Consider the following 72089-nt stretch of genomic DNA (forward strand, 5'->3'; position numbering starts at 1 on the left):
TGCCTAGGTGGTATAACCATAAACCGATATAAAAAATTATCTTCCTTGGGTTGGTTAATGTTGCAAGCTGTGAAAATAATAAAAAAAAAAAGTAGAATGTGATAAATAATATATTCGCGTGGGGGCACTATTAGAGATATTTTAATAGTTGTTATTGAATCTAGAATTCACAAAAGGTAAAAAGCCCAGATAGATTCAAAGCTAAAACAGGGTGCAAGGACAAACTTAAATTACTGTCATCATGCCAAGGGACAGCTTTGATGGGTGGTGGATGATGGGTGATGGCATGCATGACTACATCCCCATAAAACCTCGGCTAAGGTCTAAATTCAATAGTCTAAAGTATCAGCCACATGACCACCATCAGCTTCAGGGCAAGAATCTAAATATCAACTTTCATTGTTGCCCTTTAAACCAAGCCCATGAACCTCAAATAGAAACAAAATCAAAAAGGTTAGCACTAAGTGGCAGTGCCATTACTTTCCCCCTGTGGACACAGTACTATAAACAAAAAGCACTTTAGTGCTGATTTATTGATAGGCAAAGCATCTTAGAAGCTGGAGTACAGCCAGAGTCTTGGTGCTTTCTACATATTTGTTAATCATATATGAGTATGTTTGTTGCAGCAAAAAGTACTACAAAACAAATACTTCAAGGTAATTTATTATTTAAAAGGATGTTTTTTTTTTAAAAAAATATCGATAGCATTAACTAGAGCGATTTTAATTGTGTTGATTTGGTTCCACATAATCGCTTATGTCTTTTGGGTTTGACACTTGAGAGGTTGTGAATTGTTTGATCGAATAATTGGCTACACCTTTCAAATTCACCATTTAAGTATTTGTTCGTTTTTTAGTTTTAGTTACGTTCAATTGAATGTTAATCCAACCTCTCTTTTTCTTCTACGTTAATTTCTTTGAAAAGTGAGAAATTAAAATTTCGTTCTACATGACTGATCAAACGGAAAAATAACACATATTTTAAGAGATTATGAATCGTCTAATCCATGATTGGCCAAGATAAAACATTCAACCAAGCCTAGTCTTAGTCTCGTAATCCAATCTACACTTGCAAAACTAATTTAACGCAACAATCGATGAATCCTTATGCGTTTATAGCAAGGAGGAGTTCAAAGTTGCCAAGTGTTCCGAAGTAAGTGCCTGTGCTAGTTTCAATTTTGAAATACACATTTATATTTTTTCATGTAAAAAATGTACGAAAAATACAAAAGCTATTTTAGCTTCACTGATGCGCTCCGAATTGACATGCATCCAAACATACTCTATGTCCAATATAACAATTTCAAATTCATTCCTGTGAATTTAGATAAGGCACGATTAACACCACTCTAAAAAAGATAAGAAAAATAAATATAATAAACTCTTACACATTAAGTTATACATTAGAGTTGGTTAAACTCTTGAGTTCACATTAAACTTTAGAAGTCTCCTAAAACATATTTTATAGAGTGTGTGAATAGTTTTGTTGGGTTTCAAAATCTTTTTATTAATTTTGTTAAAAATATGAGTGAGAGGGCGAGTCTTGGTGCAGCGGTAAAGTTATGCCTTGGTGACTGGTTGGTCATGGGTTCGAATCCGGAAACAGTCTCTTTGCATATGCAAGGGTAAGGCTGCGTACAACAGAGATTCAAATATGTGAGATGTCTCCCTTCTTGCTTTCTTGATTAAGTGTTTGTTTTTTGTTTTCAATCATTAGATTAATTTTATATTTTCTTTTAGAGTGAATAGGTAGCAAATAGGCTAAGAAAAACTTAGAGAGAAAATAAAAAATAAAAAATAAAGGTAAGAAGGATCTTTTCCCATTTTAGAGGTGATAATAATTAAGGGCATGACCAATAGTTTTTCTAATTCCACTTCCCATGTAGTGGGACCCAAGTATTATCTTCCTTTAGGCTGGGAAAAGACGGCAATGTGACGACATGAAGCACTGCATCTGCAACTACGGCCCCCAATCCAAGGGGAAATGGTAGAAGTGAGGTAGTGGGGGTTTCATTGTCCAATATTTAAGGCTTTCTTTAATACAAAAAATCAGACCTGGCATGCATGCCATGGCATTCATTAACAACATTTCAGAATCTTTCAACCTAACGTTAGAAGAATCTCCAAAATGATTCTTTTTCCGCCACTGTAGAAGAATGGACAGCCAAAACCGAATACATCTAACACGTAGGTTCACATTTTAAAATTGCAGAATTTATGCATAAATCACAATTAGGCATCTTAAATGAAAGTAAAAAAATAATTAAAAATAAATGCTGAAGTTAAAATTAAATTATTTAGATATAATTTGAGTTTGATTATTGATAAAAATATAATTTTTTACTAAATTTTATTTATTTATTTTATTAAATTTTATATTAATTAAAGTTTATTTTTAATTATAATTGATTTATCTTTTGATCCAATTTTAAATTAATCGGATTAAGAAAAAAAAATGACAATAGGGACAGCAGCGTTTTGCACATCAAAATCAGAAGTTCCTTAATGCTTGAGGTAGATTTACCTTTTACTCTCTCATCCTTTCTTAAATCATATACAGTAATACAGTATAAAGTAAATTTAAAAGGTATTTTAAGTCACCACTAAGAGCATATCGTGTTCCTTTGTGGTAGAAAGCTACAGCTATTCTACTGCCACTCTTAAGTTATCTATTATTAAAGAACTGAAACATTAATATATTTTTCATTGATGATGGTATGTAAAAATGAATATATTTATATAATCCTAAATGATGTTAATCAGTAGCTAATAATTATTCAAGTGTAAACATTGCGTTATTTTGATAAAATAAAATAAAAACTATAATACATATATTTAATTCGATCTAATTTAATCTATAATCACTTTAATAATTTTATGATATATTTATTTGGATCTTTCTAGGTTCATCTTAACAATTTGTCCCAGTAAAAAATGCTATTGAAGTAGGGGTCGAAAGCATCTGTCCAACTAAATTTTGTTAGGCTCGAGTCTCATCTTGATTAATTAAAAATATATGATTTGTTATCTATAAAAGATCTTAATTAAAAGCCTACATGAAAGTATGACTTAATCTATAAGTATATTTAATGACCTATTTTATGATAATTTAAAATAAAGATGAGATTAAAATATAAGGTTAATTAAGTTTTTAGTCTCTTAATTTTTTCAGATTTCAATGTGTAATTTTTCATAAGTTTTTTTAATAATTTTTATTCTTTTATTAATTATTCATCAATATTTTAAATTTCTCAATTTTTTTATCCATTTTTAGTTTCTTATTTTTAATATTTTAAACGTGGAATTAGTTTCAATACTTTGAAAAAAAATTGGAGATAAGGTAAAGTTACAAAATAATGAAATTATATCTGCTATCAATTGTAGATTTTTAGTTTCAGGAAAGTATGTTGCGTTGCAAATTTGTGATGACGAAGATGTTGAAACTATGATCAAAAGTTTTCACCAACAAGATCAAATGTAAGTTCTGGAATTGTATATAGAAAAGGATGTGACTGGTGGTTCTATGTTTCATTCTGCAAATTCTCTTACATCATGTGGAAATAATTTATCTAATGATGAGGCGGAACCGCCAAGAAATGTAAGCAATTTACATGGTGATGAAGATGATGATGATGATGATGATGATTATCTTGTGTCTAACTCATACGTTGAAGAGTCTTTAGACGAAGATGATAATGTTGACGGTATATCTGATACAAACGATGAAGTCACCGACATGATTCAACCCGTAAGAATTGTTCACCCAGCACAAGATATAATTTATTAAATAAAAAAATAGGTGAATAAGTTTATCATTTTATGACAATTGTATTTAATGGTAAATAAGTACGATTGTGATATTGACTTGAATTTTTTTTAACTATTAGGTGTAGAACAAATTCAAAATCCATTTTGGAATGATGCTTTGCATTATAACAATATCAACTGGAGTCATCCTGATGAGGAGTACATTTGCGGGTTGGAGATGCCATCGACTTTTAATGTTGGACAAAAATTATATGTTGGCATGGATTTTGATAGTATAGATGCGGTAAAAAAATGCATTGAAACAATATGTTATGAAGGTACATCAAAGTTTTAAAGTTGTTGAAAGCAAATCAAACAAGTATCGTTTGTTGTCCGAATAAAAGTGCAAAGTGTCCTTTCCCTTTTTATATGAGGGCAATTTTATCTAAAAAAATTGATTCATGGAAAGTCACAAAATAGGGTGGACCACACACATGTCTGAATATGACTATGACACAAGATCACGAGAAGCTTGATTCAGATTTAATTGCCACTGGTGTAGTAGGTACATTTTTTATGTTCATATTATGCTACTTTTCCGTTATTTGTTATTTTAATTTGGTTATTTTGTTAACAGGCATGATCAGAGAAGATTCATCAATAAAAGTTTCTTTGATTCAAGAAAGTATAAACAGTGGATTTGCCTACAAGGTATCGTACAAAAAATCTTGGATGGCGAAACAAAAAGTCATTGCAATTGAATATGGCGATTGGGAAGAGTCATATGCGAAACTTTCGTCGTGGCTAACACACATGCAAAATCATTCTCCTGGATCTTATTTTCAAATACTGCATGACGATTTTATTGTTGGGAATATGTTTAGTCGTGAACACCGTCAGTTTCATAGAGTGTTTTGGACTTTTGGTCAATGTAAAGAGGCTTTCAAGTATTGTAAGCAAATCATACAAGTTGACAGCATACACTTATACGGCAAATATTGTGGGACCCTCTTAATGGTCACATCACAAGATGGAAATGGTGGTGTTCTTCCTCTAGCATTCATCATGGTCGAAGGTGAAACGTTAATAGCGTGGTCATGATTTTTGGCACACTTGCGTGAACACGTAACAGATAAAAATGGTATTTGTCTCATATATGATCGTCACGCGAGTATCAAGTCTGTTGTGACTAACGAAGCACTTGATTGGCAACCTCCCCACGGTTATCATGTTTACTGCGTCCGACACATGGCAAGCAATTTCAATCACAAATTCAACAATGCCAAACAAAAAGAAATGTTGAAGAAATTGGATAAGATTTAATTTATCATGGTCACGCTAATTCAAGTTTCATATATACTTAAAATTGTTCTTGCTAACTAATTTCATGCAGGCTATACTCCTTGCAAACATATTTTTGATCAAAATTTAGAAACATTTCGTCAGCTGAGTCTAGCCATAGCAACATGGATTGATCGTATTTCAAAGGAAAAATGGACCATGACTTATGATAAAGAAGGATGTCGATATGGCCACATGACAACCAACCTCTCAGAATGTATAAATAAGGTTTTGAAGGATTGTCGCAACATACCCATAACAACGTTGGTGAAATCAACATATAGTAGGTGTCGAAAGTACTTTGTTAATTGTGTTCGCCAAGCCCAAAGACAATTAAATGAAGGACAAATATATTGTTCTAAGCTTGTTAAAGAACTTAGAAAAAATCAAGAACAAGCTTGTTTGCACATCGTTCGCGTCTATGGTATCCAGTCTATAAGGTTTGAAGTAGAAGATACCTTCAATCCCATAACGCAACGTGACAGGCAAAAGTGGGCAGTTAACTTGAATGGTCATTATTGTCAATACAAAAAGTATTCTACGATTCACTATCCATGTTCACACATTATTGCAACTTGTGATTACGTGAGTATGAACTACTACCAATATATAGATGTTGTTTACACAAATGAGCACATCTTAAAAGCTTACTCCGCACAACGGTGGCCTCTTGGGATTGAAGCGGCAATTCCTCCTTCTGATGACGCATGGACACTTATCCCCGATCCAATTACAATTCGTGCGAAAGCTCGGCCAAAATCAACAAGGATAAGGAATGAGATGGATTGGCTCGAACCATCTCAGCAACGACAAAAATGTAGTAGATGTGGAGCAGAAGGGCACAATAGGCGTCGATGTCGCATGCAATCTGAGCGTGGAAGTTGTTCATTTAATTGATTTATGTATGTTACACAAGTGATCTCAGATATCTGAGACAAGTAATTTGTATTTGTTGAAGTTCTCTTGAATGTATTTAGTTTGTGTTCTTCAATAAAATCGTTAGTAACATTAGTTATTTTTGTTTGTGTTCTTTAGTTTGTTTATAACATTAATTATTATTATATTTTGGTGCGCGACATAAACGGTATCCGTTAGTAAGCCTTCATAAAATTGTCAAATTGAAATGAGAAACATACAACAACATATTAAAACAGATACACGAAAACATATTACAACAGAGACATGAAAATCATTCATTCTGATGTCCGTGAGGATGTGCCACATGGTCGATCTCATCTTCGTGCTTGCCTATCAGGATTTCTTCTGCCCCGATGTCTCTCTGCTTCAACTTGGTCAGCCTCAGCAAAAAATTGGTGACGTAAATCAACACCTAATAAGTCACTCATATCAGGTATTGCTTTTGGTACATTTCATTGCATACCTAATGGAGCATTAGGTGTTGGAATTGGGGTATCATATTGCTGTGAAGGGGTCATAGTAGGCCATGAAAAATTAGGATGTGTTTTCACAACACCACCCAACGAATGTTCGCTTGCAGAAGCATCAGTTTGATTACCTTCGAAAGGATATTGATACATCTGTGTCGGATACTGAGAAAATTTTGGTGGTGTGTAATACATTCCATGACCACGGTCTTCCATCTGTGGCTAGAAATATAGTTCCACTTTTACAGCCTTCCTTCGTCTACCTATGCCTTGAGTTTCAACACTTGACGGAAGAATATGAAACTCTTGTGGCGCAAATTCATGCTCTGGTGCTGGACCATGTGACACAGGCTCAGTGATTCTCTCTTGCTCTTCAAATAAAATGGTTATTTTATCCACATAGGACACAAGATCATCAATTGTCCATGTGTTCCTCCCTTGTGGTGACACCATATACTGTAATGTCTCCGCAACTTCAACCTGCAATTATTAGGGTGAGGAAATTAATGTCGACGCTTTAAAAAATAATTTGAAGTTAAATATTAAAAAAAATACCAATGTAGCTATGTTTGCATTCTTAGGGTCAACACACATCTTCGTTTTTCGCCTATACCAGACCATGTAGTCGGAGTTAAAACTCAATAGGCCCTTTTATCGAGGATAAACGTCGACCCTAAAATCATCTCGATTGTTCCATTGACTGATCATTGGAGCGAACAGTTGTCCCCAATTTTCATCTTGTTTGCCTTTCAGCGTTATGCCATGAATATTTTGGGGTTGTGAAGGATACCTTGGAATAGGTTGTTGCAGTCCAAATTGTCTCAAAACTCTATCAGGTTGGTGCCACTCAACAACTTGGAAACAAATGAGTGACACCACCGCACACCACGCTACACTTCCAACCAAACAAATTGGAGACAACGCTGACATAACATTTGCTGTGTAAGGCTCCCACAGAAACTACATATAACAACGTCACAACCACCTACAAAAATTTTTGAAATCATCATTGCCGATACGTTACATTATTAATTATTTTCAAATGAAATCTATTTTTTTGAACGACTAACCTGTGTCCGAGTGGATTATTTTCTATTACGGGAGGAGTCCTCTTTGGAGCCTAACTTGTGCATCATTTTCATGCCCACATTTGTATCAAGATGCACATATCTCCGATTGATTTAGTTTTATAATCGGTGGCGTTGCACATCTCTTTATCAAGGACGGCAAATCCCCATGCATGCGTGCTGCATTCTCTAAAGTCACGTAAAAATTGCAGATACCTTACGAAAACTTTGCTACTGTCTTTGTCAACAAATAGGACACCTCCTATGAATCTAAGGATCCATACACGAGTAAACCTTTCTAGTTGTTGTAGGTTACCGTCATGGTTATTTAACTGTGGAAAATGGTGAGTCAACCAACTTAATTTAGTCTTACTACCTTGAAGTTCACCTTCTTGTGGTCTGATTCCTAACAATTTTTCACATAAATCAGCCCAATCAAGATTTGTTGGACCAATTAACGGTGACCCATCCACACAGAGACCTAACAAAATAGAGACATCTTGAAGAGTAGTAGTACACTCTCCGCATCTCATGTGAAACGTATTTGTTTCGGCCTCCATCTTTCAATCAAGACACTAATTAATGTCGCATTTATTTTTAAGTATCCCATCTTCATAATCCAGTAAAAACCAGATTGTCGAAGTAGATGAATAATTTTCTCTGGTATTTCTTCTTGACCTTGATACATGGGAACAACTCGTCTGATGTGTAATTTTCTGTCTTCTTCTCCATTTCAAATATGTTCTGAAACATGCTTAGCTTGCATCCATAAAACGTCACCATCAATTGGATCAGACTTAATTTGTATATTTGATGAACATGACGACGAAGATGCCATTGATACTGCAAAATAAAATATAACACAATAAATTGACATTAAAAATTTTACATTATTTGTACATAAAAAAATTACATACTTTTATAAAAACTTAGTTAAATATATATAAAGAATAAATTTAAATATATTCTGCATATAAATTAAAATACATGCAAACACAACTTTAAATAAATAACAGAATATATATATTTGAATAACAAAATATAAATATATTATACAAATGACAAAATTTCAATATATTCTGCAAATAAATTAAAATACATGCAAACACAATTTTAAATAAATAACACAATATATATTTTAATAATATAAATTAATATGCAAACAAATTTTTTAACAATATATATATCAAATTATTAAAAACTAATGTACCATATATATTTGAATAATAACTTCAAATGCCTAAAACAAATAAGAGAACACAAAAAATATTAACTACATACAGAGTTTGACAAGAATAATATGAAAGGGATAACACGCAGCTCACAAGTTTTCTTGGACCACCAAACCATAACGTAATAGCACCAAATATAAATTTAAATAAATAACACAATATATATTTTAATAACAACAAAAACATTAAAACAATATATATACCAAATTCATACAAACTAAGGAACCTATATTTAAATAATATCTTAGAATACTTAAAAAAAATATTAACCTACAAACTAACTAAGTAACGTACCATATATATATATATATATATATATATAATGCAAATAATAACATCAAATATCTAAAACACATAATATTAATACCTAAAAAAATATAACATACAAACTTTATAATACCTAAAACTAAAACAAATAATTTAATTATCAAGTAACACAAAAAAAAATTAACACAACAAATATTAACTACTTACCAAGTTTGAGAAAGAAAAAGAAAAAACTAACTAACGTACCATATATATTTATATGTAAAACAAATAATAACATAAAATATCTAAAACAAATAATATTAATATCTAAAACAAATATAGCATACAAACTTTATAATACCTAAAACTAAAATAAATAATTTAATTATCAAGCAACAACAAAAAAAATTAACACAACAAATATTAACTACTTACAAAATACCTAAAACTAAAATAATTAATTCAATTATGAAGCAACAGAAAAAAAAAATAACACAACAAATATTAACTACTTACAAAATTTGAGAAAGCAAGAGGAGATCCCACTTCAAGCTTTTGGCCACCAGCACAAGGTAACAACCACCAAGCCAAAGCGTAGCAAGCAACAAGCAAAATTCACCAGGGTCCGCAGCTTGTTTCCATTCATTCGTATAAGGGTGTTTTATAAGGGAGAAGGTTATTCCGCCACTCCCACTTGCAAACCCTTTCTGAAAAGTTTATGCAAAGGCCTGCTTGCTACGTTCAGTCTGCTGCATGCAAGCATGCCACGTAGCCACCTTTCTCGCCAACAGCAATGGCGACATACATTCAAAAGAAAATCGCCAACCATGTTAGCGACACCACCCTAAACCACTGCGTCCCTATTCTGCAACACCTGACCTACCCTGCCCTAGACTCACCTAATTTGCCAGTGCTGCTAGCTACATCCACCTCCACGTCATGTGTTTCGCCAATGCCAATGGCGAAATACCTCCACATCAACACCAACTCGTCAGTGCCAATGGCTACTGTGCTGTATCGCCAGCTTCACTGGCGCCATCCATTAAAAAAGAGACTCTCCTAGTCAATAGTTTTAAAACATACTCAATTTGGTAAAATGTTTGTAAAAGTGATCCTATTTGGTCAATTTATCTCCTTACTTGTTTAACTTAGGTCTCAATGTGACTATTGAGTACGTCCAAAGGACTATAACTTATGTTTTTTCTGGATGTTATAATTTTAATTGAGAAATCAAGGAAAATAGTTAACCATCAACTTGAACTTTGGACACCGATTTTGGATACAAAATATTTTTAATTAAAGTAGGAGTAATATATAGTATATGTATGTTGCCATGTTAGCAAAAGACAAAAGGAATGTAACTTGAAAGTAAAACAGGGAGAAAATTTCTTTCCACGAGTTTTTTTAGTTTAAATGTTTGGAATCAATATTACAAAATAATATGAAAATTAATGAGAATGTCAAAACATCAAATGTTATTTGTAATTGTAAAGTAGTTACTAAACTTAAAGGAAATTTTTATGATATTGTTATATGTTGATTATGTTCTATGATAGTAAATGTTTAGACTTTAAAAGAATAAACAGAAAAATGGTGTGTGTATTAGGCAGATTTTACAACATAAACCATAATAGAGCAGAGTTGGCATACGAATGGGGGAATGATCTTTGTTATAATTTGTGTCCTTTAGTGCTTACATGGCGAAGGTCTTCCTAAACAAATATTTCTTAGTTGATTTTATCAATCTATATCACGTGAAAAATGATTTAAATAAGGAGACCCAATTGTTAACGAACCATATAATATAAGTTCTAATTAAAAATATTAAATAGAAATTTAAAGTCTAATTAAGTCTTCTAAGAAACAGTTTTTAGGGCTGATTCCTCCTACATGCAGTTACAGAAAATAAGGTCGACAACCAACAATGAACTGTTCAAGAAAAATGCATCCACTAATATGAATCTGTCAAATGTTATATTTGTCCTGTACTTGATTGAATTGATATTGTGGAAGAATGTAGGAAGAATTGGCTCAATAGTAAAGGAGACTTAAAATAAATTTTTTGAGAATTTTTCATTTTAAAAGAAAGAATAATATGTTGGGTCTTTTAGTTGATATATATGACTTTTTTGTTTAATAAAAACTAAAAAAAAATTATTTTTTGTTGGAGGCCTAAAGCTTCAACTTTAATTGTTTTATTCTTCGGTCAACGTGAGAGAATGCAAGCCAACTTGGAAAATCAAGCAAAGATTTTCTTTCCTTCTTCTAGCATAGTCTTTGTCAATATCTCTTAAAAAAATTTACTCACTTCAAATACTATTTCTTGGGTGCGCACACATTTACCTGCTATTTTCTTCTACTACGTTAACTATATCACTAAACATTTTGAGCACTTCAACCATGAGGGTTTTCTCGTTCCCTTAATATCCATAGCAAGTGTTTTCTCTTGTTTTTCCCTGGCTTCTTCCACTAATTAGACTGCCATAATACTCAAACCCAAAGTTGTAGTTTGTAGGACCAAATACGACTATATAAAGTGCTGCTTCCCCTACAATTGAGTCTTTATGTGTATTAGGTGATATTAGTCATGTAGTTGATGTGATACTCTCTATTTTGACATGCATATAATTAAAAAAAATATATAAAAATATGAAATTTTATTAAATCAATTTTATTTAAATCGTTTAAACAAATTCACGTGAGTAAAACGGTCACATTCGTTTCACTGTCACCAAATAAAATTTATTAAAAACATTTCTGACTCAAAACAAAGTCGTTCAAGTTTACAAAAGAATTCAAGTTAAGCAACGGAATAAAATAAAGTAAAATGCATGTTTGGAACATCATGAAATTAAAATAGAAACATATGTCTCAATGTCACATCCTATCAGAACATTGTGTCCTAGCGCTCTCTAGCACAAGATTCTTTAAAGTCATTCGTCTAGTCATCTGTTCCCACGAATACAAGGTTTGAGATCATCACAAGATCCAAACACAAACAACACATAAGAAGTGAGTTATCATATTTATAAATAAAATACAAATAAACAAAGGCATAAGCAAAATACATTATAGAAATATTTATAACATAACTCAACTTAATATAATCGACGTCACTTCACCACTTTATTATTTAAAATTCATTTTTCAATTACTAATCACATTACACATAAATCACATATTTGAGTCAAGACATAACGACACTCACTAATTTCATAATAAACAATTCACAAGCATTATGCAACAATTATAATAAAACTTAAGCCTATATGCAATGTGGTACCATGTCATTGAAAAACCACACTAGAACGCTTAGGAGTACATGATAAGACAGGCCACAGAATGGGTATGTCAGGTCACTCTCATTAAGTAAACTCATAAGGTGATCAGTCAGGGTCACTTTGTTTTGTAAGAATGCTCCAATCATATGAGATCAACATAAGCTTAAAGGAGCACTCAAACCAAGTGTCTTTACCCTCAAGGCCTAGACTCCGAAGAATCCGTTAGAGTCTCACATTCCTGATTTAGGTCCAACCCCTAAAATAACTTTTGCATGCAGACACTGCTCATGAATTATACAATAACCACGATCTCACACTTGTTTTCAAACACGTTTAACACATTGTGCTACAATTTAACACTTTAGGTTTCTAACTTGAAACCCTACATTTTCCTTTTAACACTTCGCGCATAAAAACTTTTCTCAAGGTAAACATCAGTCGAATTATTGTATAATTCACAACTCACAACAAAAGTATTATCACATCAACTATTAACTACACACTTATTCACAACCATATCACATGTCCACAATTTAATGTCTCACAACTCATCACATATTCAATTTATTACTTACACACAATTTCAATCAAAATTTCATGATCTCAATATAACAATTTATCATGCTAATATAGTAAATCTTTTCAAAAACACAAAAAAAAAAGTATACAAAAATGTTTCTCACAACATGAGAAGTAAAATCCCTCAAAGAATTTCACATCATCATATCAGAATCAAAGGAATCAAAATCATAGGTCAAAAATACGAAAACACCAAGAACACTCAATTTATTAACTAATTCGCATCATGACATCAATTGGTCCATCAAACACAACAATCTTGTAATTATAATCGTAACGAAAGAATTACAATGTAATAAACATCCCAAAATAAACCTCAATTTAATCCTCTAAGGATCCCTATACATGTTCATTCTAACCCCAATTGTGATAAATTCATCCCTTACCTCTAAGCAGGCTCACGTGTGTAGTCTGGCAGTGATAGAGGCATCTCTAGTGGTTTTCTAATATTCCTCAAGCTTGTTTTTCCTCTAGTTGTTCTGTTAGGATTTTCAAGCGTTAGAGAGAAGAAGAAGAGATTGGAGCCTCTATGTCACTGTTACCTTACAAGGGATATTTTTCTCACCATAAACATTATTTTGCAAATCCCAACAAAGGAGATGTCCGTACATAAGTTCGAAACCTGGTGCTCGAATTTCACGACGATTCAATGGTTAACAAGTCCAAGATTGTATTTTTACTGTGACAGATTTGAGTGTATACAAGAAAAAGAGAGCTCCATGCGAGGAATATTTCTCTCACAGTAGACATTATTTCATAAATCCCAATGGTAAAAATATGCAAAAATGAGTTTCAAACCTGCTTTTAAAATTTCATGACGACTCAACGGTTAACGTGTCCGGGATTATATTTTCACTGGAACAAGTTTGAGTGTATGCGGGAAAAGAGAGGGTTTTGGAAGAGGAAAAAAGGAAAACAAATTTAAGAGGAAGAGAGAGCGTAAAAATTTATCGTAAATGTAAAAAATGACCTAATATATCTCTATTTATAACTAGGGTACTCTCAATCTATTATTTACTCATTTTTTATTTTATTATTTTATAAAAAAGAATTTTATTTTACTTCCTATCAAATTAATAAATAAAACATTCTTCCTATTTTCTAAGATCACATATTTATTTTATTTACCTTAAAATCATCATTTTAATTAATAAAATTATTTCTTCTTATTTATTTAATTACAAAAATCTTATTATTTTTTTAAAATTTTATTTATTTTTAAATAAAATCTTTTTTAATTTATTTTATAAAAAATGAGACGTTACATTGAATTATAAAATAAATAGCCAACAATAAATAGCCAACTTGCTTTTGCATTGACTAAGGAAGTCAAGTCATCAATAAATATAATTTCCAGTTGGCAATATTCTCAAAGTTGGTCTATATTTAAATCCTAATATGTTACGGATTTGTCTGCACAATTCATTTTATAGCTGTGGCCTTTTTCTCCACATAGTGAAAGATCCATTGTATGCATAATTGAATATATTAGCCCTTCATCAAACCAAGCCACTCACCATCGGGTTTTTGTTGACCTTCCCATACATAACCTTGGCACTATCATCATGGAGATCAATGGAGAGGGTGCATCCCCACACAGCATAAATTCTATCAAGTTCAAGGTACCTGAGAAACAGCCTTATAGAACTTGGTACCACTTTCAACCCCCACAAAATTGGATGAACGGTATTAGTATTACCCTCTGCACTCTTTTGTCAATTTACTTTTAACATGCTTGTGTCTATTTCAGTGCTCGTGTCTAATTCTTTTCTCTTGGTCATTTGACATGTTTTGTTGACAAAAATTGGAAATGGTTGACTACATTATGCAGATCCAAATGGTATGTCATGATTTTCTCAGACTTTCAGTTATTTATTTACCTATTGTCCACAACATCATAGCATGTCTAGAGTGGGGAAAAAAATGTCCTATTCCTCTACGTTTCACATGAAATCTGCTCTTACACTAGACACTACCCCTGCTTCATTTGTCAACTCTTAATTCAGTAAAATAATTGAAGGACAAAACTTAGATAAAGTTTCATAGTTGTTTTTGGTGTTGTTCTCTAATCAAAATTAGAGTTTTATCTTGGAAATCTATGTGGACCTTCAATGCAAACTTATATTATGCAAATTCAATGCAAACTTATATTATGCAAATTATCGAAGCGAAACTCCAATTCTGATTAAAAAACAACATCAAAAGCATCCAAGGAACTACATCTAAGTTTTGTCTATTATTGAAGTGACATCCCAAAGTGACTATGATCAAATCATTTCAAATGACAAGTGTTGATTTATCTGCTGCAGCACCTATGTACTACAAAGGAGTTTACCACTTTTTCTACCAACATAACCCCTATGCACCAACCTTTGGCGAGAAAATGGTGTGGGCTCACTCTGTGTCCTATGATCTCATCAATTGGATTCATCTGAATCATGCCATTGAACCAAGTGATTCCTATGACATCAACAGCTGCTGGTCAGGCTCAGCCACAATACTCCCAGGTGAAGAAGAACAACCTGTTATTTTGTACACAGGAATTGATAACAATAAATATCAAGTTCAGAACATGGCTATGCCAAAGGATCTATCAGACCCTTTCTTAAGGGAATGGGTGAAACACCCTCAGAACCCTGCCATGACACCACCAAGTGGTGTTGAAGTGAATAACTTCAGAGACCCTTCAACTGCTTGGCAGGGAAAGGATGGAAAATGGAGGGTAGTCATTGGTGCTCAAAATGGGGATGAAGGGAAGACAATTCTCTACCAAAGTGAGGATTTTGTTAATTGGAGAGTGGAATTGAACCCTTTTTTTGCAACAGATAACACTGGAGTTTGTGAGTGTCCAGATTTTTTTCCTGTGTCCATCAATAGCACAAATGGGGTGGATGCATCTGTCCAAAGTCAAAGTGTTAGACATGTCTTGAAGATAAGCTATCTACGTAGACATCAGGACTATTATTTTCTTGGTAAATATGTCTATGATGAGGGGAACTTTGTTCCTGATGTTAAATTCACTGGAACTAGTTCGGACTTAAGGCTTGACTATGGTAAGTTTTATGCTTCAAAGTCATTTTTTGACCATGCTAAGAACAGGAGGATATTGTGGGGGTGGGTGAACGAGTGTGACACTAGACAAAATGACATTGAGAAAGGATGGGCTGGTCTACAGGTATTTATATATGAGTTTAATGCCTATGTAGTACTAACAGTGTAAAATAATTTTATACTATCATTTAATTATCAATTAACATTTGAATTGCTTTAAAATAGTTTTATACTATAATTATTTTAAAAATTAACAAACTTATCATCATACATGATGAAATGTGATTGGATGACTCTGTAAAACTTTTTACCGAGTCAGTGTATAACCCTTTTGGTTAAATATTATTTTAGGGCTATATATTCATAGATTAGAAGTTCATATGTTGTTGGATGATGAATGATCTTGGCTATGTACTATGCAGTGTATTCCAAGGCAAGTTTGGCTTGATGAAAGTGGGAAGCAGTTGATGCAGTGGCCAATTGAAGAAATAGAAAAACTACGCGACAAACAAATTAGCATATTGGGGGAGAAACTGGTTGGTGGATCAATTATTGAAGTCTCAGGTATCACTGCATCACAGGTAAGTAAAATGGTTCTGTAATTTGTCAAATTTTTTTAAATACAACATGAATGATGGTTTTTCTTTAAAACTCGACTTTTTTAAGGCCGATGTAGAAGTGTTGTTTGAGCTACCCGAACTAGAGAATGTGGAGTGGCTAGATGAAAGTGAAGTTGATCCCCACTTGCTGTGTAGTGAAGAGTATGCAACAAGAAGTGGCACAATAGGGCCATTTGGTTTGTTAGCTTTAGCTTCTGAGGACCAAACAGAACACACTGCAGTGTTCTTCAGAATATATAGAGCTTCCAATAGATATATATGCTTCATGTGCAGTGACCAAAGCAGGTAATTCTGATATAATTATCTCAATTTAACTTGTAAATTATGGTGCATATATTTTACTTTTATTAAGATTAAACCTCAACTAGAGATGTATGATTGAGTAGAGACTTTGAGTATATGAGACATGTGTACACTTTACAGGTCTTCATTGCGGCAGGACCTTGATAAAACCACATATGGAACAATCTTTGACATTGACCCTAATGTCAAAACGATTTCACTTAGAAGTTTGGTATGTTTATTGCTAATAATAAATATTATCCTACTTGTTGCATCATATCTTAGAATGTGAATTTATACTTAATTTTAATTGACGTGGAACTTGATTTTTTTTTTTTCCAATATCATGCTTGCTAGTTTGATATATATAGGTTCATATATTATGCAGATTGACCGCTCAATTATTGAGAGTTTTGGGGAGAAAGGGAGAATTTGTATTACCAGTAGAGTTTATCCCTCGATGTCTATAGACAAAAATGCACATCTTTATGTGTTCAACAATGGAAGCCAGAGTGTGGTGATCTCTGAACTGAATGCTTGGAGCATGAAGCAAGCAGAATTTGGCCAAGAAGAAAGCATAAATAAGCAGTAGCTAAGTTGGATTATCCTGTAACATTTTATCTTAGATACTTTAATATTGTATGTGATATTCTCTGTGATTGTTTCATATGGAGAATAATTTGAGCAACTTGAACTTTTACAACTTAATTTTCACATCTACTTTATACTAACCTCTTTTCACTAATCCACTTCAAACGCATAGGCTCCTCTTAACTAGGGGTCGTGACATTTTAAGAGCCATTAGCAATACCATATATATAGAGAGAGGAGTGGATCAAATTTCGTATTTGATATTAAATTCAAAGTAGATTGAATCCAATCCAAACAAATTTATAGATGTTTATATTTTTATTCTTTATATATATTTGTAAAATTATCACAACCTGTAAAATAATAGACTTATTTTAAAGTTAATTACTTAAGATGAAAAAATCACACGCTAATTGATTCCTCAGTATTAGTTTGATCATGAAATAAAAAAGAATGTTAAAAAAACAAAAAAAAAATTGATGCATTATATTTTAGATATAGTTTATTATTTTATAGTATTTTTAGAATATTTTATAACATAAACTACCCTCAAACTGCAAAACTGAATCCAGTTTCTGACGTGTCGGATGAGGCAAATTGCCCCATTGGGGTATTTTTACAAACTATTTTTCTGAATGGGGTTGTTTGTAAAGATTTTCTAATGGGGGACTGTTTTGTACGAGGAAAATGCCACCATTCATGACGAGATGCTGGTGGAAGGGGACTCGCCATTTCTTTTGGCGATTTGGCATGTCTATGTCGCCACTAGGTCTAGCGATTTGGCTTTGACGTGAAGAAGACGTAGACTTGTGTGCAGAAGAAATATGTTGAAAATATTGTTTTTCTAAGAAAGAAATACACTTAAAAAAATGTCATTTTATTTAATTGCTACAAAAAAGGAAACATTAGAGGAAATACGCTTAAAAAAAGCGTCATTTTATTTAATTGCTATAAAAAAGGAAACATTGGAAATATACTTTTTTTAAGAAGGAAATACGCTTAAAAATGTCATTTTATTTAATTTCTATAAAAAAAAGGAAACATTGGAAATATGCTTTTTTTAAGAAGGAAATACGCTTAAAAAATGTCATTTTATTTAATTGCTATAAAAAAGGAAACATTGGAAATACGTTTTTTTTAAGAAGGAAATACGCTTAAATAAAATGATGCACTTTTAAGAAGGAAATACGCATCATTTTATTTAAGCGTATTTCCTTCTTAAAAAAGCATATTTTCAATGTTTACTTTTTTATAGTAATTAAATAAAATGATGCTTTTTTTAAGCGTATTTTTAATGTTTCCTTTTTTATAGCAATTAAATAAAATGACATTTTTAAGCGTATTTCCTTCTTAAAAAAAGCATATTTCCAATGTTTCCTTTTTTATAGCAATTAAATAAAATGACGCTTTTTTTAAGCGTATTTCCTCCTTAAAAAAGCGTATTTCCAATGTTTTCTTTTTTATAGCAATTAAATAAAATAATATTTTTTTAAGCGTATTTCCTTCTTAAAAAAAGCATATTTTTAATGTTTCCTTTTTTATAGCAATCAAATAAAATGACATTTTTTAAGCGTATTTCTTTCTTAAAAAAATTCGTATTTCCAACATATCTCTTTTGCACACAAGCCTGCGTCTTCTTCACGTCAAAGCCAAATCGCCAGACCTAGTAATAACATAGACATGCCAAATCGCCAGAAGGAATGGCGAATCCCCTCCCACCTGCATCTCGCCATGCATGCTGGCGATATGCATGCATGGTGGCATTTTCCACGTACAAACCAGTCCCCCATTGAAAAATCTTTACAAACAACCACATTCTGAAAAATAGTTTGTAAAAAGACCCCCAATGAGACAATTTGCCGTCGGATGATCGCACAAGAACATCATAATCATAAACAAATACACTCGAAGTTCAAAAAGTCACTCCACCCTACAGGATAATAACCTCAACAAATCACAGGTTTTGCATCAAAGGCTTCTCTTACTTCCAATAAGTCGGGGCAAAATCTTTTTGCAAGAATTTCAACCTGCTCAGCAAATGACTTCCCCCCATGCTCTCCAATATATTGGACCATTTGGTTCCACCACTTCCTACATACATCACCAGGTCTATGCTCAAGCAGATTGTCCCAATCTACCTCCTCCATGCAGCAAGCATTCAAAGTAAATAAAGCATTTACCAGGCGATAGTCATTAGTAGTGAGAAAAATACAAGTTTCACATATCGGCTAAAGATAAAGTACATAAGTGAGGGATAACCCTTACTTCTTGAGCTAATTTTTGAGGTTGAGTTAAGTTTAAATTCAGATTTTAAGATGGTATTAAAGCATATCCCAAGATTCGTTCAAAGAATCACCTATCATATTATCTACGCACCAAGCCTAAAAATGTTGGATGTAAGGGAGTGTATTAAAAAAAACTCAAAGTCATCAAATAAAAATAAAATCAAAATAGAGTATACAAGTGAAAAATAACACTCACTCCTTAAGCTAGTTTTTGGGGTTGAGTTTGATTTAAACTTACTTCATACACCATTAGCAACCATAGGCGATGTTAATTTATAATACCACTTTGTGCAGCAGACCGCACTGGATCTAGTGGTTAATTTGTCACCAATTGTCTCCCAACCACTATTATCTCGCAGCATACCATGTTTTGATTTTCTTAAATCCTGTGAAGCTCCACACGCAGATCCAGGTTTACTATATCAACCACTTGGTTTGTATTGGTTAATTTTATTCTACGCCATGCATCCTTTACATGAAATTAAAATTCATACTCTTCAGGTGTCCATTCACGATTCTTGCCCCTTTCTAACAAAATATGAGCACGAGTATACACACTAACATAAGGCCTCTGAGGTAAGGCTGTTCCAATTTCCTTCCAATAATCTCTAATTTCAGGATGAGATCTGCAATGGAGAACCATATCTAGACCTTCATCTCCCAAACCATGAGACTCTATATAATCAAAAACAGCCAACTTAATTTTCTTATCTGGCTTCTTCTGGTGTAAACCTTTTCCCAGGGATTAAGCCATCACAACAAACATCCACTTGATCAGAAAAAGTTACTCGTTTGGGTTTGGATGATCCACTGAGTGCAGGATTAGGAGACTCACCAATATCTGCCGTAGCTTTCTTCTTTGTCTTCATCTTCTTGCATTGATCATCAACTTCATTGACATCACCTTCATTGCTATTGAACTCACTATTATTTTTGTTCTTGTCACGAAGTTTCTTCTTCTTCATCTTCCTACCTTGACCATCATCTTCACCTTCATTGTTTCAAACTCCTTATACTCCTTACCTTTGTTCTCTTCACTCAGTTTTTTCTTCTTCCTCTTCTAGTCTTCTTTTCCTCCTTCTTGTATTGATTGTCGTCTTTATCTTCATTGCTTTTAAATTCATTGAAAGGGAGTAATCGGTGGAAGAGGACTTGAGGCATTCACACTTCTTGTACAACTTCTATTTGTCATTTGTCTCATTTATAGACTTTTAAGACAACCTATTCAACAAATATAAAGGAAAAATATCATATAAAATGCAAACCACAAAATATCAACACACTAACAGAATAGTCATCAGACTCAGAGTATCACAATCAGAAGCAACGAAATTACTCAAAAGCAAAAAAATACTGAAAAAAGAGAATATCACGGATATTGATTCAATCTTCAACCTAAACAAATCCCCTAACAATATTTAATGTGATCTGTTTATAATCCCAAAAGTTAAAGACCAAAGTTATTACAATTTCAACCTCCTCTAAACAATTATATCAGATTGGATGAAAGCAGTATACCATATTTCCTAACCAGAGATTACAATTACATCCTGCCCCTGTTAGAACTAGGACATGAACAAAATACTATCAGGTCATTTTCATCCACTATATAACGTTCTCTGGAAGAGGAGTGTACAAGTAATAATGGGGAGTGTAAATAGCTTTTGCCTTATTCAGTACCACAGGAGACACGCCGTTGTCCCACATTTATGTTTATATTTTTATTAAGATAAATTTGATATATTGTAACAATTTTTTTTATTATAGATTGACGTGTATATTAATTTTAATCCATTAATTTATTTTTTGCTTAATACATGTTTATATGTACTTTTTATGGTTCTGTGTTATTTTTAGTTTAACAATTTAATATTTTATAAATTCATATGTATCTATGTACATGTTATTTACTTTTGTGTTTCTAATATAGTAATTTACTATTTATCTTGATATTTTGTTCTCTAAAAATATGTACCAACTATCCTTTAGATTATATTTTACCAATTACATTGTTTTTTTAAAGGTCGTTTGTAAATATTTGATCTCGTTTAATGTTTTTTCAATAAATTTATGTGTTGAGTAAAAAAAGTCAAAAAGATGGAGTATAATCATTTTTCATTTGGCTTATCAGCCTTGTGTGTTCTCATTTCTATTCTCGTTTCTATTGTATGAATATATTTTTATTTAACTAATTTGATATATTGTAAAAAATTATTTTAATTGGCGTGTACTTTTTACTTCTTGGATAAGATGCTAAGCTAATGAGAAATTTGTAAAATTATAATTTTTTATATTTTTAAAATATAATTTTAGATTATTTCTAAAGAGACATCTATATTATGAAGAAGGTACAGCCATGAGCAACTGACCTTTTACCCTTCTTTTTCACAAAAATAAAAAATCCCTCATTATTTTTTTGTTCTCTTTGTACCACTTATTTCATATTGCATCCGGTAAATTAGATCAAGTGACACCTTTTTTTATTCTTTTTTTCTTTTCTCCTTCTCCAAACATTTTTTTATCAAATTTTTTCTTTTGATCACTTTTTTTTATCCATAAGGTTTGAATCTAATATCCTACTTAAAAGAGACTAAATCACTCAAACCAACTTATTAATTCTCTCTTTAAACGTTCTCTTTCTTTAATTAACAAATACTAATAATTCCTCAAAAAAAAAGAGAACAAAAGAGATCAATCCAATAATTTAATGATTAACACAAAGTGGGTTCTTTTAAACCTGAAAACGAAAGTTAAAATAAATGAATAGAAAACTTAAAAATGCATTAGATATAATTAAATTTTATTTAATTTTATACTTCCCAAAAGAGTTTTTTAAAAAAGTCACACATATTAGTATATTCATTCAACACAATCTAAAAGGTTTGAAATATTAAAAAGGAAAGAATATCAAGAAGCATTCTCACAACTTGAAACAACTTGGAACAATACAAAGAAAACAAAAATAAAGAAGAAAAGTAGAGAGAAAAAAAAAGAATAACTATGCATTCCAATTACTAAAATTACCAATTAAATGGTGGTCAAATTCATTTAAAGCAAATTCATCTAAATACCAAAATCTTCCTTTGTCCTTGTTAGCAACAACATAAAATTTTCCATCAGTTACTTTACTCTTATCTTCACCTTCAGCCTTCTTTCCTTCGTTATTTGCTTTATTATTGTCAACACATTTTTTCATATCTTTTGATCACTTTCCTTGGCACCATAGTTTCAGACGCATTTTTTTTTACCTGTTTTGGAGAGAACGTTACTATCACCGGCATGTTGATCAGTGTTATTTTGTTCTTCCGAATGAACTTCATAAAAAATGGTCAATATCTTACTTTGCTTCTGTATCTGTGTCATTATGGGGATCTGAACCCATAGGTGGAAGGATTTTTTCATGCTCTTCTAATAAGCCAAAATCTGCCGCCTCCAAGTTTAAAATTAGTCAATGTGGAAAGAAAAACACCAAAAGAAAAGAAAACCATAAACCTTGTACTAATCCATAATTTGCATATATATTTCATATCCTATTAAGAGGGGGAAAAGTCCTTCAAAATAAATAAAAAAAGAGGGGAAAAAAGGATAGAAAAATAAAATAAAATTAACAGAGAGATAAGTTTATTAGATCAACAATTAAGAAAAAAATAAGAGTATAACGTAACTTTAATTAACAAATATTAAAAGTTCCTCAGAAAAATTGAGAGACCAAGTGTATAACACTGGATGATTTTTATCCATGCTTAAAGAATGCTATGCATTTAAGGAGTGGCATAATATGTTTGATAACATTTATGTTTGATTGTGTTTATGAATAGATGTTATTTTATACTATTAATACATTACTTATTTCATTCCAAGAGGCCAAAAGATGAACATAACATACAATATAAAGTATCGAGATAAAATGTTGAATGATTATCCAAATCTTTTTAGTTACAGCTTAATTGTGCTTTCTTCTTAACTAAATTCTGCTTCCTTCATGCTCCAAGCATTCAGTTCAGAGATCACCACACTCTGGCTTCCATTGTTGAAAACATAAAGATGTGCATCTTTGTCAATAGCCAACGAGGGATAAACTCTACTGGTAATACAAATTCTCCCTTTCTCCCCAAAACTCTCAATAATGGAGCGGTCAATCTGCATAATATTATGAACCTATATATATCAAACTAGCAAGCATGATATTGGAAAAAAATTCAACTTTCACGTGGATTCAAATTAGATCTGAATTCACATAAGATGTAGGATTCTAAGATATGTAGGATGATATTTATTATTAGTAATAAACATACCAAACTTCTAAGTGAAATCGTCTTGACATTAGGGTCAATGTCAAAGATTGTTCCATATGGGGTTTTATCAAGGTCCTGCCTCAATGAAGACCTGTAAAGGGTACACAACTCTCGTATATTCTCAATCATAAATAACTATTGAAAATAAAATATAAGCACCATAGTTTACAAATTAAATAGGGAGGATAACAGAAATAACCTGCTTTGGTCACTGCACATGAGGCATAAATATCTATTGGGAGCTCTATATATTCTGAAGAAAATTGCAGTGTGTTCTGTTTGGTCCTCAGATGCTAAAGCTAACAAACCAAATGGCCCTATTATGCCACTTCTTGATGCATATTCTTCACTACACAGCAAGTGAGAATCAACTTCACTTTCATCTAGCCACTCCGCATTCTCTAGTTCAGGTAGCTCAAACAACACTTCTACATCGACCTTGAAAGGTTAAGTTTTAAAGAAAAAAATCATCATTGATGTTGTCCTAGGTTTTAAAGTTCATAAAAAAAAAGAATATAATAAATACAGCACCAGTGTACTTACTTGTGATGCAGTAATACCAGAGACTTCAATAGTTGATCCACCAATTAGTTTCTCTCCCGTTATGCTAACTTGTTTGTCACGTAGTTTTTCTACCTCTTCAATTGGCCACTGCATCAACCACTTCCCACTTTTATCAAGCCAAACTTGCCTTGGAATACTCTACATAACCAAAAAATACACTATCAAGTCCTAAAATACCTGTAGGGTGCTGAAATAATTGAAAGAAAATACTCAACATGGAGATAAAATACCTGTAGACCAGCCCATCCTTTCTCATAATCATCTTGTGTGGTGTCACACTCCTTTGACCATCCCCACAATATCCTTCTTTTCTTGGCATTGTCAAAAAATGACTTGGAAGCATAAAACATTCCATGGTCCAATATCAAGTCCAAACCAGTTCTTGCCCAATCAGCATCAGGAATAAACTTTTCCTGATCAGGAAAATATTCACCAAGAAAATAGTATTCTAGTTGTTTGTTTTGATAACTCATTTTCAAGACATGCTTGACACTGGAGTTTTGGATTGATGTATCAACCCCACTCTTTGAGCCACTTATGTGCACTGGAAAGAAATCTGGACACTCAAACATTCCAGTATTGTCTGATGCATACAAAGGATTGGGATGCAGTTTCCAATTAACAAAATCATCACTATGGTAGAGAAGAGCCTTCCCATCATCACCCGTTTTGGCACCAATAATCACTCTCCATTTTCCATCACCTCCTTGCCATGCAGTTGTCGGGTCTCTGAAACCCTCCACATCAATTCCACTTGGTGGAATCATGATAGGGTTTTGGGGGTCTTTCACCCATTCCCTTAAGAAGGGGTCTGATAGATTCTTTGGCATAGCCAAGTTCTGAATTTGATGTTTGTTAGTATCACTCCCTGTATACATGATAACAGGTTTTTCCCCTGGGAGGGTTGTGATTGAGCCTGAATAACAGCCATTAATGTCATAGGACTCACTTGGTTCAAGAATATGGTTTAGATGAATCCAATTGATGAGATCATAGGATACGGAATGACCCCATACCATATGCCTACCAAAGGTTGGTGCATAAGGGTTATGTTGGTAGAAAAAGTGGTAAACTCCTTTGTAGTACATTGGTCCTGTAACAATTAAATCAGCAATTTCCATTAGATCATATTTTGGATGTGTTTCATTGAATTAAGAGTTGACAAGTGGATGGGATAATAGTTGCATTAGCTCTTATTTTGGAGGAGAAATTATTGTATAGTTCAAGATTATCGTGGTCCGGATCAATCTTTAGGTAACATGTAACTAAACTTTATAAACTCTTGCTAGTAAATTGAAAAATTCAACTACATGTCACACATAAAGATTAGTCAGAACAATAGAAACATGATGGTTACACATCATATAGTAATCTAATGGGGGGTTAACATGAACAAGGAGTGATTGTTTATTTCTCCAAATAATTTCTCATTGGGATTTGGGGGAGGGGGATAACATGGACCAGAGATAAATACTAATTTAACTGGAAGTAGGAGAAGTTCACTAGCATACCATTTGGATCTGCATGATGAAGGCAACCATGTTCAATTTTCATCAGCAAAACATGTCAAATGGCAGAGAAAATAATTAGACATAGACAGTAGTGATTTAGAACATATTAGCATAAGCGTATGTGCTAGAAGTGAAAGGACAGTATAAGAGAGTGCCATGGAGTAAGGATGATACCATTCATCCAATTTTGTGGGGGCTGAAAGTGGTACCAAGTTCGGTAAGGCTGTTTTTCATGTACGTTGTACTTGACTGAATTAATGTTGTCGGGGGATGCATTGATCTCCATGATCATAGCACCAAAGTTATTGGAATGTCAACAAGAGCTAGATGGCTAATGTCTTGGTTTGAAGATAAGGGCTAATATATGCAATTATGCACACTATGGATGGAAAAGGCCACATATAAGGTCCACACAAAGTGATAACCTATTAGAATTTAAATATACACCTACCACTCTGAGAAAAATGCAACTAGAAATTATATTTATTGATAACTTGACTTTCAAAATCTCCTCAAATTGGATTTTTTTTCTTAGTAAACTACTTAGTAGATGCCATGTTGTTATTTTATCGTTCTGTGTGTATATAATCGTGGTTAACACGCAAAGGACAAACTCAAATTCCAGAAGGAAGTATCCCAAAATCATGTTAGGTTCTGTAAGCTACAACGTCGTGCTTGATTAATGATTATTATTTTATGGCAAGACTTTAGTGGAAGAAACGAGGAAAAAACTCGGAATAATGTGAATGGAAAATTATTAACATACTCCAATTATTTATTTTGTCGGCGGATCTTACTAAATAGATAAGTCCAAGTTGATTTCATTAATCTCATTATTAAAGTTTACTTGGAGACGAAGGCTAATTAAAGTCTTCAAGGTAAACATATTAAAAGAAATTTAAAGTCTTTTTTGGGGGGTACGTATACGAAGTAATGTATCTCTATCTTAACATTTTTATTTTAGCTTTTTGTTTTAATTCAAGCTATCTCCAATTGAGCATAGATTAATCCCGCGCAATATTAAGGTAGAGATTAATTTCTCCTAAAATGTTTTTTATGAAGACTCTGATCACATGATTAAGTAAAATTATTTCTCAATCATGTGTTAATATATTTTGTAACTGTTTCCTCCAAATTGCAGTTGCATAGAACATGAAGTTAGAAACCCAAGCAAGGACAGAGTAGCTGGAGTTTGAGCTCTGCACGAATATAATTCGTGACTGGTTGTTTGGATACTTAAAGCATTGGTGATAGAGAAAGTTTTTCATTTTGCACTGTAACAACTAACAACCTTTATATTAGTAATACTATTCTCACTTAACATTTTTACTGTAAATTTTATATTAAAAGAGAGATTAAAGAAAAGGAAGTTTAAGATAAAAAAAAAAAGTATAATAAAGAAAGATGGGAAATGTTTTATAAAACAATTTATAAGAGTGTAAAATAAAAATAGAATCATTCTTATTCATTTACTGTATTATCTCATCCTTTATTCATATTTTAATATTGTACGTTTTTAAAATTCTTTAAGGAATTAACTTTCCTCTTCTTCTTTTTATCTTTTTCTTCCCACCCCACTTCTTTATCCATATACACCTTAAGATCCACATTATAATTAATCAGGGAAAAACAAACACTTCGTGTCTAACGAAGTGCCTAACAGCTTTTTTATCTTTTTTAAATGAAAAATAATAATAAAAGTTAATTGATGGTTTGTGAAAATAATAATTTATGAATGTAATTATAAAAATAAAATAGATATAAAAATATGTATACCAAGATATTTTATTCTTTTTTTATCTATAGTTATAGATAACATTTGTGCGCACTACTCATTATTCTAAATAATAATAATATAAAGGTTAAATTATTCATTTGATTCTTATAGTGGTATGATTCTTATCTTTTTAGTCTTTATAGTTTGAATGTGGTTTTTTAATTTTTATAGTTTAAAAGTGTTATTTTTAGTTCTTATAGTTTATATTTTAATTCTCTTTTAGTCCATATAGTTTGAAAATGATATTTTTAGTTTTTATAATTTATAATTTAATTACCTTTTAATCCTTATTATAAAAAAATATAAAAATAATTAGCTACAAATTAGTTATAAATTATCAACTATTTATTTTATTACAAATTATCTTGCGATAAATTAGTTACGAATTACTTGCTAATATTTTGATGTTAAGGACTAAAAGAGAATTAAAATATAAAATATATGGACTAAAAATATCACTTTTAAAGTATGAGAACTAAAAGAGAATTAAAATACAAAGTATAATAACTAAAAAAATTGCTTTCAAATTATAGGGACTAAAGGAGAATTAAAATGTAAATTATATAGACTAAAAAAATCACTTTCAAACTATAGGAACTAAAAAGGTAAGGATTATGAGATTATACGAACCAAATGAATAATTTAACCTAATAAAAAAATAAAAGTTTGGATTAAAAGCTATAATAAAATATATTAATAATGTTAAATATTATATTTTCTAATATTTTTTATATATTTCATTTCTGAACTAAAATCAAATTAAGTATTTTTTTAGTTAGCGATTTTCTATTCCATTCCTAATGAAATAAAAATATCATATGCATTTTAAACTATTTATTAATTTAATTTTTCTCTTAAAGGAAAAAAACCTACTATGTGTATTTAATTATTTATGGTCGTCAAACTCGTAACCATCTTTTTTTTAAAATTAATGGAGCATTAGTTATTTAACGATTACATGTACAAGAATTAATACGTACAGTTTTTAACTTTTTATATATAATCCGACAAATTTATAATAAAAAATTATATTTTATAATATCAAAAAAAATTAATGAATATGCATATTTATGTTGTGATAAATAATACTTTAAAAAAAAAAATATTAAAGTAAATACATGCTAAAAAAAACTCTGGGCAATTTCTACAAAGTAATTGTTAAACAATTTACTCTTATGAGTTTATGTGAAGATAATATAATCCAAGGTTTTGGCTATGAGCCAAAAAAAAAAAATCTTTGAATAAGGAAAAAAATCTTTGGATAGACATCTAGAAAGAGGAAGAAAGAATTCACAAGTAATTGATATAATTAATAATATGGTAAGATAAAAAAAGAAAGATAAAAAAAATGATACTAAGGTGTTTGTATAATGTGGATGTCAAAAAGTAGAATTAGAATTCATATATTACAAAGATCGAGGTCAATTGATGTCCAATAGGCAATATATATATAATTTTTAGTAATATTTTTTTAATACTTAATAAAAATGTTATTAATTTTTTTATAATATTTAAAAAATATTTTTAAATATAAATTATAAAAATATATTAGTAATATTTATTTATATTTGATGATATTTTTAAAATGTTATAAAAAAATTTAATAATATTTTTGTTAAGTTTTACATTTATGTTGATAAAATTCATATGTGAATGTGTAATAGAAACATTAAAAAAAATACGAGGTGACAAAGAGTCAAAGATTGATAGCTTTTCACATATTGCTTCGATTTCTTATTGGCCAATGGACGAACAATTTGCTTTTAGGTTAGCGTTAGCCAGCTACATGTTGCAAAACAACATATTCTTCTGTCTTTGTGAAAATGACATATTTTGCGACATCAAATTTATATAATTACGATATCAAATGTATATATAAGGTTGCTCCGATAGGGTGAACGCCGACACTCAAATCTCCATTAATTTTTCATGTTCCAAAATCTTTTAATGAGGGAGAAAAAAATCTACGAAGTCTTTGAAGGCAAATGAAAAATGATTTGGATAAGAGAATCAATACTTAAAAAGTTCAAGGAAATCTGATCAAATTCAAAGTCGCCAATTAGCCGTTCTGTAGCAATTAAAGGTCTGAATTTTAACTTTCGATCGTGTTGTTATTTAACGAATTTTCAATGAAGCTGTTACCAAAAAAAATTGTATAATTATTTTTTCTAATGAAATGAAAATTAAGGGGTATCTATATATTGGACGTACCTAATTAAAATTGTTGGATAAGTATCATATACTTGAGGTATCTAACAATACTATACTTCTTTCAAAAAAGAAATATTACTACGTACTGCAATTCTTCAAACAAAAGTGATGTGGTTGTTGCATAGATTGAAATTATGTTCTGCATATGATCTTTATATATGCTACTAGCTAATGGTTCCAAATTCCAGTCCATGATTACGAGCTATATATCTGGGATTATGGCTGTCACAGGCTGTGTAAGTAGTGCAGATTTGCTTTTAAGTTTTTATCGCTTTTACCAAATACTTACTTATACTACCAGGGATGTTAAAAGTTCATAATCAGCCACTCTTCAATCTTCATCTTTCACACTCTATCTAGCTCACGGACCATAACATTAACTTTATCGCTCCTTTTTAGGAGGAGAGAATGTTTGGCTTGAATAATCAATCAATCAATGTCAGACATCTACCGTTTAACAAAACATGCATATAGAAAGAGATCGAATAATTTTTTTTTTCCACCCTAATCGTGTATATATAATTTATAATATAATACTTATATATATATATATATATATATATATATATATATATATATTAATAAAAAAAAATTTCTCACTCTAGATATTTATTAATATGATCACCTATTATGTTGATTATCTGGCACATAGTTGTTCCAGTCTAATTGACGATTGAGTTCAAGGTTTTAGATATAAGTTATATATATTAAATAATTATAAAAAACATTATGAAATAATATTCGAACAAATTAAAATTATTTTATGCAAATAAAAAAATTATTAATGTAAAGTTGTTCGTACGTCATTATAGCACGTGTCAAACTGTTATACTTACACTATTTAATAGTTTTTTACAAATACAAATTAATTAGTTAATTTAGTCATCCAATTATTTTTATTTTTTATTTAATTATAATATCAAATTTCACTTGATTTGGATTTTTTTTTCTATATATACTATACAATGAATAGGCTTAATGCATTTTTGGTCTCACAAGTATTATAGTTATGCAATTTTAATCTCGTGTTTCAATTTCACCAATTGAATTCCTCAAGTGTAGAGACAACAAAGTCGCCAAGATCGATTTTTCTAGTTTTTGAGGTTTAAATAACAAAACTAAAAAAATCAATAATTAAAAAGTTGACAGACACAGGAAGAAAATCATAACGTTATTATGCAATGCAATTATTGAGGAAGAAAAAAAATAAGAATGGAAGAAAATCATAATGATATTATGCAATGCAATTATTGAGGAAGAAAAATTAAAATAAAAAAAACTGGAGGAAGAGAGAAAAAAGTGGGAAAAGACAGAAAGTGCACTTCAGAACAAGCCAGTTTGGCTTGTGTTTTGGTCTCTTGTACGTGCGAGAGCTTCAAAGACATCCTTTTCCTCATCCACATTCTTCCAACCTCTCCTCTCTCTCTCTCTCTCTCACACACACACACACACACAACTGAAACTTCCTCAAGTAGCTATAGCAAGTAAAATTAACTGTTCTTAGCATTCTCTTGAAGCATATACTTATGATGATGCTATATAGTTAATTATTACCAACAAGGTGTGGTTGTTTAAGAGCTAATTAAAGTAGCTAGTTATATAGGTTTGAAGTCAATCCATCTCGGGATCCATATTCACCTTTCTCAGCTTTTTCCTCTCTCACTCTCTCAAGAATATCTGAAAAGTTTGAAGAATAGAGAAAGCTATATATAAGTAAGCACAGGATCCATGAGCTGAAGAGATCAGATCCATTAATTCCCTATCATATATTATCCTTTTCAGTGTAAGCAGTCCTTAGTTTGGTTAATTTAACTTTAAGATCTCAGAAATTCTTTTGGGGCAAATGAAGTTTATTTCTCATGAACGTGTACTATATATATAAGGCTATTGTTATTATTGTGTGTGTTTTGATGAGTGTATTAATTATTATATATATCTCACCTATATATATGTAGATCGAGTACTTTGGTTTCTTACCTAATTTTACTAATTATAAAGGTTTGGTGTGGTGGAAGAAAATATGTCCAATTTGACGTCTGCATCCAGTGAAATAAGTGCTACTTCTGGAATCAGGAATAACAACGGTTCTTCTCTCTATGCTCAATATTCCTCTACTTCAATAAGTCAAGAACCAGAACCTAAAAAGAAGCGAAGTCTTCCAGGTCACCCAGGTCATATATAAATCAACCAATACTACTACTTTTCTTCTTCTTGTTTTTTTTTCCTTTTAATTGATGGTGGATTTGTTGCAAAAATCAACATTTAATTTATTTCCTACAATTAGTGTCAATTTAATTCACCTTATTCTCAAAAATAATAATTTTTTTTCATCAATTTTACAAGAGAGAGATTTTTTATAGGATATTTTGTTTTTTAATATACAACAAAACTTAAATGCAATTTGTTAAATGTTTTTAGCGTTGTTCTTGAATGAGAATTGGTGTTTCATTTCAATAATTTATGTAATAAAGTATTGTATTAAATATATCATCTTAGTTATATATGAAAGTAAAATTTCACTTCTAATTAAAGAATAATACTATATATAAACATGATGATTAACTAATGTAAATTTGTTTCAATTTAATTAGAAATTTTATGCTCGAATCTTAAATATACAACTATATGAAAATACTTAAAGAGATTATTTTATTATTTATAATGATTTTATCTTATAAGAACAAAATTATCTTTAATATAAAGTACAATCCTGTTTAAACTAAGTAAAATTATAGACAATAAGACTCTCTCCAAGAATTACCAGAGACAATCCTACATCTAGATTTTATCATACATTATGTCCTTGAAGTTTGAAGAGACACTTAATTGAATATATGATATTTTAGAATTGAATCATGCCGTAGTAGTATGGATGATGTTATAGATTCGAACCTCATAACTGTGTCGGTCTTAATTTTGTTCACTAATTAGTTGCTGGTTTAATTTGGTAGACCCTGAGGCAGAAGTGATAGCATTGACTCCGAAGACCCTTTTGGCAACAAACAGGTTCGTTTGTGAGATTTGCCAGAAAGGGTTCCAGAGAGACCAGAATCTGCAGCTTCATAGAAGAGGGCACAATTTGCCATGGAAGCTGAAGAAAAAGAGTAGCAAAAACGTGAGAAAGAAAGTGTATGTGTGCCCAGAGGCAACATGCGTTCACCATGACCCTTCAAGGGCACTTGGGGACCTCACTGGAATCAAGAAACACTTCTTCAGGAAACACGGAGAGAAGAAATGGAAGTGTGACAAGTGCTTCAAACGCTACGCGGTTCAATCAGATTGGAAAGCCCACTCCAAAATCTGTGGCACCAGAGAGTATAAATGCGACTGTGGTACCCTTTTCTCAAGGTAATTCAATTTAACAATCTGATTAGTTAACTGCTCAACGTTTTTTTTATCACTAAGAATCCAACTCAATTACTAACTTAGGCCCACACTCAACTAACTCAATTAAACCTCACTCGTTCCTCAATTTTTTGTTGAGTTTAAATCCTAAAACTAAATCATCTTATCTTCAAAACATCAACCAAGTTGGATCTAGTGGAAGAGTTTAGTCTCTTATGATGAATTAAGATTCAAATCCTCACTAAAAGAGATGTTCACATCTAATATTCGATTGTGTTTCGAATAGAATTGTGTCCAAAGGGAGAAGGTCCATGGAAAAAAAAAAAACTTATCTTTAAAACAATTTCTAAATTTCTTACCCCAAAATAAGCCATTTATTATGTTTGTCATTAGATTTACCCTTGTTTTTATAGAATTTGAATAATATAAAATTAAATTATTATTATAGATTATTATGAATTTATGCTAATAATTTAATTTCAATACACTAACGTTATATTGATAATTTGAATTATGCTAGAAAGTCTGCACGAGGTGATCAAATGAAAAACAATTAGTAAACAAATATCTAAATTAAATCACCTAACTCCAAAAAAAAAAGTGACATGTAAATAATAAAAAAAGTAATAAACTAATTGGAGAAATTAAGAGTATAATTACTAATCATATATCCCTTTTTAATGGAGTAATTATTAAGAATATCGAAATGTGAAACATCAATATGAGACAACGTGTATTTGAGTATCAAGTGCAGTTATATTATAATTTACACTTCAACTTTTACTACGTTTTCTATACTACTATTTATTTATTTATGGCTATCACACATTTTTAACTATTTTTTCTATCTTCCTCCTTTTTACATAAAATATTCATTTTTATCAGAAAAAAAAATCTACATCTAAATTTTCTCATAACACTTTTTTTCCTCTCAAAATGTGCAACCTAGCATTTCTGTGTCACTTGGGAAAAGAGTGAGGAGACAGTTGAGTTTAATGAGTCCAAAAAGATGAGAAGGGAAAGCGTGTAAAAACAGTACAAACAACAAAAAGTTGTACCCTAGCCAGGAATACGTGTGTGTATTTAATATTTTAATATAATATTTAATAAGTGTGTCAAAAAATGAATAATTATATGTAATACTATATTAAGTTTTAGTTATTTATAAAATATTATAATTTTTTAAGTTATTTATACTGAAAACATTTTATAAAATATTATAAAGTATTAAAACTTATTTCTTATAAAAAAACGCAATGAATTGAGTATAATATATAATTTGAGTCATAAAATATATTGTTTTATTAAATATATGAATAAAAAAATTTGCTACTCATTAGTCACCCTATATCCAACCGAAAACAGAATTGTTTTCCGTGATAATAATCACAGTTGCACCAAAAAAATATTAAGCATCAATTTGTTATGCTAAAAAAAATATTATTTATTTATTTTCTTGGTTTGCCTTTTTCTGTGGTTGCAGAAGGGACAGCTTTATCACTCACAGAGCCTTCTGTGATGCCTTAGCACAGGAAAGTGGTAGAACAGTGAACCCTCTTCTAGATCTATCAACTCAATTTCGTAGCCATGGCCTTCAACTTCAAGCACCATCATCACTTCTGATGAAAGGAGAACATGATCATCACTTCAACTTATTAAACCCAGAAATTCCATCATGGTTATTAAGTTCTCCAACAGTGGTAGTAGAAGAAGAAGCACTCCACAACAGTAGTCAAACCATAAGATCCACCTTAGATAATTTCTCCACAATACCACAGTTATTATTCCCAACAGCACAACATGTCAACAACTACCACTCCTCCTCATTAGTCCACCATGATCAAAACCCTAACCCTAGTACTACTACAACAACAACATCATCAACCACTTTGCTTCCTTCTTTGAGTACTTCTTTCCATTCTTCTTCTTCTTTTCCTCACATGTCAGCCACTGCTTTGTTGCAAAAAGCCTCACAAATAGGGGTAACAGTGAGTTGTAGTACTGCTGCACCTTCATCACAAACGATGATGCTGGTTAGACCCCACTTGTTACTGCATCAGCAGGTTCACGTGCCTGAATGTTCAACAACAACAGCAATTGCAACAACAGGAACTACTCTTGGGTATAATAATAATAATAATAATAATAATAATAATAATATGGCTTCATCTTCAGCCGTTTCTTCTGGAATGTTTGTTATGCCTTCACGTGAAGAAATAGGGACTACTCTTGGGTTTGCTCGTGGCTTGGCATCTTGATCAGGGAATAAAGCTGCAATATAATAGCCTCTGATTACTTGGAAGAAAGGTGCTGCTGCTGCCAACGTTGCAGAAGCTATATATATATATCATCATCAAGCATCTTCTCTCTTTTCCATGATATGATGGCTAGCTAGTAGTATAATAGTACTGTGCCTTCTGCCAGTGGCTTAATTTGTGGAGGCTATATATGACTATGAGTATGAGGGAAATGTTTAATCCACCAAGAGATATGCATAATGTTAACTTTCAACTTTCAGGAACTTTGTTTCAAAAAAAAAAAAAAAAGGAGAATATATATCACAGATTGCTGCTAATACAAGCAACTAGGGCACAGCACTCTGCACTAGCTAGGTGATCGACAAGCCATGTTTAAATTGTAGTAATCCCAACTGTGCATGATTTCGCTTGATATGGCAGAACATTAATGCAAACAATTAAACAAATGCAGTTGATAAAAGATTTTTTTTTTAACTCAGGAGCATTTCCCCAAAGTAATCTTCTCTCTCTCTCTCTCTCTCTCTCTCTCTCTCTCTCTCTCTCTCTCTCTCTCTCTCTCTCTCTCTCTCTCTCTCTCTCTCTCTCTCTCTCTCTCTATCTATCTATATATATATATATATATATATATATATATATATATATTAATAAAAAAATGATTTAATACATCATTCATATATATTAAAATTTAAATAATATATTTTTTAAAATATAAAAATAGAAATCATTTAATTTGTTGTATAATTTGGAAAAATATACATAAATAATATATATATATATATATATATATTAAAATCATTTTTTAAACAATATGAATTTTAATATGTTGGGGATATATCATATTAATAACTTTGTTGTAGAGTTATTATTATTTTTTTAAAATATGTACACTAAGGTTATTTCGGTTAGCTGAAAAATTAATTGAAAAGTTAGAAAACTTGTGTATTATATTGTAAGTATTTCATAAAAATTAATTGTTGAAGTAGTTGAAAAGTGTAAAATATCAGAAAAATAATAAAATCATTATTTATTTAAAAAATATAACAAGAAAAATAAATAAATATATCGAGAATAAAAATGGAAGAAAACATAAAAACTACAAGCTAATATTTTTAAAAAAATTACTTCAAGTAGTGTTTCAAAAAATGTTATAAACTCTCAATTAAAAACACTTTTCAGTTATTAAAAAAGTTAGAAATTAACTTAAATGTCAAGCTAAAAGCTGAAAACTAATTAATACCTAAAAATGAAAGCTGAAAAATTAATTTATTAGATTCTAAGTGTTCAGTAAAATTAATTATTTAAGTAACTAAACTATAAAATGATAAAAAAATATATTAACATCATAATTTATTTTAAAATGATAATAAAAAATTTGATATATATATATATATATATATATATAAGTGAAATAAAATATAAAAAGTTAGACACCATTATTTTAAAAAATATTATTTTAACTATTGTTTCAAAAAACACTTAAGTTAATAAAAAAAATTATTTACTAAACAATTAAATAAATTTTTCAGCTAATAAAAAATATTAAAAATTAACTGAAACATCAAATATAGCATAAACTTGATTATAATTTTAATTTTACTTGGGACAATAATAGTAATGATAACGACACTCACAACACTCATAATAACATGGGTGATAATGACGATGAATTAACATAATTGAGATATTTTATTATGTGGTGATTAATATTTTTTTATAGATTTAATTTTTGTTTGAAGAATTTTTAAAAGATTTGATGGTTATATTATATTTTAATTTAAATTTTAGAATCTTTTAATCTTAATTATCTATTATTTTCAATTTTGATAGAATGATTATTGTTATTTATTTTTATATTTTCAGATAAGAAAGTGTTCACTCCAGAGTTGTATTATATATATATATATATATATATATATATATATATATATATATAACATATTTTAAAAGGACACTATTTTCTTTTTCTATAAAGATGTGTTTTATACTTCGATATATCAAATCATACAGCATTTCACTTCAACATCATACCTATCATTTTTTTAATTCAAAGAATAAAAACATAAAAAGTTTCGAAAGTAAAATTCTACCGCTAAATTTTAAGACATAAATTTCTGGAGTTTTTTTTGGTACATAAATTTCTTGATTTTCTTAAATAGAAAGTGAGACAAGGGTAAGAAATATTATTGCTTTGATGACTTTATCTTACCATCCATTTGATAGGGAGAAGAAAACCTACTTCAACTGATATAGTTGAATAGTAGGAGACTAATTTTTCAAAAGTGAATAAATATATATTAACTAGAATAATTTTTAAAATTTAATTTTTTATTTTTTTAACTTATTATTTTTACTACTAGTAGTTTTTTAATTAAATTTACATTCTTATTATTTTTTTAAAAATATATATTTTATTATTAGTTTGGTATGTATTTATAAATATTCACATTATGCTTAAGTTGTTTACTAGTTTGGAATTAAATTAAAAAAGAATAATATATTAAATTAATCACTGAAATAATAAGCATTGAATAATTTAGTTTTAAATTATCAAAATTCCATTTTAATCTCAAAAGTTATCAACCATTGGATATTTGACTTTTGTAATTCTATAGTTTTAAAATTTGAAATAACCATCATTTAATAATATTAACGACTAAATTGACTTTTTTAATAATTTTAAATTTTAAAAAGAGAAAAAAGTTATACATTGTTAGTATAAAAATTTATATGGTTATTTAATCACAATTCATTCTGTATAGTAAATTTGTTCATTTTTTAAAATAATTATATTAAGGTAGCAGAGATTAAACACTTTTAAAAATATTTGATCTTGTTTAAATAATTTGCTAAATTGATTATTTCTATTGTCAGCAATCTTTGCCACGAAATAGTTTCCTGAAAGTGCAAAGAATAGTAACATAATAGCACTAGGCGAAGAAAGAAAAAGTAAAAAAATGCAATAAAAGGCAGAGATGGATCCTCTTCTCATCTCCATCCAAAATCGATACACATCAAATTTCAGTATTTCACAACACCAAACAAAACAGTTTAATAAATGAAAAATGATTAAAAAACAAGGAAATTGGAAGATCCTTCATCCCTTTAGCCTCGAACAAGCCTATCACAAAAGGTCATTGCTTCCTGCAGCCCCCCTTGTTGCTCCCTGCACCTCCCATTATTTGAAAAGATAGGCTAACGGACAAATATGCCCCTCACCATCAGAACTTAACCTAAGCTTCTTCTTTCTTTTCTTCTGTATCGCGACACCTCCTCTTCCCCCTCCTCGCCGCCCCACACCCCCGCACCTCCATTGGCTTCTTGCACCTCTTATTCTACCTGTTCGTGAGTAAAAGGAGTCTACAAGATCACCTACTTTGACCATTTTTTCCAAGAGGTAAGTTGTATGACTTCGTCCTTTTCCCTTTTTTTCTATTTTTTGTAACATTTCCAGATAACTTGATTCAAATTGTGTTTGGTTGTATCTGGATCAAGCTACTTGTAATTGGACAAGCAATCGTTGTTTTCCCTTTTTTCTATTTTTTGTAACATTTAAAGATAGTTTGGTCTGGATTGTTTTTGGTTGTATCCGGATCAAGCTATCTGTAATTAGACAAGGCAATCTGGAAATGTATTTTGGATTGCATGATCTGCAATACACCAAATGCTATGGATCATGCAATCAATAAAACATTTCTGGATTGCTTCTGTAACATTTTAGGATAGCTTGATCCGAATTGTGTTTTTTTATATCCAGATCAAGCTATTCGTAATTGAACAAGACAATCTGGAAATGTATTTTGAACTGCATGATTCACAATACACCAAATGCTACTGATCATACGATCCAGAATACATTTTTGGATTGCTTGATCCGGATTGTGTTTAGTTCTATCTGAATCAAGCTATCAGTAATAGGAAAAGGCAATCCAAATTATAGATTGTTTTGTCCAATTATGAATAGCTTGATCCGGAGTAATGTAAGTCAATTTGGAAATTTGTTCCAAATTGATTGATCTATAAATTATTGTAATATTAAATATCAGTCAATTCGAAACACATTTTTGGATCGACTTACATTACTCCAGATCATTTGTTCTGTAATTTTATTTAGGAAATTGTTATTTTAAAAAAATATTTAGCAACCTATATTTATAATTTTAATTGATATTTAGAAAAGTATATTTGTTATGATAGGTTAATTGATATGTAGGATATTGTAATTGTTAGGATAGGTTAATTATGTTGACTTTGACTCTAATTATAAATGTTAGAATGTCTCAGACCATCTTCACAATATTCAAACTATCTTTAAAATATGTCAACTCTAACTCTGATTGTTGTATGTTCATCTTATCGTTTATACAGATATGCCACATACAAGAGGTGGTGACCACACCCAACCTATTGCATCTGTATCTAGGCATGGAAGACGTGTAATTGTAGATGAGGAGTAAGAGATTTAAAAAGGTCTCGAAGATGTTGCAGCTGATGATGTTGCACCTGAAGATGTTGTGTTTGGTGATGGACCCAAGGACAAATAAGTTCTCAATGAATATGCTAATCATGTGGCTTGTAAACTTTGGGATAACTTGGTATACCAATAACAAAAATCTAATATTTAATTTTTTTGTCAATTGATTCGTATTTCATAATTAATTATGAAATATAATTTTTGGTAGGATCGTGGAGAGTTAAAGCTAGTAGCACATGGAAGGAAGTTGAGGGATATGGGCCCTCCATAAGTAGATCATGAGAGTGGTGTAAGATTTAGGGTTACTTCCATTGACATAATGTAGTTATGAAACCACTGATGATGTTGCGCTTGGAGATATTGTGTTTGGTGGTGAACCCGAGGACAAATCAGTCCTTACTAAATGTTGATCATGTATGTTGCTTGTAAACTGTGGGATGGCTTGGTACACCAATAACAACAATCTAACAATTAATTTTTGGTTAATTGATCCGTATTTCATAATTAATTATGAAATATAAATCTTTGTAGGATCATGGAGAGTTAAAGCTAGTAGCACATTGAAGGAAGTTGAGGGATTTGGACCCCCTCATAAGGAGATCATGAGAGTGGTACAAAATTTAGGGTTACTTCCATTGACAAAATGTAGTTATGAAACCACTGACAAGAGATTTTTATCTTCTTTTATTGAGAGGTGGCATCACAAGACCAACACCTTTCATTTGACCCTAGGAGAGATAACAATTGCACTTGATGATGTGTCATCATTGGTGCATATTCCTATTGTTGGTGGTTTATATAGTTACCCGCACACGTCTAAAGAGGTGGTTATTGCATTATTAATGGAGCTTTTGGGAGTGGACAAGGAGGATGCATTTTTGGAGACTAAATAGTGTAGAGAGGGACATGTTCACCTATCTTGTTTGCAAGTTGTTTATGTTGATAGGTGTGGGGACAAGCAGTGGGACCAAGCTGCTAGAGCTTACTTGTTGCACTTAGTGGCATGTTCAATTTTTATTGACAAGAGTTGGACATAGACCAATGTGTCATTCTTACATTGTTTTTGTCACCTTGATTAGTATGAGGGATATACATGGGGTGCAATTGCACTTACATATTTGCATGAGCAATTGGGTGATGCAGGTTTTGCAAATACAAAACAACTTGGTGGTTATGCAACTCTATTATAGGTAATTAATTATTACTACTATGGTAACCTTAAACATAGGGAACTTAATACTTGGTAACCTTGTTCAAGTAAGTTCGTCAAATGTTGTATTTCTGTTCTAGAACCTCTTTGAGATGAACAATACGCAATCCTTGCATTATATACTTGTTTTTGTATTTCTTTCACTATGCTCTTTGAATATCAACAAGATATTTCTTGGCTTTATTATACTCTTTGTCATATCAGCAACCATCATCTTTTCTTCATTATTTAATCGGTCAACATACAGATGACCAACCAATGACTTAGATAAATCATGATTATGCGCCCCACAAATTAACTTCGATATTCATCCTTCATCATTCTTTAGTGGTCTTCCTCTCAGCCTAAAGGGACAATCATACTTTCTAGTTCCACTCACAGTGGTTTGCAAGTCTTTTCTGTATCACCTATACTTCTCACCCTTTTCACAGCCCAACACAACAAATGTCTTTTGTCCAGGTTGTCTATTTGATGTATCTGACCTCAAAATGACAACAATAAAACTCATTTCAAATGAAACATCCCGAGCCCATTTCAATAATTCATCTTGAGTAGCAAAAATCTATATACAAAACATACGATATCAATATGTCAATGTATAATATTTTCAATGTATTACAAACAAAAAACAAACACAAAATAATTACCTTTGTAGTTATGAATGCTTCACTACAATCAACAATTTTTCCAATCTCTTGCCAATAATGCATACGAATATCTTCATATATTCTGACGTCATTGTCCATATCAACTTCATCTAACATCTTCCTCACATAATCATCTTCCATATAAACCTTTCAAAAGTAACAAAATTAGGTTATTGAACACAAAATTATCCAGCATATTCAAAATATGATAATAGCCCTAATTTATAATTAGTAACTAAAATTAATTAAAATACCCTAAACCAACCTTTCAGATAAGGCAATCAGGAAGTGAAAAAAAATTAGACTGAATTGACTAATCTGAAAATTCATAACAACTATTATAGATTACCTGATCCAAAAAATAATATAATTTTCGGATCAAGCAATCCAAAATTATTGTTTTAAAGTTCTAGATTAGTTAATTCGCTAGAAACAATAACAAAAGCTGATTTCAGATCAAATAATTTGGAATCGTTATTGCACAATTTTGGATTGATGGAAACGAACTTATTAAGAAATAACAAAAAATCGGATCAACAAATTTGGATATGTATAATAACAAATATGGATTATGGGATCCGAAATTATATTATTTTTTCAGACCCTTTAGTCCAGAATTTTTATTACACAATTTTGGATTTATTGATCCGAGCTTATTAGGAAATAAAAAATTTCAAATCAACAAATCTGAATTTGTATAACAACAAATTTGGATTGTCTGATATGGAATTATGTTATTTTTTTTTGAACCATTTAATCTAGAATTGTTATTACACAATTGCAAATTTGTTGATCCAGACCTATCCTAAAACTTTGTTTTCTTAAAACCATTTCCAGATAAGTCAATTTGATTATAGGTGGAACATCCTAAACTAACACAACAATTATAATCATAACAATTAATAACTCACCTGTGCAAGTGAACCTGGGTAATGAAAATGCTTACATGAAATGAACAAGTGACGAAAACAATGTTTTGGGCATGGAGAAGTGAGGGGGGGGGGGAGGTATGGACAAGTGAGGAAGACAAGATTACTATAGCCATTTTGAAAACTTGGGAGGTGTAGGAAGCAAACAAGTATTTCCAGATAAGTCAATCCGGTTATAGGTGGAATATCCTAAACTAACACAACAAGTATAAAACAAAACAATTAATAACTCACTTGTGCAAGTGAACCTGGGCAACAAAAAATGCTTACATGGAATGAACAAGTGAAGAAAACAATGTTTCAGGCATGGAGAATTAAGGAAGAAAAGGTATGGACAAGTGAGGAAGACAAGGTTACGATTGCCATTTTGAAGAATTGGGAGGTGTAGGAAGCAAACAAACATTTCCAGATAAGTCAATTTGGTTATAGGTGGAACATCCTAAACTAACACAACAAGTATAAACAAAAAAATTAATAACTCACATGTGCAAGTGAACCAGGGCAACAAAAATGCTTACATGAAATGAACAAGTGAAGAAGACAATGTTTCAGGCATGGAGAAGTGAGGAACAGAAGGTATGGACAAGTAAGGAAGATAAGGTTACTATGGTTATTTTGAACATTGGGAGGTGCAGGAAGCAAACAAGCATTTTCAGATAAGTCAATCCGGTTATAGGTGGAACATCTTAAACTAACACAACAAGTATAAAACAAAACAATTAATAACTCACTTGTGTAAGTGAACCTGGGCAACAAAAATGTTTACATGAAATGAACAAGTGAAGAAAACAATGTTTCAGGCATGGAGGATTAAGGAAGAAAAGTTATGGACAAGTGAGGAAGACAAGGTTACGATTGCCATTTTAAAAAATTGGAAGGTGCAGGAAGCAAACAGACATTTCCAGATAAGTCAATCTGATTATAGGTGGAGCACCCCAAACTAACACAACAATTATAAACAAAACAATTAATAACTCACTTGTGCAAATGAACTTGGACAACAAAAATGCTTACACGAAATGAACAAATGAAGAAGACAATGTTTCAGGCATGAAGAAGCGAGGAAGAGAAGGTATGGACAACTAAGGAAGACAATGTTACTATGGCCATTTTGAAAATTAGGAGGTGTAGGAGGCAAACAGGAAAGTGCAAGAAGCATAAGTCATCACAAAATCATACGATTGGGCTTTAGGCCCACCTCATTAGTTTCGAGCATAGGTCTAGGTCTTTAGGGAAACAAGCCATAGAGAAAGGAAAAAGACTTTTGCTATATCCAATTCCTTGTTTTACTAAGTACACTCCCATTAGCTATATCCAATTTCCTATTATTTTGGAATGTACTTTTCGGAACAATGTTTTTTTTTTAACATTCTAAGGTATTTTTCAAAATACAATTTTATTTTTAACATTCTAGAAAATACTTTTTAGAATGTTATTTTTGTGATATTAAATGTAAAAAAATAAATTTAGGTTCTGAAAAGTATTTTCTGGTATTGTTTTGTGTTTTGAAGGGTACTTCCAATAATGTTTAAAAAACATTTAAAAAATTTCAAGCAAAACACCATGTAAAATTCCTATATAAAGGAAAAAAATGTTTAACAGTGAAATAATTAAAATGGAGAAAACATATAATTGATATTAGACATTCAATTTAGTCGATTCTAAGAGACACTTTGTTACAATAACTTGAACATATTTAAGATCTAACCATAGTTGCATATATAAAATGAAACATTAATGATTTTGTGTGAGTGGATAAAAATAAAACAATGGAAAAAAGTAGTTAAAAACATAGACATACTACATTGAAGTTTGGGGGATAAAAAATCCTAACACTACTGCAAAAGACCAAGCTCGGAGATGAATAGAGGGAGACCTGAACAATAAATCGGAGGATGAAGTGATTGAAAGAGAGGAGGATGCATTATTGCTAGAGGAAGTGTGTGAGAAAGAGAAAAAGGTTTAAGTGAAAAATTATTTAAATAATTTGTTTTTTTTAAAAAAAGAATGAAGAGTGTAGTCAATAAAAAAAGGGGAAATGGATGTCGGCATAGCAATAACAAGGAAAAAAAGTAGACTACGCCCTCACTTAAAAAAAATCATGTTTCTAATAATATATAAAAATCTCATATTTTTTTATCAGTTAATTCCCTATTTTTAATAAGTTATTTTTTTTTTCATTTTTCATATAGTCGCATAAATATTTAATGAACTAAATAAATAAAATCATTAAAAACAAACTACATAGAAAAAAAATAAAACAATTTTTTTAAATGAGAATTCAAATTAAAAAAAATCATAATATTTGAAGATACCAAAATCATTAAACATATTTAACATTAAAGCAGAATAAAAAAATTTAACACTATCATTTTATTCCACAATTTTTATATACATCAATTATCAGTTTATTGGACAATTTTATTATTCCAAACAAACACCTCAATCTTAAGAAATTCAGAAAAAAAAAAAAACTCAACCTTAAGAAGGCACATTAAAGTTGCCAATTGCAACGATTTCGTAATTTCAGATGAGATAGTATGTGGGTTCACTTGCTTCATCTTGTCTAAACAGTCAAAAAACATAATACTTGTTAGATGAAGGTAAGTACTTGTTAATCCTTCTTCATCTTCAACAAAGTCTCTTCTCGATCTCGCGAGCATGGCTTTGCGGCTTTTGGTATCGCAGGTATGTTGTTGATTCATGTTCCTCAATCAAACAAGTCCTTTGTCAATTTTTCCCTTGTTTTATTTTTGCTCCCGAAGCCCTAATTGACCTTTTATTGGATTGGCGTATTGATTTTCACACCCTTTTCTCTTTCATCCGCTTTCTAGATTCTCTTTACTTTAATGGATGATGGGTCTAATGGGTTTCTTCTGGTTTGGATTCAGGATAATGAAATTTAAACCTTTCTGCTATTTGGGGTAGGTGGGGGGTGTATAGCAAATTTATGTCTGTGTTTTGAGAGTTTTTAGGAGCAGTGAAGATTGCATCCATATTGATTTCAGCTTGTTGTGGGGTTATATGGTCTTTTGTGTATGGAGTTGTTTGCTTTGTGACTTATGAATGAAGATCCTGTGGATGGTTTGAGTATCATCTTTGAACATCTGTTTTTTTAACTTATTGTTCATCTTTTATTGTTTTGTTAGTGGTAGAGGTTTTGGTAATTTTGATGAGGTCCTAGGTTTAAATCTCACCATTGTACATTTAAAAAACTTATAGAAACAGAGTGTAAGACGACACCATGCAAGGATGAGAACAGGAACTTATGTTCACCAAGCATGTTGTATGTATTATTGATTATGTGGCTGTTTTTCACAATCCTAGCTGACATGAACTTATATGATCTATATTTGGATTTCTTTAATGTTTCTGTTGCTTTTATAATTTATTTTTACAGGTTGCAAGACGACAGATTAAAAGTGTGTTTGCTACAAGCTATTTTTCTGTCAATAAGTTTGGAGATCGTGCAGGTATAAATCCCTTCCTGGACCATGTATTATTCTTACAGTTAACTTAATGTTATATTTGCTTATACAAGAGGCAGATTTTGCTTTTCTTAATGTAGCTTTATCTTTTTCTTAATTATGTTGTTTTGGGAATTAACATTCTAGAATTTGTTGTGTTGTGGAATTCTTTCATTTTTTGTCCCTTTTTTTCCTTCTTGGGAGGTGTGGGTGGGCCAGTTTACTTGTGAACTTATTCAAGCCTTTTTATTCCTTTTCAATATATGTTCAAATTCGTAGTACCTGGATATTATGTCCCATTTGGCACTTGGCTTTATTTTTATTTTTTTTCATTTACTTTTAAAATTCTGTAGGGAATAGGCTTTTGGGTGCCCAAGAGAGATTTCAGTCTAGCTACCTTAGTAGCATAGCTCGTCGAGCACGTGATGCGGATGAAGCCTCTGAAGTTGCATATCTCAAAGAACTTTACCATCAAAATGATCCTGAGGCTGTGATTAGAGTATTTGAAAGCCAGCCATCTCTGCATAATAGTCCCTCAGCTCTATCTGAATATGTAAAAGCATTGGTGAAAGTTGATAGGCTTGATGAAAGTCAATTACTGAAGACACTAAGGAGAGGTGGTTATTTGGATTGAACTGCTCATTTTTGTGATTGATTACCCTATATTTTTCAATGCATGTGATGTGGTCTGTTTGACGTATATTTCTTGCCAATATTATTTAACTGACCTGTTAATCTTATTCATTATTCAATGATTTTTGCTAAGCAAGCAACCATATTTGGTTCTCTTGTGTCTGCTTTCTTTCTGGGGTATTATGTTTCATAGGGGTGTAGAGATGGCCAACTTGTCTCTGCCAAAGTTCACCGGCCAAGCAGTTGTTTTCCTAACTTCAGATTTCATACACTGTTTTAATATTTTGATTCGAAAGCTGGGTTACTTACTAATATGTGAAAAGGAAGTATTTTTTCCTGGCTGTGCGCTAAGGAAACAGTCCCAAGGCATGACTTTATTTCTGTTTCGTTGGGAACTCCTCATTTGCTGACTGCTAGGATTTGATGTTAAAGACTCTTCTAAATGCATTCTGTGTAGTCTCCTCTCCCCCCTCACCGACACATGCACACTCTTTTAAAGGTGTATTTTGATATCTTCTCTCATTTATCTGGAATTCTTGGATGACTTTAATTGTGAGGGAAATCAGTAGGATATTGATATATTATTGAAATAATAGAACTAGTGGGTTATTTTGTCTGTACTTATCTGTTTCTCTCAAGCCAGTAAATAAGTCTTAACGTAAAATAGTATTGTAGTAAATTATTTTGTACTTTTGTTTGCTTTGTGTTGATAATCCATTTGTTTGTTTGTACTGTTAATCTATAATCTTTTCCAGGGATTCTGAAGTTCAATAAAGGTCTTGCACTATTAATCAAATATTCAAATTAATAAAGAATCTTGTTTTTCTCTGTGATGAAATTTTGCATCAGGAATGTGATGCCACTTTTGACCTTTTATGTATTCCTAGGACAAGCATGATCAACTAATACTTGTCCCAAAAGTGATATTAATCTTACTGCATCAGCTATTTGGACATTTATTTCTTTAGCATATTTTTCAGTTTTTAAATTATGATCAGAGGTGATGTGAATTTTCAGGCATGTCCAACTCAGTGAGTGAGGAAGAAACTTTAGCTGGTCTTTCTGCTTTAAGAAATACGAGAAAATCAGAAAAAGACAATACTATTGGAACTGCTAGTAATCCAATCTATATGGTGGCTAGAGACGGCGGGAATATAAAAGATCAGATATGGCGTACACTTAGGTTCATTGCAGTGTCCTTTTTCATGATTTCTGGTGTAGGAGCACTTATTGAAGATAAAGGAATTAGTAAAGGTATTCCTTGTTAGTGTAACCTGTTTGTATTCTTTTTTTATTGAATCTGAATTTAGCAGACATGTTCTTTGGTTTGTTTTTTCATATTTCCCAGGACTTGGTATAAATGAAGAAGTGCAACCTAGCATGGAATCAAGTACAAAATTTAGTGATGTAAAAGGTGTTGATGAGGCAAAGGAAGAGCTGGAAGAAATTGTTCACTACCTTCGAGATCCAAAGGTAGACATGTCTTGCATAAGTTCATACTCTCCCATTGCATACATTTCTAGCACTGTGCACCCTAGCTTGAGCACTTAAACTTGTATTGTATGTGTAGATATAATATACTTTTTAACATTGCAATTTAACCTATATTCATTGGTACATGTCTTGAGCTATTGTAGTCTTGTTGATTACTTCATGTGATTGTTGATTTGATACCACTTAAAGTAATGTAACTGCAACTGTGTGGACTTGGGGATGCAGATGGAAATTCTTAATATGTCATTATCAAGTGACAGGTAAAAAATTAGAGAAACTTGTGAATCAATTGGATCTCTTTCTTTGGATAATAGTCTAAATTCTAAAACTCAAATAACTTGGTTGTAATGCACACTTCTAATGTGTTGCTTTTTATAGAGCTTCTGTGTCACTTTTCAGTAGGTACCTTGGTTCCTTAGCTTTCATACCAAATCTGTTTGTGCTAGAGGCTAGAGCAAACTGGATAACTGGATTTGGGTTTTTACTTCAGGATGATACCTACCAAACATAAAAAAACCACACTTGTTTAACATGTGCTTACTAGTTACTACTTCCATTGGTGGTGGTGAACTGATGATTTCATATGACAATCTAAAACTGGGTGGCATATCCAAGATAATTGCCTAAATGGGCTATTCATTAGTCAGTCCCTGAATTAAGTTTGATTTCTCTTGATGTCACATCCCCTTTCATACTTTTTTGTTACGTTTTTTATTCTTTCCTGACCGCGTATACTGGCTTGTACTTTTCCTTATCATCTTTGTAATTTTATGACTTTTTTCCCTTGTGACAGCGCTTTACTCGTCTTGGTGGTAAGCTTCCGAAAGGAGTTTTACTTGTTGGTCCACCTGGCACTGGGAAAACAATGTTAGCTAGAGCTATTGCTGGAGAGGCTGGGGTTCCATTCTTCTCCTGCAGTGGAAGTGAATTTGAAGAGATGTATGTTGGTGTTGGTGCACGAAGGGTGAGGGATCTTTTTTCTGCTGCAAGGAAGCGAGCACCTGCTATAATATTCATTGATGAGATAGATGCTATTGGAGGAAAACGAAATGCAAAGGACCAAATGTACATGAAGATGACATTAAATCAGTTACTGGTTGAGCTAGATGGATTCAAGCAAAATGAGGGCATAATTGTGATTGGCGCTACTAATTTTCCACAATCATTGGATAAGGCATTGGTGAGACCTGGGCGGTTTGATCGCCATGTTATTGTTCCCAATCCGGATGTAAAAGGAAGACAGCAGATTTTGGAATCACACATGTCAAAGGTATGGTTTTATCCCGTGCAAAGAATGTTATTGAACACTGATTTGAAAAGGATAAAAATAGGATTAAATCACACCAAATTACAGAAGTTTCAGCAATTTCCTTTCTATCTCAGTGTTAAGAAACTCTTATTGAGGGTATCTCTGTCCAGAAAACTACCTAACACATAATTGTCCCATAACACCCCGTCTTCCCTACCTAACTTTAAAGGGGAAGTAGTATATACTTCAGGAAAAATTTCCATTGTTCATATGCAAAATGTAAAGTTATTTACTGTTGTGTGTTGTTCAAACCACACGAAATACTCTTATTTATAATGAATGAGGTTTACAAAATAAGGAAACAAAATAATGGATAATAATGGAAATAATAGCATACTAAACTGCTGTAATTAAAACATATCAATTCATATATTTCACACACAACATAGATTAACTTCCATGCTGCAGTTTACAACTTCAGTTTGACCATTTTGTTTTTCCATGCCAAGTGCCTTGCTTTTCTTTAAAACTCTTCACTGTAGAAATAATTTCTTCCAAGAATTACCGACAAATAATGTATCGTGGTTATCAATGGATTTTGGAACCCTATGAAACTAAAGTACCGAATCACTTCTTTTAGATTAACAAATATGACAGCCACACTTTGTGCAGTATATGGATGTTTTAAGGGAATGATTGAATGAAGTGACCATATAGAAAGTTGATCAACTACTACCAACGCCACATCATAACCCTTAGATTTAAAAATCAAGTGATAAAATCCATAGATATATCCTCCCACACTTTAATTCTTGAGTTGGCATAGGCAAAGGCTCCAATAGACTACTAGCGGACATGATCATATATTTTGTCTTTGACCTAGAAAGTTCAACAACTACTACCAACACCTCATCATAACCCTTAGATTTAAAAAGTCAACTGTCAAGTGATAAAATCCATATAGAGATATTGATAAGAGCCTTGGAGAACTACAGCACAAAAGCTAGCTGTTGTAGTTGGAGAACCCGAGGCCTTTATAAACCCCTCTAGAATCCCATACTTCCAATGTGGGACTCAAGTCCCATACCTTGCTATTGGATCCTAACACTAACACTCAATAGTCAGAACACATTCATCATGACAAATCTTTCTTGAATCTCGACCAAAATTACAGGATTAGAAAAAGCACTTCCACTAGGTTTGATTATACCCTACTTTAGCATAGACTGCACTTACTGTTCTATCTCAATCTTGTGGTGATGAGGGTACCGAAATGGAAGAACACTAACTGGTCCAGCCTTTGGTTGTAAGGTAATTGAGTGCACCAAATTCCTATGTGGTGGCAACCCTTCTAACTCCTTGAAAACTCCAGAAAAGGCTCTAATAATTTAGACAACTTGCTGTCTTGATCTGCAGTTAAGTGATTGATTGCCGCATATGACTGAACTTCAGTAGCCCATAGAAATCATCTAATCTCCCTTGTAGAACTCCCTACAATACTGTTAAAACCTACAGGTTCCCTTTAAACCACACCAGATAACAGAAATTACAGCAATTTCTTGGTTTCTCAAAGCTCAGAAACTCCTAGCTACATGGTTAGTGCTCTCATTATATTGGTGCAAAACATTGCCGTTTTATGCTTCTTTCTTTGGGCTATGATTGGCCATCCATTGGATACTTTTGTGTATGAGCTCACGCCTATTTATTTTGAAGTTTACGTAAGATGGCATTTGTTATATCCATTAAATGTATATATATGATCTTAGAAAATTGTGTGAGCTTCTTGATCAGTGTTACCTACTTGTTTATGCTGGATTTTTGTTGCCAATCAAGTACAGGTTCTGAAGGCTGATGATGTTGATCTAATGATCATTGCCAGAGGAACACCTGGGTTCTCTGGTGCTGACCTTGCAAACTTGATTAACATTGCTGCTATCAAGGCTGCAATGGATGGTGCTAAAGCTGTGAGCATGGCTGATTTAGAGCATGCAAAAGACAAGATCCTGATGGGAAGTGAACGCAAGTCAGCTGTCATATCTGCGGAGTCACGGAAGTTGACTGCTTTCCACGAGGGTGGCCATGCCCTTGTGGCCATCCATACTGATGGGGCCCTCCCTGTTCACAAGGCAACTATAGTTCCCCGTGGAATGGCTCTTGGCATGGTTACTCAATTGCCTGACCAGGACCAGACCAGCGTTTCCCGTAAACAGATGCTTGCTCGGCTTGATGTTTGCATGGGAGGTCGTGTCGCTGAAGAGCTAATTTTCGGAGAGAACGAAGTCACTTCTGGTGCATCCTCAGATCTCAGGCAAGCAACCAGTCTGGCAAGGGAAATGGTTACCAAATATGGCATGGGCAATGAAGTTGGACTAGTCACTCACGATTACAAAGATGATGGTAGGAGCATGAGCTCAGAGACTAGGCTTCTTATTGAGAAAGAGGTGAAGCAATTCCTGGAGAGGGCCTACAACAATGCAAAAACTATTCTGACCACTCACAACAAGGAGCTTCATGCACTTGCAAATGCCCTTCTGGAGCACGAGACACTTTCAGGAACTCAGATAAAGACATTGCTTGCCCAAGTTAGATCTCAGATGCTGCAGCAGCAGCAGCAGCAGCCACCCCAAACAATTGAAGCTCAGAGCAGTTTACAATCCAACACGGTGCCTCCATCATCCAGCAACCCGGCATCTGCTGCTGCCGCTGCTGCTGCCGCCACAGCTGCAGCAACAGCTACTGCTGCCGCCGCCAAGGCTAACAGTGCTCCAGTGGGATCTTAGCAGGACAAGATGCCGGAGATGGGTAGCAAACATAACTTTGTACGGCCAGATTGAAATGTGCTTATAGTATTTTTTTTTTTTCAGGTTTTTTTCACTTGGAGGAACTCAACTCATGCACCTTGGAGTCTAGTTGACATAAAAGTATATACATTTTCGTTTCTCATTGTTTGTAGGGTACAATGATAAATTAAAGAGATTATCAGTTGCCTCCAACTCAATCTGGTACTCTCACTCGATCTTTTTCAGACAATAAATTATAACAAATTACCTTGTTCAATTACCTCTATGATCTCTTTTTTCCTTATCCGTGGTACCAACTGATTCCCCTTTTCTGAAATGGCCTGTAAAGTCAATTTGCTTTGTTTTTTTATTACTTTAAACTATCAAACAAATTAAAATAAAAATTTGTTTTGCCACTACTTTTCTTTAAATGATCTGCTTTCCTAAAGCTAAAAATCAATTATTAGTTTGAATTACACAACATGGAAATTGAAATATTTTCTAAAAGGTTATAGGTTTGAGTTGGTTTGACTTAAGTCAAAATTTTTTACGGAGTTATATATCTGATATTCAAATTGATATAATCAAATTTGTAATTTTGAATTTTGAATCAAACTAATGGTCTAAAATCAACTCAAATTTTCTCCTTTGTTGGATTCGGATTAATCAAGTCAATTGGATCAACTTAGACATGTATTCACTCTTATAAGTTATAACCATAGGTGATAGATACTAATCTCATGATATGATAGATCACTTGTGAATTGTGAGGCAAAAATTAATTATTATTAAATATTTAAATAACTTCATAACATTATTATATTGATAATTATGTACAATAATATTCTTTTACTCTTAACCATTTATGAAGAAAAGTTACTCATATTTAGTTAATCACATTGATGATTACTAATCTCATGACATTATTAAATATACTTGTTAGATAAAGTTAACTTTCATTAGACATTTATTAATCAGCGTGTATAATTATGTTCACTTACTCTTCATCACTCCTAAAACAAAGTTATTCATATTTATACACGTCATTAATCATGTAGTATTGTTTTTTTAACACATATATTGGTATGTATCCTATAACTGTAGTTTTAGTCTTTTTGGAAAAAAAAATAAAAATTAATTGATGTTCTTACTTTTTAATTATATATCAAAATATTTATTTTAATTTTATCATGTAATAGATAATGTTATTTTGTAAAACTTAATAATATATTTATTAAAATTAAAGAAAAAAAACATGAATCATCTATAATATACAAACAAGGCCCAAACACCCATCGCAGTGTCCACGTGTTGTCCATTATGGCCCCCAAATTCCCGCCCAAAAACATTGCTATCAACGTGCATTAATTGTTTTGTGCATTTTCATTTTTTTTTCATTTCCATCATTTCTACCTGTCTTGTGCGTTTCCCTTACTTCTATTTCCAATTATTGTTTTTGTCATTTTGTAATTAAGTGTGGCACCATTATCGATGCATCAATTTTGTTCCTAAGACGTTTGCATTTTTCAAATACGTTTACATTTTGAATTTGTTTCTGAACTGAGTGAACTAGAAGGGTTTTCGTGATACACTCACATTTGCATCCTCTCCATCTTCCATTTTCCTTCTAATTCCCGAGCCCTTCTACCACCACGCAATGACCTCCTTATCCATACGAAATATAATAATAGATACAACAGTTTTTAGTAGTATAAGAAATTTTATATAATAGATACAACAATTTAAGTAGTATAAAAAATTTTATATGAAAGTTTATTCAAAAGTTTGATTTCTTATCAAAGTTTTAGTATAACCTATAACATAATTATTATAAAAATTATTAAATTTATCATATATGATAATTTTGTGATTAAATAACAATATAATTTGTGTCCAATATATCCATTTATTCAATTATAACTGAGAAGGGTAAAATTATCAAAGTTTATAAGTCATTTTTTTAATAATATGTCATCATAATATGTATATGGGATATCATATTTTGTTCAAATGTTTGCTTGGTTAATGTTATTTGCATATATGTGTCGCCCCCTGAGACATGTTGAAAGATTTCTGCATTCCCAATGCATGGACGTGCACCAACAGTTGAATGTCTTTATTTCCACCTTGAAAATCAATAGCCCTAGAAAGAAAGTCAACAAATTGGTTCAATGCTATCTAAGAGTACAATCAAAGAATCAATTTTTACAGCTTGGATGGATTCTAATAAAATGTACCATCATGGACGGGATCTTACTCAATAGGATATGCTGCCAACTCGCACAGAAATTTCCCTTTAATGTCATACCCAATAGGATATATTGTCAACCCATACGGAAATAAGCTCATATACAATGAACTTGCTTATGACAAGGACATTTTGGCCGCTTAATTTAGCAGATGTTATCACTCACTGACAGGTATTTACATCATATTTTAGTTTTTCTTAAAACAATATTCATTCCCAACAATCCATACTACTAATACTTTATGTATACATTACTAAATGCAGATGAGCATGCTTCTATTTTTAATAAGATTATGCATATGATTGCAACTCAATCAGGCGGAGTTTATTTTCTCTATGGATATGGTGGCACTGGCAAGACCTTTGTCTGGAAAACTTTATCATCTACCATACACTCTAATAGCGGCATTGTTTTAACAATGGCTTCAAGTGGGATTCTTTCGATGTTGTTACCCGGGGTAGAACAACACATTCTAGAACAAGTGGGATTGCTTCAATACTGCTACCCAAGCATTCTACAAATATAATATACTACGTTTTTTACTTTACTGTTACCTACACTGCTTTGAACAACACCACTCTAATGCAATTTGATTATGCTGCAATCTCCTATTAACTTCATTTAATACATTTATTTCTTTATGTTGCAGCATAATAAAACCAAGACAAATTTGTCATTACATCACTCCCACTAAAATATATTCATTTAAATTTACCCCTTATTAGGTGCATACTGTTGTATATAGTACCAATGTCGTTCTTACCATTATTAAATCATCAATAACCTTATCCACAAATGTAATCAATTGATTCATCTCTTTTAATTGTGTAGTCTCTCTTTAATTACAACAACATCACACTAATGAGATTCACAACAACAACATTCAACAATCTACCATACAATCATGTTAGTTAAAAATTCATACTTTATTCAATTTTACTTTTTTTCTACAAATACCTCAACATTATCATTATACAAATAAACATCATTATTAAACTTTACACATGTATTAATAATTCTAATTTATCAATATTCAAATATTAGTATTAACCTGTGCATCGGCATGGGCATCTGTCTAGTATTTTAATAAAATTATTCTCTAATAAATACATTCTCATACTTATTTTTGTGATCTATATAAAAAAATCTTAAATATTAGGAAGGAAGATGTATTTGATTAAGTGTAAATAAAGGGGAAGGAAAATATGAGAGATTATACTACTAGTCCCGTTTGCTTCAAAGATTATGCAAAAAAATTGTCTTTAAATTAGGGTTCGTTTTTCACCCACACATCAAATTGAGTATCGCAATTCCTTCTTGCAACCCGCGAGACGGTACGAGATCTTGTTGCTTGACTCGTGACGCTATAATAATAAGATGGCCGATTGTGGTGCTGAAAGCGAAAGGAAAGTTACGATACGAAACAATCATGGCGAAAATCTCGTCGGGATCTTACATAACGCGGCTTCAATTTCGCTTGTTATCGTCTGCCATGGCTTCCAATCTTCCAAGGTGGTAGTTGCTGCTCTTCACATCTTTCATGCCAATAGTAGTTTCCCTTAAATAATAAACTTACTTACGATCAAAATATTTCCAAATAATAATAAGAATAAGAATAAATTTTGCACATAATTTTTCATCACTGTAAATTTAGTGAAACTGGTCGCTTAACATACATGTCAATTTGTGATTGAATGACGGTATAAAAATGCTGAAAGTATACACGTGAACTAAAGGGTCTGAATGGCTTAATTATATGTAGGAAAGGATTCCCATGGTGTACCTTGCCGCTGCTCTGGGAAAAGATGGATTTAGTTCTTTTCGCTTCGACTTTGCAGGAAACGGGTTAGTGAAGGAAAATGAACAATAAAATAAATTATTGCATTACTAATTTATTTAATGAATATGAATATTGGGCCTTTGGCTCTCTAGTGGAACCCGGGTAAGTTTCGGTTCTTTAGACCAGCTATGGACTAATCCTCTGGCTGGAGCTTATTCTAACTTATTTGTTTGTATATGGTTCGTCTTTTCTATTTATTATTCTTTTTAATCTGTACGGTGTCGTGAAGTCTAAGAATACTTAGTGACTTAAGTTTGAAATTTTTGGCATGTTCAAATGAGTATAATCTTGGAGCTTTTTTTTATTGTAAATTAAAAAGAATTGCAATGAATTTGGAGGATAAGGGATCCTCCTTGAATAAAATGCAGCATACTGTTATAGACTAACTCCCCTAAAAGCTTAAGCAGTTAGGTAAAGGTTTATGAATATTAGAATGAATGTATAAAAATAACTGTTACAAACAGTTATTGCAGGACAGTTAGTATAAGCTAACTACTTTTCTTTCACTAACAGAATTATGTTAGTTAGTTGTTAGTTAGTTTGTGATTAGCTTCAAGGTCTAGAGGTTTATAAATACCTCTTTGTAACTGCATTAAAAACTAACTTTTTCAGAATCAATAAAATCAGTTTTTCCCTTTTCTGTTCTCAATGTTTTCTCTTATTCTCTCTTCTCTCAGTTCTCTAACTCTGATATGGTATCAGAGCTTGTTTCTTCGTAAAAGCTCTTCTCTTCAGTTTATCGAGCTGCACCTTCACATCCATGGCTTCCGCATCTCAAGGTTTCAGTTTGCATTCATTTTCAACAACTACAGCAGAGAAATTGGATGATTCCAACTATCTACACTGGCGACAACACGTCGAACCAGTCATTAAATCGCATAAGCTGCAGAGGTTTGTGGTTAATCCAGTCATTCGGCCTCAATTTCTCAGAAAAGATGATCAAATCATGGATCCCGTAAATCCTGAATATGAAGCTTGGGAAGTGCAGGACCAAACGTTGCTTGTTTGGCTTCAATCGACACTCTCGAAGTTTGTCCTTTCTCGCGTGCTAGGCTCGAATCACTCCTATCAGGTATGGGAGAAGATTCAGGAGCATTTCAGCCTTCACACCAAGTCTAGGGCACGACAATTACAGACCGCAATGTGTGCTGTCTCACTCGAAGGGAAAACAATGGATGAGTACCTTCAGAAAATCAAAGGCTACATTGACGAGCTTGCTGGCGTTGGAGTTCTAATACGGCATGAGGAGCATGTCGATGCTATTCTTGAAGGTCTACCTTCGGATTATGCGCCAGTAGTTTCTGTGATTGAAAGCAAGAAACATATTCCATCCATTGCAGAGATTGAGGCTCTGCTTTATGGCCACAAAACTCGCCTTGTTCAGTACAATCGAGACACTCAGATGCTTACACCTCCATCCCTGAATTACACTCAAGGTTATTTGTAGGGAAGCTCATATAAAGGGTAATGATTCTGGTGGCTCTAGAGGAGGTTATGGTAGAAGTAACGGTGGTCGTAATACTTCGTTTGATTGAGGTGGTGGAGGCAGATTTGCTAACTTCCAATGTCAAATCTGCCTCAAGTATGGTCACACTGCTAATGTGTGCCACTTTCTTTCTGATATGAATTTTCAACCTCATAAGTCACTCACCTTTGTTGATCCAACATCCAACTACACTCCAACCAATTCCTTATTTGATTGCCTCGGGTAGGACCTCAAACACTTGGGTTAATCCTAATTCTAAACCAGTTACTCAGTCCTCCAGCCAGCCTAGTGTGATGCTTACCAATTTGACACCTCAGGGTAATTGTCAAGCTAGCTCAACATGGATTCCAGATTCTGGAGCTAGTTTTCATGTAACTGATGAATCGCAGCATATCAAACAGTTGTCACATTTTGATGGACCTGACCAAATCTTTATAGGAAATGGTGAAGGTTTGAGTATTTCCAACATTGGTTCTTCATCATTTTTGTCTCCTAATGACTCTCATATTACTTTCAAACTTAATAAGCTATTACATGTTCCTTCCATTTCGAAACTTTTGCTGAGTGTCAATCAGCTTGCTAAAGATAATGTTGTTTTCTTTGAATTTCACCCTCACTTATGCCTTATCAAATCACAGGGGACCAATAAAGTACTCCTTCAAGGTGCTGTGGGTGTTGATGGTCTCTATTCTTTTTATAACATCAAACTCCAGGATCACAGACCTCAGCTGTTAACAACAACATCTTCTATTGCTAATAAAGAGTCTACTGTTACATCTAGTTCTGGTTTTTCATCTCTTAGCACTGTTAGCCATTGGCATGCTAGGTTAGGACACCCTAATAGTCATGTACTAAAACTTGTTCTTGATCAGTGTAACATTTCATCATCTAATAAAGTGATTTCAGATTTTTGTGCCTCTTGTTGTGTGGAAAAATCTCATAGGCTGTCTTCCCATGCTTCCACTTCAGTTTATTCTCCTTTAGAACTTGTCTTTACAGATTTATGAGGGCCTTCTCATTTAACCTCCTACTCTGGTTTCAAATATTATGTATCATTTATTGATTCCTTTTCATGATATACTTGGATATTTCCTATTAAAACCAAAGCTGAAACTGTGTCTGTTTTCCAAACTTTCAAGTTATCAGTTGAACTTCAACTTAACACTAAAATAAAAAGTGTTCAATCTGATTAGGGTGGTGAATATAGACCCTTCTCTGCTTTATTAGCTTCCTATGGCATTTCGCATAGGTTAATCTGCCAACACTCATCATCAAAATGGTGTAGTTGAAAGGAAGCATAGGCATATAGTTGATCTAGGACTCACATTACTTCATCATGCAACTCTACCTCTACAGTTTTAGGATTATGCTTTTGTCACTGCCGTCTATTTGATTAATAGGTTACACACTGCATCACTCAACTTTGCTATTCCATTTGTCACTCTTTTTAACAAAGAGCCTGATTTTCACTTTCTTAAAACATTTGGTTGTGCATGCTTTCCTCTGTTGAAACCCTATCATACTCACAAACTAGATTTCAGGTCTCAAGAGTGTGGGGGTACTCCTCTTCACATAAAGGCTACAAATGTCTGTCTTCAACTGGTAGAATTTATATTTCTAAGGATGTTTTGTTTAATGAGTTGAGGTTTCCATATTTAGATCTGTTTCCTCTTCCTCCAGTTCAACACAGAATATTACTTCCTATTTCAGCCTCAATCCTGACCTATCTCCTCCCATTTCAGCCTCTACACCTTCACTTTCCCAAATACCTTCCTCCAATTCCCTTTCAGCTCCCTCTGTTCCTCCTGGTTTCTCTACTACTGCCTTAAATCAAACCTCATCTGAATCCACCTCCCCTCATCTTCAATCATCCAATATAGTGTCATCTAGTGAATCTATATCAACTGCACCCTCTCCCACTCATCCTCAATCATCAAATCTCATAGTGAATCTGTGTCTGCATCAACTCTAATTCCCATTAACACTCATCCTATGCAAACTAGGTCTAAATCTGGAATACACAATCATAGGCTACATCCTTCATTATTTCTTACTCATTCTGAACCTAAAAGTGTAAAGCAGGCCCTGGAAAGTTCAGAATGGTTTGCAGCTATGCAAGAGGAGTATAATGCTCTAATGAGAAACAGAACTTGGGATTTAGTTCCATTACCAGCTAGTAGACAAGCTATTGGATGCAAGTGGGTCTTTAGAATAAAAGAAAATGCTGATGGTTCAATCAATAGGGACAAAGCTAGACTAGTTGCTAAGGGATTTCATCTAGTTCATGGCTTTGACTTTCATGAAACATTTTCTCCTGTGGTAAAACCAGTTACAATTAGAGTAGTTCTAACTCTTGCTCTCTCACAAGGCTGGGACTTATTTCAGCTTGATGTCAACAATGCATTTCTAAATGGATTACTTGAGGAGACTGTCTATATGACTCAACCTGCAGGTTTTGAAGTTGAAGGAAAATCCTTTGTTTGTAAACTTAACAAGGCTCTCTATGGGTTAAAGCAAGCTCCAAGGCAGTGGTTTGACAGGTTAAGGTCAACACTAATACAGATTGGGTTTGTAGGAAGCAAGTGTGATCCCTCTTTGTTCATTTATACACATCAACAGCACACTGTCTACATTCTAGTTCATGTAGATGATATCATCATCACACAAAGTTCTAACTCTCTCATTCAACAGTTAACTTCAAAATTGAATACAACCTTTTCTCTCAAACAGCTAGGTCACTTAGACTATTTATTGGGGCTGGAGATTAAGCATCTCCCTAATAGGTCTATTTTGATGTCTCAAAGCAAGTATATTAGAGATCTGCTTCATAAATTCAAATGGTTGAGGCACACTCTATCTCTACTCTTATGGTTACAAACTGCAAATTGTCCAAACATGGAGCTGATCTATTTCATGATCCAACTCTCTATAGGTCAGAAGTGGGTGCCCTGCAGTATGCTACCCTTACTAGACCTGAGATTAGTTATGCTGTTAATAAGGTTTGTTAATATATGGCTAATCCATTGGATTCTCATTGGGTTGTGGTCAAAAGGATATTAAGATATCTCAAGGGTACTATATTTCATGGTTTATTCATTCAACCTGGTTCTATTTCAAAACCTATGGCACGCTATGCTTTTTGTGATGCTGATTGGGCATCAGATATTGGTGACAGACGTTCCACATCAGGAGCAGCTATCTTTCTTGGCTCAAACTTGATATCCTAGTGATCCAGGAAGCAGAAAGTCACAGCAAGGTCCAGCACTGAAGTTGAATATCGATGCTTGGCCCAAACATCTACTGAATTAACCTGGATTCGAACCCTTCTAATAGAATTACATGTTTCTTTTCAAACTCCTATGATTTACTGTGATAATCAAAGTGCAGTGTCCATAGCTCACAATCCAGTGTTCCACAGTAGAACAAAGCATATGAAAATTGATGTCTTTTTTGTAAGAGAACAAGTTTTGGCCAAACAACTCTCAGTTGTGCATCTTCCTGCCTTAGATCAATGGGCAGATGTCTTAACCAAGCCACTTTCCTCAACAAGATTTGAAGTACTAAGGGACAAACTCAATGTGAAGCATTTTTCTGTACAAAAACCTTCCCCTTGAGTTTGTGGGGGGGTATTAGAATGAATGTATAAAAATAACTGTTTGTAACAGTTATTGCAGGATAGTTAGGACAGTTAGTATAAGCTAACTACTTTTCTTTCACTAACAGAATTCTGTTAGTTAGTTGTTAGTTAGTTTGTGATTAGCTTCAAGGTCTAGAGGTTTATAAATACCTCCTTTGTAACTGCATTAAAAACTAACTTTTTCAGAACCAATAATATCAGTTTTTCCCTTTTTTGTTCTCAATGTTTTCTCTTATTCTCTCAGTTCTCTCAGTTCTCTAATAATGAATGGCTCAATTAGTTATTACATCTCTAGCAAACACAAACAACAGAGACAAAAAGAAATCTTCAATGGAACTGAGCTGCCCAATCTCTCAACAAATATATGTACTGGTTGATTCAAATTGCAAAGGGAGTAAAAGGAGGGTGGGGAGAGGTGGGATTTTGGTCCTCTAAATTCTAATATTCTTTTGTCTCCTCAATTTTCTCCAACCAAACAATATGTTAGAGAAAATGTCTTAAATCATCACATGCTTGCTAAATAGAATCTAAATGGCCAATCTTATCCCAAATCAAATGCTGTGTCAAAGAAACCTCCTTGAAGATACAAATGTTCTGCTACTGACAAATGCACCAAATAATAGCATAAATTGCACTTTGCCATAATATTCTGTTTTTATGTTCTATTACACAAACAATATACTGTCTTCCATTTTTGGCTTTATTTTTTCTAAGATAAACAGGTTGAAATTTATGAAGCCATATTCAAAAGGGACCAGTCTATTATAAACATGAATGTAAAAGTGATTTTACTTTGTAGGTAACCAAATGGTGTACGTACTGTTCTAATACTCAAGAAAAATAGTTATTGAATTGTAATTATGTTTTCTAACAACTCATATCATTGTCTTCTAGGGAAAGTGAAGGTTCATTTCAGTATGGTAACTACTACAGAGAGGTTGAAGATCTGCGAGCTGTAGTTCAACACTTCCGTGAGCAGAAATACGTAATTACAGCAATTGTTGGTCACAGTAAAGGTCAGACTACAATTATCTTTATTATATGTAACTGAAGTTATTTGTGGACTGAACAGACAACATGTGTGCAATTCTTCAGTGGCAGTTTGAAATTGTTTTCTCTTCTGCCCAATGTAACAGATTTGTTTAGATAATTTTTAATCAATTATTCTGTAATTAAGGTTATTAATATTGTCAGAAGTATTTTATTTTGAGTGCATAGAATAGAGGTAAGACAGCAGGCCTTACAGAATAAATATAATTATCTCAAGTTAATTTTTTGAAACTGTGTTTGCTGAGAAGATCTATGGAAAATGCAAAGAGAGCAAGGTTTAAATCTATATTTGGTTTTTCATTTCTGTGGAGAAAGCATATGATGACATTGTTCAGGTGGTAATATGATTTTCTTTTAATCATAAACAGTGTTGATATATCTTGAATGTTGAGTGTTTAATGTTACAAAGAAGAAGTTATAGAAGGAAAATATTTATTAGAGTTCGGTGTAGCTTTGATCAATCGGTAAGATGAAGGGAATTGTCCAATAAATGGTTAGGAGATATATGATATAAAGGTGAAAATGTTTGATAAAGATTAGACAGTAGTGAGTATAAAAAATGGAGTGAGCTCACATTGGTTAAACTGAAGATATAGTTGTACAGTTTTAGTGGAGAATTTAATCTTCCATAGGGTTTGATGGTAAACTGAAACTTAAGTTCTCTGTGAATGTAATAGAGTTTTCTTATATAAGTCTTTCACAATACTCAATTCCTCTTGTAAATCACTGACTAGTATGGTTTCTGCAGGGGGTAATGTGGTGCTCTTATATGCCTCAAAATATAAGGATATTCATATTGTTGTCAATATATCTGGCCGGTTCAATCTTGCGAGAGGCATGGAAGGTCGTTTGGACAAAAATTTTATACAAAGGATCAAACAAGATGGATATATAGATGTTAAAAATAAAAGAGGTGAGCAACAAAATGTGAATAACCTTTCTATTTGTCTATCATTTGTGGTTTTTAATCAACATGGGCTTGGCTAATTTTTTTCATGCTTTGTTCTTTTGTTGCCACAAACAGAGTTTATGTTAAAAATGAAAGTGATATATTAGATGTGTGACTGCTCTTGTGAATTGTGATTCTAAAAATCTCGTTTTTGCATTGAATTGCATCTCTTCATTAATGTGTTGCATTATGTTCCATGGTTATCACTTATCAGCCTTTCTGGTTTCCATATGATGTTGCATCATAGTGGCTACCAAAAAGCTACTAAAAACATGGGCCAGCACTTGTATTTTAATTGTTGTCACTTTACTTAAAACAGTCTAATTCACATGTTCTTTTTCTTTTGATAGGGAAGATTATGTACCGTGTTACTGAAGACAGTTTGATGGACCGTCTATCTACTATAACCCATCTTGCCTGCCTATTGATTCCCCAAGGTTGCAGGTACAGTTTGTTATTGTATTTAATAACAGGCATCATTGAAAATTTAGCAAAATCAGTTGCTTCATGTTTAACTGTTACCACTTACCACTGCTAGTCACTTCATCAATGTTGATACAGTGTGTTGACAATTCATGGATCCATGGATGAAATTGTACCTGCAGAAGATGCTGTAGAGTTCACTAAGTTCATATCTAATCATGAATTGTGCTTCATAGAAGGAGCTGATCATGAATATACTTCTCATCAAGATGAGTTGACCAGCTTAGTTTTGGAATTCATCAAGATTCATATTGACAAAGACAAAGATACATCAAAGCAGACACGATTTAGAAGAGTACATAAATCTATTCATTCCCGATTCTAGTTTGTGCAAATATATGCAGATCCAGTATTTCTTTTGAAACCATCTTTCTTACAAATAAAGACAGCCTTGATAAGTAGATCACCAAGAAAGATGGACAAACCTCCCATTTCCAACATGCCAAGCGCCCACCCGACAGCCAATAATTAGCATTTGTCAGAGTTAAAGAATATTGACAAATGCTACCCAAGTTTCTCATTATTGGACCTCAATAGATACACATCTGACAAGTATTGTTGCATCATCATAGCCACATGCTGGGTTGTCAATCTGAAATTAAACTCTCTTCACTGCTGTTAAATGTTTATGCTCTTGCAGTTACTACAGATGAGTGATGAAATGAATAATTAGACATGACAAGCATGAACCTGGCTCATCTAGTGCATATGATATATGAAGCACCGCTGATTGAATGTTGGTTATTACAGTTGAGTGGCCACGGCTAGCAAGTAATTAGTTAAAGGGCATCTATCAAAACAATTGGTCTTGGAGGTTGACTACTACGTTTGTAATTACAAATTACAAACTACAAACTACATACTGCCGTGTACAAATTTACTTATGGCCATAACATTATGTACATTTCCTCTATGTCCACCATAATTCTTTCCTCATCATTACCTCTATATTCTTTTGGGATAATCATGAACACAACCCAATATCATATTTCAGAATTGAGTTCAGAAAAGACTGAGAGTGCGACTATGGTCCAGGTTCAAACTTGCTTTTGGTATGCTTCTTCTGCTCAATCCCACTATTAGGAAAGAGACTAGGAAATGGACGGGGAGTTAGGGACACTTTAGCGCTCCACTTTGGTCAGTGGTCACCAAAAGAAATTAGCCTCTGTACTTTTGATCTAATAATAATTACATCAAAATTTTCTTTCCATGTTCATTTTTTACATCAAATTGGTTTGTTACTATTTTATGTTATGATCTTCCAAAAGGATCATTTTGATGGGTGTGTTCTTTTTTAAGTTCTTATTGACAGACATCTTTTGTTACGTCGAAGTTTTGTATTTGTACCCTCCCTATTTTTCCTTCATATTACTCTTCCAAAATAATCCAATTCTACATTTCTTTCCTTTTCATTTGATTCCGTGTAACTTAAAATATTCAGTCTGAGTGTGTGGGAGTTCGGTTGTGGAAGAAAAGGGAAAAATGGACAAGTTTTAATAAATATTTCCTAAATTTTTTTTATAAAAAAAAGTGTTTTTAATTTTATTTTTAAATGCAAAAGCTTATTTTATTATAAGGCCATGAAATGTGGCCCCATCACAAAAATTACATTAGATATAGACTCTTATAAAATATACCTAGAAGTAGGAGTGTGAATGTGAACCCAAACCCAGTGAGTCAATTTGGCTCAGTATGAGTCAGATCGGATTGGATTCAAACAAATAAAAATTTAATAATATGTGTAGAAAATGAATTTGGTCCACTTAATCAACGGGTTCGAGCTGGTTGGCCTATCAATTCACTTATATTTAAAATAAATAGATAATATATCTAATAATGTATTCCCTAAAAAAAATTCTAATAATGTATGTTTTCTTGATAATTTTGTATTTTTAATTTTAAGACTATAATGTTGTTGAATTATGACTAATGTTTAGATTTAAGACTGATGTTTTAAGACTTTTGAATAATATTTTATGTATTTGAGAATTGAGACCTTGGAATGATTATTTTCATGGATATATTAACTACTTGAATGGTTAATTGGTTATTTAAGACATTTGGTTGAAAAATGTCACTTTTATATTAAAAAAAACATATCAAAATGTTTTTAATTTTTTAAAATATTATTGTTTTGGATCTTTTCTTACTATGCAAAATTTGGTGATCCAATACTCCAATTTGTGGTGGGCCAAATTAGGTTGGTACTTTTTTGTTTCATTTAAAAGTGAGTCGAGCTGACTCGACCTGTTTAAGTCTCAACCTGTGGTGGGCCAACCTGTGTGGGTTGAGTTGACCCGTTTTGACATCCTTACCTAGAAGTTAGGTTTATTTAAAGTTAAGGTATAATTAGGGTCACAACTCAATCAAATAAAAATAGAAAAATCCAACTTCTAACTCTAGGTTGAATGCACCCGGACCATGGTTGAATCTGATTTTTATAGTTGGCTTTCTAGAGTCTATCACACCCATTGCAATTACCACAGTCAAGCGATGGTGCTCTCTTGTTGCGAAATTTGTTATTTTTCATTTTTCTTTCAATGTAGTTACTTGTAAACTCTCTTTTATTTAATTTAAGCTTTAACAAAGTTCCTACAAAACACGAGCAAAGCTCAAAATAGAAAATCTAAAATAAACTAAGTTTTTAATCAAAACTTAAAAAAATTGAACATAGGCAAAGTCCAAAAGCATAAGAAATATTTCATAATTACCCCTAAGATACCATAAAATGTAGGTAGAGATGTCAATTATCATATAAATTCAAATTCTTTTTCTTATTTTCTAAAGACAGGTAGATATTAAAGGGTTTATAAGAATTCATGAATTCTTCTCAACCAACTAAATTAAATCTTTTTGATTTTTTATATAAATATTATATTATTTGCTTAATTAAAAATATAAGTCTTTTTTTCCTTTTTAAATTTTATTTCCAAACATATTTTAAACCTTATGTTTGGTTGAGTGTAAAAAAAGAGAGAGAAAAGAGATAAGATAGAAATATCAAAATTTTATTATTTATTTGAGAGAGGAAAAAAAGGTTTTTCAATGAGTCTCACAAAAATAATCCTTCTAAAGATTTTTTTATTTTTTAGAAAAAAATATTTTTTAACATCAAAATAATAAATAAATTTAAGAAAATAAGAATATAGTCAACTTTTTTAAATTTTGAGCTAAATTTATTTTTTTAGTTTGTTAAAAACTTTGCTATACAATTTATTTATTTACGTCCATTCTTCCACTCATACACACAAGTGAAAAAATTATCCACTTCTTTCATATTATTTTGTTAATCAAACAACATTTTTTTTTACTCTATTTCTCTTTCACTTTTATCCTTCCTATTTTTTACATATAATTAAATTTTGACATTGTAGATAATAATACTATCTTCATTTTTTATCCATTTTTTAAATAAAAACTTTTTTATTTACTCTTTTTAAATTTCAAAATGATATTAATTATTTTTTCAATCCTATCACTATTTTTAATTAATTTTAAATGTTTTATGTATTTATCCTAAATATAAGATAAACAAAGGTAAAATAAAATATTAAAGTTTATATAAGCGGAGAGATAAAACAAATAATAGAAAAATCAAAAATAACATAAATAATTTTATTATGCTTTTTATTGTGTTATAGACTTAAAAGGATAAATAAATAAGATAATAGAAAAAAATTGAATGGAGGAACTATTGAGTATTGACACCAGAGATTTAATGATAATAATAAAACATTCAAGACTGTCACAAGGATGCTGAACTGCAGATAAGGAGGCCATAAGGGTGGTCCATCTACACAATGAATTCGGCCATTCGCCCATTCCATTACAAAATGTGGTTTATGGGCCTCATAGATCAATTCCTTTCATGACACTTGTCTTGTAGTAGTATTTGTTTTGTTCACTATCCATTACAAAATGTGGATTGTGGTTCTTTTGTTCACTTCTTATGTAATCGGTTAAGAATCCCATTATATTTAATTAGGAATTGATAATTAAATACATAATTTAAATTATAGTTTTTTATTTACTAAATATAATTAAATGTTATTTTTGTTCACTATAACCAATCATTTGTGTCATACCTATTACTTTATATATATTTTCTCTTAGATAAAAGATAATAAGAAATATTGGATTCTTATTCTCTAACATACTTTTTTGAAAATACTATTTATTGGTTAAAATTTATTAAAACTCACAAAATTGAATGGGTCACATATATTATTTAATAATTATTTCTCCTAATTTTATACTTTTCAATATATTTTAACCAATAAAATAGAGTGTGCATATGTGAAAGAGTATGTTACTAATATTTCTGATGATATCATGTAATTAACAGATGCTGCACCCAAACACATGGGATTATTTCAACGTAGTTAAATATTTATGTAAAAAAAAATTATCATTCATAATAATATTATTATTATCGAACAAAAATTTATATCAAGTAGAATCTATAGCAAAAATTACCATTAACTGAAGCATCCTATGAAACGGCACGGTCTGAAGATAATGTATGAAGATATTTTGCATAAAAATGTGTATGGCTAAGCATCTGCATGTGACATATTCTAAAAGCTTTTGTTAAATACTACATGCATGATTCACTTTTTTTCGGCTGCATATGCATCTGACTCAACATACTAGTAGTAGTAGGCCATTCAAGCTTTATGCCTTAGAAAATAAATTACACATTTCTAAGTTCTAACCTTACTCCGAGAATTTTATTATTATATTTCTTTCTGCAGTGGTTTGAATTTAAGATAACTTACTCTGAGTATATTATCTTCTATTAACTATTTTTTTTATATTAATTCTATTAAATAATTTGAGTGACTATTACAATGTTACATAAAGCAATTGATAAATAAATCAAACATATTTTACTTCAATGCTGAAAAAGTTAAATAACTCACACTTTTATAAATAAAAAACTATTTGTACTTCATTAAAATTAATTCGAAAGTAACATTATTTTTAAGTGACAGTGAGCAAGATGCTAGCAACCATTCAATCTCACTGAGCTTTAACTTGCTCTTATCTTAGACACATTTTTATTTTACTAGCTTGCTCCTATGAGAGAGAGAGAGAGAGAGAGAGAGAGAGAGAGAGAGAGAGAGAGAGAGAGAGAGAGAGAGAGAGAGAGAGAGAGAGAGAGAGAGAGAGAGAGAGATTTTATTATTTTTCAGGGGACAGCCTGTTATTACAGCTAATAATTTTCTTCACTGACAGTTGTGTTTTATGTACTGTATGTACATGTTATTAGTGTTTGTCGTGATCTTGGGGTTTTTATTTTATCTTAAATTTAAAACTTCACGTATTGGATTTTGCTTTTGTTCCTGTTTTTCTTATTTGCAGTTCTATTTTTATTTTTAGAAATATGGAATATATCATTTTGTTTTTTGTTTTTAAGATGTGATCGTGGAGTGGTTGAAATGAGTGTGGTTTTTACTTCGTTACATCAGTGCTTAAATTATACCGTAACATTAAATAATTAGAAGAAAATTATTGTTGTTTACTGTTATTTTATTTGTCTCAAACAGAGTTATCCTATGGACGATGAATGTGATTTTATAATAAAAAATAAAAAAGCAAAAAAAATTAGAGTTTAAAAACTAGAGTTTGATCTAACTTTTTAAATTGAGGACTGATTTTGCCAAAGAGAAATCATTGTTCTTCCAGCCTTGTAATCTACCATGAATTCTATCAAGAATGAAAGAGAAATCATTGTTCTTCACTCTTTCAGTTAGTAATGGAAATCCCAAATATTTACCCAAATTACTAGTATTATTGAAAAAAATTCCAATTCTTCTCCTTGGAATATTTTTTGAAGCAAAGAAAATAGATTTATGCATATTAACTTTCAACCCCAAGACTAAGAAAATTTGATCCAGAACTTCTTTCAACATTTAGCTATATAGCTTCAAGCCACATAAACAGAAAATATCCTTTCTTATCTTTTTTTATGCATCTAATGAACAACTTCTTGAGCAATAAGGGTATTATTGTGGTTCCCCTCCTTGGAATAAAACTGCTATGGAGCGGGTCAATTATAGAATCCAAATGAACGCATTACATTTAATATTTATTTCAATTAGAGGATATGTAAGAAATAAAGATACTACTTTCTTTTTAAAATTAAAAGGTGACCAGTCAATTGTAGTATTTAATTAACATTACTAGATTCAAATTAATGATTCAAATTATATATTAATTACAAATCTCACATATTTTACTTTCTTTTTTAAAACCAAAGATCGTGTAAATTTGTAATTAAATGCATAAAATGATTAATAATGCTTGTAATTAAATATGTGTGTACGCATGTATATTTGTAATTACATGCACAATTTTTTGGACAGAATTAAACGCACAATTTAAACAATATAATAGTTGTAATTAAACGTGTGTTAATAGTGTTAAATGTTATTTTTAAATGGATTTTCTAGTTTCAATTATTTATTTATTCATAAAGCAAACATTAACAAAATTATGTATGTATCATTAGTTCGTATTAATTAGTGTTCAATTTTTAGTTACTCGGTAAGGCCTAACATTAAAACCATAAACCAATGAAATGGGTTTAAAATAAAGGATTAGTTTTCGACTAAAAGAAATATTCACATTTAATATTTATTAACCCTCGAACAGAATTACAAATTAAGGTTTGCATCTTCACTAAAAGAAATATTTACATTTAATATTTATGGACCCTCAAACAGAATTATCTTTTAAAAAAAGATACACGTAAAAAAACTAAAAGCATAAATATTTTTGCTAATTTTTCTTTACATTTCCCCTAAGTAATAAAATATAAAAGAAAATGTACAAACTATTCCTTTTGAACTCAAATAAAAAAAATAAAAATAGAGATGCCACTCCTCTCCACCGTAAGCAATAATAAATTTAAATCCTTATATAACATCTTTCTATTTATTCTTTTGTAGGAAAAAAATTGTATTAATTTTCTACTTTCTTTATATGATAAGTATTGAACGTATTTTAAGATATTAAATATATTTATTTTCTTCTATTTTTGTCTAACTTTAATATTTTGACACATAAAATAAGAGATATAATAATCCAAATGATTCACTTAATGATGCAAGATCTCGTTACGTTCATGTTAGTGAGAACAATCTATTTAGTAGAAAGATTTGTATTTGATTTTTATTGTATGTAAAATTTTCTTATACATTATTTATCGAAATAATGAGTTATTATTAATATCGACACGTTTGAAATCATTAAGTGTTTATCAGTTCTTTTATTTAATTCTTTTCCTTCTCCTTGTTGGATATCTTATTCGTATACATTTTTTTTTTATTTCTTGAGTCTATAGTGAGTTAGAGACAAGATTCAAAAAGGTTGAATCTTTGATGTTTTCATCATATATGATTGTGTTGCAAAAAACTCTAAATAGATATTCTACATCTCAATTAAATTTTGTTTGGTTAAAGAATCTCTTTCTAATTGCTTGGAAACAATTAGGAGATTCTCTAAAAAAATATGGAGTTTTACTTTTAATTACAACATGTTATGGGATCAAATCAATAACTTCTAAGAATAAATATTCGAATCTCATCAATTTCATAAGTACTATATCAAATTTCATCAATCAAATCATTTTTTTAGAAATACAATACATCTAAGTCATTCAAGTAAAATAATCTATTCCTTGATAAAAAATAAATAAAAAATGTGAATGATGATTGGATTGATGATAAAATAGAATCATAGGTTTTAACGAATAATAGTCACAAATCATAAATGAAATTAATTTATGATCCCCCTAAGATTAAAGCCTGAGAAAAACAGGTGCTCTTTGACCTGGAAAAA

The 72089-nt window shown here is 31.7% G+C and overlaps 4 protein-coding genes across 7 annotated transcripts; 3 read left to right on the plus strand and 1 right to left on the minus strand.

The window, feature by feature from the left end:
* The first annotated feature begins 14307 nt into the window (after positions 1 to 14307).
* Positions 14308 to 17564, plus strand: LOC114391961 (fructan 6-exohydrolase-like). Of its 2 annotated transcripts, XM_028352986.1 has the most exons (7): positions 14308 to 14566; positions 14712 to 14720; positions 15190 to 16055; positions 16354 to 16512; positions 16598 to 16836; positions 16975 to 17065; positions 17222 to 17564. In XM_028352986.1, the coding sequence occupies exons 1-7, from the start codon at positions 14446 to 14448 to the stop codon at positions 17423 to 17425; spliced, it is 1689 nt and encodes a 562-aa protein (XP_028208787.1). In that variant the 5' UTR covers positions 14308 to 14445; the 3' UTR covers positions 17426 to 17564. The 2 variants fall into 2 exon arrangements, with proteins under 2 accessions (XP_028208787.1, XP_028208788.1); XM_028352987.1 differs by lacking the exon at positions 16975 to 17065.
* A 5862-nt stretch (positions 17565 to 23426) lies between these two features.
* On the minus strand, positions 23427 to 26498 carry LOC114394050 (fructan 6-exohydrolase-like). Its single transcript, XM_028355598.1, has 7 exons — positions 26254 to 26498; positions 26080 to 26088; positions 24799 to 25661; positions 24548 to 24706; positions 24204 to 24442; positions 24005 to 24095; positions 23427 to 23849 (listed from the first exon to the last, which is right to left on the minus strand). Exons 1-7 carry the CDS (start codon positions 26369 to 26371, stop codon positions 23670 to 23672), a joined length of 1659 nt encoding a protein of 552 aa, XP_028211399.1. The 5' UTR covers positions 26372 to 26498; the 3' UTR covers positions 23427 to 23669.
* Positions 26499 to 31417: 4919 nt separating this feature from the next.
* LOC114394227 (protein indeterminate-domain 7-like) lies at positions 31418 to 36148 on the plus strand. Of its 2 annotated transcripts, none has more exons than XM_028355892.1 (4): positions 31418 to 31780; positions 32066 to 32238; positions 33019 to 33415; positions 34896 to 36148. In XM_028355892.1, exons 2-4 carry the CDS (start codon positions 32088 to 32090, stop codon positions 35668 to 35670), a joined length of 1323 nt encoding a protein of 440 aa, XP_028211693.1. In that variant the 5' UTR covers positions 31418 to 31780; positions 32066 to 32087; the 3' UTR covers positions 35671 to 36148. The 2 variants fall into 2 exon arrangements, with proteins under 2 accessions (XP_028211693.1, XP_028211692.1); XM_028355891.1 differs by having other exon boundaries at positions 31419 to 31850.
* Positions 36149 to 45436: 9288 nt separating this feature from the next.
* Positions 45437 to 52830, plus strand: LOC114391822 (ATP-dependent zinc metalloprotease FTSH 4, mitochondrial-like). 2 transcript variants are annotated; one of them, XM_028352803.1, is made up of 7 exons: positions 45437 to 45615; positions 46328 to 46400; positions 46748 to 47011; positions 48045 to 48281; positions 48376 to 48500; positions 49315 to 49791; positions 51609 to 52830. In XM_028352803.1, the coding sequence occupies exons 1-7, from the start codon at positions 45589 to 45591 to the stop codon at positions 52548 to 52550; spliced, it is 2145 nt and encodes a 714-aa protein (XP_028208604.1). In that variant the 5' UTR covers positions 45437 to 45588; the 3' UTR covers positions 52551 to 52830. The 2 variants fall into 2 exon arrangements, with proteins under 2 accessions (XP_028208604.1, XP_028208605.1); XM_028352804.1 differs by lacking the exons at positions 45437 to 45615; positions 46328 to 46400; positions 46748 to 47011 and adding an exon at positions 47073 to 47526 and having other exon boundaries at positions 51609 to 52550.
* The last annotated feature ends 19259 nt before the right edge of the window (positions 52831 to 72089 follow it).

This window comes from Glycine soja, chromosome 17, assembly GCF_004193775.1.
Source record: "Glycine soja cultivar W05 chromosome 17, ASM419377v2, whole genome shotgun sequence".
NCBI lineage: Eukaryota > Viridiplantae > Streptophyta > Magnoliopsida > Fabales > Fabaceae > Glycine > Glycine soja.

What these genes read in the sequence shown, in the direction of transcription:
- LOC114394050 (XM_028355598.1), bottom strand. Translation starts at nt 26,371, where the DNA reads ATGATCATGGAGATCAATGCATCCCCCGACAACATTAATTCAGTCAAG. An exon ending in AAGGATGGGCTGGTCTACAG is followed by an intron (nt 24,707 to 24,798) that starts GTATTTTATCTC and finishes TTGGTTATGTAG; the next exon opens with AGTATTCCAAGGCAAGTTTG. An exon ending in CTGGTATTACTGCATCACAA is followed by an intron (nt 24,443 to 24,547) that starts GTAAGTACACTG and finishes TAACCTTTCAAG; the next exon opens with GTCGATGTAGAAGTGTTGTT.
- LOC114391822 (XM_028352803.1), top strand. Translation starts at nt 45,589, where the DNA reads ATGGCTTTGCGGCTTTTGGTATCGCAG. An exon ending in ACTGAAGACACTAAGGAGAG is followed by an intron (nt 47,012 to 48,044) that starts GTGGTTATTTGG and finishes GTGAATTTTCAG; the next exon opens with GCATGTCCAACTCAGTGAGT. An exon ending in TGGAATCACACATGTCAAAG is followed by an intron (nt 49,792 to 51,608) that starts GTATGGTTTTAT and finishes AATCAAGTACAG; the next exon opens with GTTCTGAAGGCTGATGATGT.
- LOC114391961 (XM_028352986.1), top strand. Translation starts at nt 14,446, where the DNA reads ATGGAGATCAATGGAGAGGGTGCATCCCCACACAGCATAAATTCTATC. An exon ending in CAGGTATCACTGCATCACAG is followed by an intron (nt 16,513 to 16,597) that starts GTAAGTAAAATG and finishes GACTTTTTTAAG; the next exon opens with GCCGATGTAGAAGTGTTGTT. An exon ending in CGATTTCACTTAGAAGTTTG is followed by an intron (nt 17,066 to 17,221) that starts GTATGTTTATTG and finishes TATATTATGCAG; the next exon opens with ATTGACCGCTCAATTATTGA.
- LOC114394227 (XM_028355892.1), top strand. Translation starts at nt 32,088, where the DNA reads ATGTCCAATTTGACGTCTGCATCCAGTGAAATAAGTGCTACTTCTGGA. An exon ending in AAGTCTTCCAGGTCACCCAG is followed by an intron (nt 32,239 to 33,018) that starts GTCATATATAAA and finishes TTAATTTGGTAG; the next exon opens with ACCCTGAGGCAGAAGTGATA. An exon ending in TGTGGTACCCTTTTCTCAAG is followed by an intron (nt 33,416 to 34,895) that starts GTAATTCAATTT and finishes CTGTGGTTGCAG; the next exon opens with AAGGGACAGCTTTATCACTC.